The sequence below is a fragment of the Carcharhinus amblyrhynchos genome, unplaced genomic scaffold (genome assembly GCF_965287045.1).
Source record: "Carcharhinus amblyrhynchos unplaced genomic scaffold, sCarAmb.v2.hapA scaffold_73, whole genome shotgun sequence".
Classification (NCBI taxonomy): Eukaryota; Metazoa; Chordata; class Chondrichthyes; order Carcharhiniformes; family Carcharhinidae; genus Carcharhinus; species Carcharhinus amblyrhynchos.
This window is the reverse complement of record NW_027649813.1, coordinates 921,230-993,080: the sequence shown is the minus strand read 5'-3', so window position 1 is coordinate 993,080 and position 71,851 is coordinate 921,230. Positions and strand designations below refer to the sequence as shown.

The following is a 71,851-nucleotide window of genomic DNA, read 5'->3' as shown; positions in this document are numbered from 1 at the left end:
CTTTAACGTGAGACTTTCTTGGGTTGGTCAGGCTCCATGCAGGGATATGGGTGACCCACTGCTTGGGAACATGGACCGTGTGGCTCTCTCGGGGTCAGTGGGAAGGTCACAGACACTAACAGCCAACATCGGGCAAGTGATCACTTCCGGCCTGTGAACCGGATTGTATCAATTATACCTCCCGCTTGTTTATTACAATATTGTAGCAGTTATATAAAATCATTGTAATAAAGGTGGTTATTTTTAAACTCTGGTCCATGAACTACACACCAAATTTCCATGGCCCAATGACAGATCATTTAATGTTGTGACAACAACGAATAAATAAACAAAAATGATACTTTACTAAGTTTATTTTAACAAATAGTGGATTTCAGTAAAGAACATGTCCTACCTTCTCTCCCGACAAGCTTCCTCCTGAAAGAAATGAATCAGGAACAGTGAGGGTGACAGTAACAGATTTCAGGAGCAGTTAGACAGGCTGGTGAAATGAGCAGACTCAGAGCAGACGAGATTTCACACGGAAATGTAAAGTGATGCATTTTGGAAGGAAGATTGTGGAGCGTCAAATAAACTGGAATTGAACATCAGTCCCACTCACAGACACAGTGACTCTCACACACCGTACCAGACACACCCACACACTCACAACATGCAACTGGAACTGGATTACAATGGGAGTTCCAGGAGAAAATTAAACTCGGGAAACACAGAAATAATCACAAAGCAAGTTTGAAGCTGAAGAAAACTCATTCTCAGGAAATTACAGGTATTCCCAGAAATCTGCAGATAGTGTGGGATCCATTAGTTCAGAGACAGCAGAAAAACCATTCAGGAAGGGACACAAATTCTGTTCAATTCGGTTAGTATTTTTCAGTAAATTCTATATGAATTTCACAGTTAAGAACATAAGAAATAGGAGCAGGGGTAGGCCATCTAACCCTTCGAGCCTGCCCCGCCATTCAATAAGATCATGGCTGATCTGAAGTGGATCAGTTCCACTTTCCCTCTTTCTCCCCAGAACCCTTAATTCCCCTGTCTATCAGAAACCTGTCTACCCGTGACTTAAATATATTCACTGAGGTAGCCTCCACCTCTTCAACAGGCAGAAAATTCCAGAGATTCACCACCCTTTGAGTGAAGAAGTTCCTCCTCAACTCTGATCTAAACTGCATCCCCCCTTATCTTGCGGCTGTGCCCTTTAGTCCTGCTATCCTTTCTAAGCGGGAAGAATCTCTCTACCTCTGCGCAATCCCTCCTCAGCCTTCTAAACTCCAACGAGTACAGACCCAGTCTATTCAGTCTCTCTTCTTAGGCTAACCCCCTCATCTTCGGTATCAGCATAGTGAATCTTCTCTGCACTCCCTCCGCACCGCAAATACGGTGACCAAAACTGCATACAGTACTCCAGCTGAGGCCTCACCAGTACCCTGTACAGTTGCAGCAAAACCTCCCTGCTTTTATATTCTATCCCCCTCGCTATAAAGGCCAACAATCCATTCGCCTTCTTGATCACCTGCTGCACCTGCAGACTGGGTTTTTGTGATTTGTGCACAAGGACCCCCAGGTCCCTCTGCACAGTAGCATGCTGCAGCTTTTTACCTTTTAAATAATAATCCCTCCTACTATTGTTTCTACCAAAGTGGATAACCTCACACTTGCTAACATTATACGCCATCTGCCAGGTCCTCGCCCACTCACTCAGCCTATCCAGATCCCTCTGCAGACTTTCCACACCCTCCACACAATTTGCTTTTCCACTCATCTTCGAGTCATCAGCAAATTTTGTCACCCGACACTCAGCCCCCTCCTCCAGATCATCTATGTAAATGGTAAACAGTTGAGGCCCCAGCACCGATCCCTGCGGCACTCCACTAGTCACCAACCGCCAACCAGAATAGCACCCATTGATTCCAACTCTCTGCTTCCCATTAGACAGCCAATCCTCTATCCGTGCTGAGACCTTACCCCCAAATCTGTGCACCCTAACCTTCTGCCGCAACCTTTTGTGAGGCACCTTATCAAACGCTTTTTGAAAATCTAAAAACACCACATCCACCGGTTCCCCTCTGTCTACCGCACTAGTCACATCCTCATAGAAATCCAATAAATTCATTAAACACGACTTCCCCTTAATGAATCCGTGTTGCGTCTGCTCGATCAAACCATTCTTTTCTAGGTGCCTCGCTATTTCTTCTTTGATGACAGATTCTAGCATTTTTCCAACTACAGACGTTAAACTAACCGGATTATAATTCCCTGCCTTATGTCTGCTACCTTTTTCAAACAGCGGCATAACATTAGCTGTTTTTCAATCTTCCGGCACTTCCCCGGAGTCCAGCGAATTTTGATAAATAATTACTAAGGCATCCGCTATCACCTCTGCCATTTCTTTCAGAACTCTGGGATGCATTCCATCCGGTCCCGGGGACTTGTCTACCTTCAGTCCTGTCAGTCTATCAAGCACTACCTCTCTAGTGACAGTAATCGCATTAAGGCCCTTATCTCCTACCATCCTTCTATCTTTAATATCTGGCAAACTATTTGTGTCCTCCTCCATGAAAACCGAGGCAAAAAACTTATTTAAAGCCTCAGCCATTTCCTCATCACCCACCGCTAAATTCCCCCTTTCATCCTCCAAGGGTGAAACATTCAATCTAGCCAGTCCCTTCTTCTTTATATATTTGTAAAACCTTTTACTGTGATTTTTTATATTTAGAGTTTGTTTAGCTTCATACTCTATCTTTCCTTTCTTTATCACCTTCTTTGTCATTCTTTGTTGATTTTTAAATCTTTCCCAATCTTCTAATCACCCACTATTTTTAGCCGCTCTGAACGCATCAGCTTTTAATTTAATACTCTTCTTCATTTCCTTAGATAACCACGGCTGGTTAACCCTTCTCCTACAGTCCTTCTTTACCACTGGAATATATTTCTGCTGAGTACCGTAAAAGATCTCCTTAAAAATCCTCCACTGTTCCTCAACCGTCCTACCAACCAATCTGCGCCCCCAGTCTACATTTGCCAATTCCGCTGTCATCCTATCATACTCCCCTCTGTTCAAACAGAGGACACAGGTTCGGGACCCCACTTTCTCATCCTCCATCTGCATCAGAAATTCAATCACACTATGATCACTCATCCCAAGAGGATCCCTCACAAGAAGATCCCTAATTCTACCTGCCTCGTTACACAGCACCAGATCTAAGATAGCTCGCTCCCTCGTAGGTTCCGTTACATACTGTTCAAGGAAACTATCCCGACAGCATTCCAAGAACTCTTCCTCAAGCTCATCACGTCCGACTTGGGTCATCCAATCAATATGCAGATTAAAATCCCCCATAATTATCACTGTTCCGTTTCTCTACGCATCAATTATTTGCTTGCTTATAGCCCGCCCCACCTCAAAGTTATTATTTGGGGGCCTATAGACCACACCCGCCATCGTCTTCCTCCCCTTACTATTTCTTATCTCCAGCCACAACGATTCCACGTTTTGCTCTTTGGAGCCTATATCTTCTCTTACTACTGCCCTGATATTATCCTTAATTAACAGAGCTACCCCGCCCACTTTTTCCTCCCGTCTATCCTCCCTAAACACCTGATACCCCTGGACATTCAGCTCCCAGTCCCGGTCACCCTGCAACCACGTTTCTGTAATGGCCACTAGATCATATCCATTTGCGCTGATTTGCGCCATCAGCTCATTCACTTTGTTCCGAATGCTTCGTGCATTCAGGTAAAGTGTCTTTATACCAGCTTTTATTTGGACCTTATTTGTAGAAATGCTACTAACCTCTCTCATGCCCCCTACTCCTTTTATTAGTGGAACATCCTCAACATTTACCTGCACACGTACCCTCTCCTTTACTTTAGATTTTATAATTCCACCGCCCTCGCACCACCCCCCCACCGCCCCGCCCCCCCCCCCGGAATTAGTTTAAAGCCCTATCTACAGTCCTAGTTATACGATTCAACAAGACTCTGGTCCCGGCATGATTCAGACGAAGACCATCCCATCTGAACAGAACCCATCTGCCCCAATACTGGTGCCAATGCCCCATAAATTCAAACCCATTCCTCCCACACCAATCCCTGAGCCACACATTCATCTCCTTAATCCTGTTTACCCTGCACCAATTTGCACGTGGTTCAGGTAGTAATCCAGAGATAACCAGCTTGTCGGTTCTGCTTCTTAATTTGGTTCCCAGAACATCATACTCCCTCTGCAGATCCTTAGTTCCTATTTTGCCTATGTTGTTGGCACCCACATGAACCATGATGACCAGATTCTCACCCTCCCACTCCAGGTTCCTCTGCAGCCCAGATGAGACATCCTGGACCCGAGCAGACAACACACCCTTCGGTATTCTTTATCCTTGTCACAAAAGACAGTGTCTATACCCCTAACCACACTATCCCCAATTACTACTACATTCCTCTTTACTTCTTCTGCTTTGACCTCTGTCTGCACCACTGTACCGTGGGCAGTTTGCTCATCCACCTTGCAGCCCTCGTTCTTGTCCACACTGGGGGCAAGAATCTCAAACCTGTTGTGCAGATTCAGAGGCTGAGGCTTTTGGGTCCCCCCCTCCTTCCTCCCCCCAACCTCCCTCCTTCCTCTCACCCTTCCTCCCCCCATCCCCTCCTTTCTCTCACCCTTCCTCCCCACACCTCCCCCCTTCCTCCCCACACCCCCCTCCTTCCTCTCACCCTTCCTCCCCTCAGCAACCCCCTCCTATTCCTGACCCTCAGAGTTAGTCAGTTTAGGGGGTTTGACTTTCTCTTGTAACACATTATCCAGGTTACACTCCCCCTCCCCGATGAGTCTCAGTGTCTGAAGCTCAACTCTTCAAGCAACCAGCACCTACTGCAGACATGGTCACTGGGAAGTACCTTGGAGTCCACCAGCTCCCACATCATACAGAAACAGCACATCACATGTCCCTCCATCAGTTGTTTAGTGTGAAGTTTCCCTGAACTGAGCCACAATATATTCCCTCACCTTCAGAAATATCAGCTCGTCTTTTTGCTCCATCTGTTTCTGCAACTTTGAGAGTTTCTCCTCAATGGAATTTAAATTCTCCTGAATCTCTCGAAGGTTTCTCTCCATCGGTTCTAGAATCCTCTCCTCTTCTTCCCTGAGATCTCTGAGTAATCGCTGCTCTTTCTCAGTGAGAATCTGGTGCATTTTAGTGAACTCGGACGTGATGTGGGTCTGCAGACTGCTCGACTGTTCCTACTCAATGAAATGTGAGACATAATTAATGTCCTGCGATAAAGGGAACAAAACTAACCGAGATCCCAGAAAATCAGCACAGGGAGACCTTACCCTAACTTCAGAAATCTTCCCTTTCTGTTTCTGTTCTGTTTCTAGAACAGCCAATTTCTTCTCTGTGAGAGAATCTAAGGAAGATTTCAGCTGATCCTGGGATTGGGAGAAAACAAAATCACAGAATGAAAGTGCTGGATGTTGAAAATGTGATAAAATTATCATCTTATAAAATATTTTCCATTTACCTTGCAGATTTCAACAGCTTCATCAATGGGCAGGAAGTTGTGGGATTTGTGATCCCGCGAATCTCTACAAATCAAACAGATCAATTTCTTGTCAGTTTCACAAAACAGCTTCAGTTCTTCCTGATGTTTTTCACATTGAAGTTTACTTTCCTTCTCTTTCGGATTCAGCTTCAATTCTCGAGCTTTCCCGGCCAGATTCGCTAAGGCCCGATTTACCCTGAGGCTTTTTTCTGGAAACTCCTCTCGACATTCCGGGCAGGAGTTTATCTCCTTCTTTTCCCAACTCTGGGTGATACAGGAGCGGCAGAAGTTGTGTCCACATTCCAGTATTACCGGATCAGTGAAGAAATCGAGACAAACGGGACAAATTGTCTCCTCGGTCAAACTCTGGAGCTGTTGCCTGGAAGCCATGTTCACACTCAGCACTTCCTGATTCAAACCGCTTTCAGTTTCGGTGTTCCTGCCGCACATCCTCAGTTCAGCTACTCCCCGATGAAGTTCACTGCAGCACTCAGGGAATTATTATTACAGAGCGGGCCATGTCCTCACCACTTTCACACTGGAGATAAAAACTGGCGCGGTCTAGAGGATGATGGTGGGGAATCATTGAGCCCTGTCGGGGCGGGGGTGGAGGGGTGGTGGTGGTGGTGGTGATGGGGGTTGGGCTCCCGGAAATGTTGACAGTGGAAAGAGGGAGAGCGTGAGGGAGAAAGGAGGGAGAGATGAGCGGGATCGAGATTCCATTACATTTCTCTTCAGTCTGAACTCGCTGCCGATTAAAACCACCCTGGTGAAACTCGGTGTCAGATCCAGATCCAGAAACTGAATTGTGTTCATGACTGCAGCCGCTTACATTAAAACATCGAATACTATAAATGTCAAAGAGAAATTTACACAAAAGCTACCGGGAAGATATTTAGAGGGTTCGATCTGTGACGTTTGGTTCATTTTCTAGAAAGAATAACTTGCGGTTTTATAAATGCTTATGAATCCCTCCCGGGGACCCTGACCCAGAGAAACATCAACTGATGACGGAGCAGAAACAGAAAATGCTGGAAAATCTCAGCAGGTCTGACAGCATCTGTGGAGAGAGAACAGAGCTAACGCTTCGAGTCTGGATGTCTCTTCGTCAGATTCCAACATCCGCAGTAATTTGCTTTGAACTGATGAGGGAACATTTGAAGTGGAATCTCTCCTCCAATATCCGGCGGAGTTTGTTCACACAGAGAGTGGGGAGAATGTGGAAGTCGCTGTCACATGGAATGGTTGAGGTAGAGAGAGTTGGTGCATTGATAGGGAGGCTTGGATTACAAGATGATTTTATACCGCACAGGTTGTATATGGAGTTTGTTTTTTGTCTGTTTGAAAAAAATGAGCTCACCATTCGACGAGATGGATTTACATACTGAAATTCTGCAATAATTCAATCTATGCTGCTAGAATTAGTTGGCTTTGAAATCCGCAATAAAAATTATTTAAATATAAATTCTTGTGCTAACACAAGGATTTAACAGTAATAGTGGAGAACAAGTGATTGGGGAAATCAGGATCTGAACAGGGTCGCTGTCAGCCTTGGCATTTAAACTCTGACTTGTGCAAGTCAACTCCAATCTACTGCACTCCTGGTTTGTCGGTTCAGCTGGTGAAAATCGCAATAGGATTCATTCTGCCGGATGAAATGTTGGACACTGAACTCTCTCCATGGACCTCGTTAGACTTCACAGAGGATCATAGAGTCACTGAACAGCATGAAATCTACTATGATCCCGATATGTTCCATCTAAAGTGTATTCTTAAATAATTATTAATCTTAATTTACTGAGTTCACTGTTAACAGCTGTATTCGTTTCTAAAAGGACGTCGACACATCTCTCTTTCCAACAGCCGCTTATGCACAGCTCTGGTAATGCAGTGTTAGTTGTTCCTGACAGGAATTAGGAATATTCCCAATCTGCCCTTTCCAGCCTTTCAGCCTCAGCATTGAATTCAGGAACTTCAGATTCTAACCACCGTTCCCATTCTGCTGTAACCATTAACACTGCTCTGGAACCACCTTCTGCTTCTTCACCAGTCCCATTCCCCATTCTCTTTTACTTTGTACCGTTACACCTTTAGACATTTCACCTCTCCTGTCCTGCACCATTTCATAGAACTTTCCCTGTTGTTATTCTCCGCCCTTTCCCCCCACACTGTCCTTGCTGAGAAATTATTTACTCTGTAAAATATTCCAGTTCCGATGAAAGGCGATCGATTTGAAAAGTGAATTGTGTTGCTCTCTCTGTTGACGCTGCCTGATCTGTTGAGTGCTTCCTGTATTTTATGATGTGTTAAGGATTGGGTCTGTTAATGTCTGATATATAACTTTCACTCACTGTAGAGTAAATACAGTCACACTGCAGGGAGCTGAACAGAACAGGGGCGGGATTCGCCCACAGAAATGTGACCTCAGCAATTTGAATGAGAAAGTGCTGAAACTCCCCATGGCTTCCAGACACCAGGCGGAGAGTTTCACTGAGCTTGTCTCCGATATTCGGTGTGGTGATGATTGCGAAGTGCTCAGTTCCAATCGCAGCTCCTCAGCGACTGAAACAGTCTGTGTCTGCATGCGGCAAGAACTGGACAACACCCTGAATTGGGATGATCAGTGGTGAGTAACATTCATGTAACTTAAATATGACGCAATGAACATCTTCAACAAGAGAGAATCTAAGCAACGCCTCTTGTTATTCAGCAGCATCGCCAGCACTGAGTCCCTCACCATTAACAACCTGTGGTGTCATTGACCAGAAACAGAGTTGGGCGGATCATATATAAACTGCTGGACAAGATCGGAGGCTGGGAATGCTGCAGTAGGTAACTCATCTGCCAAAGTTTGCCCCCCTATAAAAGGCACAAATCAGGATTGTGAAGTGATACCTAGTAAAGTGTAGCTCTAACAACACACATGAAATTCAGCACCATGAAGAACAACGCAACCCGCTTCATTGGCTGCAGTGCTTACTGTAGAGAATATCTGCACTGTTCATTGTGAATTCATAGGTCACTTCTTTTTGCAATATTAATAAGGAATAGAATCATCGAATAGAATCGGTGCAGAAGGAGGCCATTTGGCCCATCGAGCCTGCACCGACGATAAGGCAGCAATCGCACCAACGATATTTGCAGCAATCCTCGGTCAGAAGTGCGGACTGGATGATCCACCTCGGCCTCCCCCATTGGTCCCCAGCATCTCAGATGCGAGTCACCGGCCAATTCGATTCACTCCACGTGATATCAGGAAATAGTTGGAGGCACTGGATACTGCAAATGCAATGGGGCCTGATAACATTCCAACATTAGTACTGAAGACTTGTGCTCCAGAACTTGTCGCTCCCCTAGCCAAGCTCTTCCAGTGTGGTCACAACACTGACACCTACTCAACAATGTGGAGAATTGCCGAGGTATGTCCTATACACAAAAAGCAGGACAAATCCAACCCGGCCAAATACTGCCCAATCAGTCTACTCTCGATCATCAGTCAAGTGATGGAAGGGGTCATCAACAGTGCTATCAAGCAGCACTTGCTCAGCAATGAGGCACTAGTGGTGTGCCTCAGGGATCAGTGTTGGGACCACAATTGTTTATGGTTTACACAGATGATTTGGAGTGGAGATCAAGCGTAGTGTGTCAAAATTTGCAGATGACACTAAGATGAATGGCAGGGCAAAGAGTTCAGAGGATGCAGAAAGTCTGCAAAGAGATATAGATGTCGAAGTGAGTGAACGAGGGTCTGGCAGATGGAGTACAATATTGATAAATGTGAGGTCATCCATTTTGGTAGGAATAACTGTAAAATGAACTATTCTTTAAATGGTAAAAAGAATTGCAGCATTCTGCTGTGTAAAGGGTGTCCTTGTGCATGAATCACAAGGAGTTGGTTTGCAGCTACAGCAGGTAATTAAGAAGGCAAATCGAATTTTGTCCTTCATTGCTAGAGGGCTGGAGTTTAAAAACAATGAGGTTATGTTGCAGTTGTATGAGATGCTGGTGAGGCCACACCTGGAGTACTGTGTATAGTTTTGGCCTCCTTAGTTGAGAAAGGATATACTGGCACTGGAGGGGGTGCAGAAGTGATTCACTAGGTTGATTCTGGAGTTGAGAGGATTGGCTTATGAGGAGAGACTGAGTAGACTGGGGCTATACTCATTGGAATTCAGAAGAATGAGGGGAGATCTTATAGAAACGTGTAAGCTAATGAAGGGACTAGATAAGGTAGAAACAGGGAAGTTGTTTCCACTGGCGAGTGAAACTAGAACTAGGGAACATGGCCTCAAAATAAGGGGGAGCAGATTTAGGACTGAGTTGAGGAGGAACTTTTCATGCAAAGAGTTGTGAATCTGTGGAATTCCCTGCCCAGTGAAGCAGTTGAGGCTACCTCATTGAATGTTTTTAAGGCAAGGATAGATAAAATTTTGAACAGTAAAGGAATTAAAGGTTATGGTGAGTTGGTGGGTATGTGGAGCTGAGTCCATGAAAAGATCAGCCATGATCTTATTGAATGGCGGAGCAGACTCGAGGGGCCAGATGGCCTACTCCTGCTCCTAGTTCTTATGTTCCTAATTACCTGGTCAATGACGCCCAGTTTGGGTTTTGCCAGGGTCATTCAGCTCCTGACCTCATTATCCTGACCTTGGTTCAAACATGGACAAAAGAGCTGAATTGGAGGGTGAGGTGAGAGTGACAGCACTTGACATCAAGGCCGCATTCGACCGAGTGTGGCATCAAGGAGCCCTTGCGAAATTACAATCAATGGGTAGCAGGAGGCAAATTCGCTGCTGAATCGTGGGAAGATGGTTGTGCTTGTGGAGAGTAAGTCAGCTCGTGATATTTCTGCAGGAGTCCCTCAGGGGAGTGTCCTCGGCCCAAGAATCTTCAGCTACTTCATCAATGACCTTCCCTCCGTCATAAGGTCAGATGTAGGGATGTTCGCCAATGATTGCAAAATGTTCAGCACCATTCGTGACTCCTCAGGCACTGAAGTAGTCCATGTTCAAATGCAATAAGATCTGGATAACATCCAGGCTTGGGCTGACAAGTGGCAAATAACATTCACGCCACACAAGTGCCTGGCAATTACCAATAAGAGATACTCTAACCATCGGCCCAAACATTCGATGGTGTAACCATCACTGAATACCCGACTGTCAACATCTTTGACCAGAAGCTCAACTGGACTCACCTCATAAACACAGTGACTACAAAGCAAGTCAGAAGCTTGGAATACTGCGGCGAGTAACTCACCTCCTAACTCCCCAGAGCCAATCCACTATCTACATGGCGCAAGTCAAGATGGAATACTCTCCACTTGCCTGGATGGGTGCAGCTCCAACAACACTCAAGAAGCTTGACACCATCCAGGACAAAGCAGCCTGCTTGATTGGCATGACATCTACAAACATTCAATCCCTCCACCACCGACGCTCAGTAGCAGCAGTGTGTACCATTACAAGATGCACTGCAGCAATTCACCAAAGATCCTTAGACAGCACCTTCCAAAACCATGACCACTTCCATCTAGAAGGACAAGGGCAGCAGATAAAGAGGAACACCACCACCTGCAAGTTCCCCTCCAAGCCACTCGCCATCCTGACTTGGAAATATATGGCTATTCTTTCACAGTTGATGGGTCAAAACCCTGGCACTCCCTCCCTAACGGCATTGTGGGTCAACCCACAGAACATGGATTGCAGCGATTTAAGAAGGCAGCTCACTACCATCTTCCCAAGGGCAACGAGAGATGGACAATAAATGCTGGCCAGCCAGCGACGTCCATGTCCCGCGAATGAATAATAATAAAACAACTAGCCCCCCTGAAACCCACGCAGACACGGGGAGAATGTGCAAACTCCACACAGACAGTGACACGAGGCCAGAATTAAACACGGTTTCCTGGCGCTGTGAGGCAGCAGTACTAACCACTCTGCCACCTTGCCGCTGTTACAATCAGTGCCGTTATCAGAGGATACTTGTGGGATTTACTGAGAAGGGTGGTTCAGCTATGCTGAATGATTCATTGCGGGTGCAGTAAGTTTCTGGGATGGGTTGAGACGCTGTGTGAACTCAAGTCTTTTATTGTTACAAAGCGCACCGCTGCCACCTGCTACAGAATCTGAGTGCTGCAGGAAAGAATTCACCATTGAAAACGGCCCAAGAAGCGGGGAAGGTTCAGAGACACGATCGGGCGATTGCATTTTTGTTGTACGAAACTCAACCATCTTCAGTTATTTCATCAATGACCTTCCATCCATCATAGGGTCAGAAATGAAGATGTTCGCTGACAATTACACAGTGTTCAGCACCAATCACAATTCCCCAATGACCCGTCAGCGGGGAAGATCTCCCAATATTGGCACAAATCCCTAAATGTCAGTGCGAGGGTCTCTGATGCGTTGTCTGAGCAGAATCTGCCTTTGCCACATCTGAAGATTCGGTGAATGTCAGTTAATTGCTTTTGATATAATCTTGCTTGACTTTCCCACCGCTGTTTGATGTAACCGAGTGGTTTTCTGGGTCATTTCGGAGAGAAAAGTAAACAACAGTTCTCTGGACAGGCTGGCCTGACCTGGTAAGGACGGCAGATTTCCTTCCTTGGAGGACAGCCTCATTCTTTCATTGTCATTATTACATAGACTAGCTCTTTATTCCAGGTTTATTGAAAGAATTGATTAAAATTCTCCAGCTGCTGTTGTAGGATTTGAACTCAGGATCCGAGAGCATTAATCTCGGCCTCTGAATTTCCACTGCAGGAACATTACTGTCATTGCTGATGAGGTTCCTCGTTCAATTCTCCACAACTAGGGGAAACATCCTCCCAGCATCAACCCTTTGCAGTCCTTTAAGAATGTTATATTTCAATGAGATCACGTCTGATTTTTCTAAACTCTGTGTAATTTGGACAGAATCTACTCATTTCTTCTAATCGAGCACTGCCCAGAAATCCACCTATAGAACTTTGCTGGCACTGTCTCAAAGGCAATTATCTATTCCTTTAGGTAAGATCTTCAGGACTGTACACAAACCTCCAGTATGGCCTCAGCAAGGTTGGTTAAAGTTGCTGACAGTATTTTTTATTCTTATGCTCGCAAAATTCTCAAATAGAAATAAGACATGAGTTCACAGTGAACTCAGTAAATGGCGAGTAAAATATACAAGGAGATCATTTAGATTTACGTTCCAGGGTGAACGATGCATTGACTAAACTTCCCTCTCCGTTTCATCCTTTGTCTTGTCCAAGGAGGTACCCGGAGGTGAGCGTCAAACAATTCACTCCGCAGAGTGATTTACAGCTGAAAATTCATCAGAAGAAGCGATTCTCGGAGTGTAGCGGATTGGAGTTGATTTTCCCAATCCAAAATGTCCGTATAAAGACTGCCAGTGATCCTGTTCAATTCGTGAGTTCACCAGTCACTTGTCCTCCACCATTACTGGACTTAAACCCTTCTGTAGGAACAATGGTGTCAATCATATTGATTTTTGTGGTGCAAACTCAGAGTCAGCTAAATGCTGCAGTACTTACCAAAACTTACGCTTTAATAGCGAATCCTAATCCGCATGTATTTTCCACATGGTTGTGGATATTAATGTGGGATTCTTTCGCTTTTCTTTCCCAATGATGATCTTGGGACATTTAATCAAAGAATAGGATCGAACAAAATCAATTTTCACGATGTGGATTTGATCAGAATAACGTCTAAGAGTACATAAGAATCCGAGAATGACCCAACACGGAGAAAGGACATTAGGCCCATCGCGTGGGACTGGACCGTCAAATTCTAAGACAGTCCCCACTTTTTGGGCCGTTTTCAATGGGGAATTCTTTCCTGCAGCAGCGAGATTCTGTCAGCAGGTGGCAGCGGTGCGCTTTGTAACAATGGAAGACTTGAGTTCACACAGAGTCTCAACTCACCCAGAAACTGACTGCACCCGAAAGCAATTAATCACAATCTCAGGAGCATCCGCTATGAAGGAAAATACAACAGTCATTTTAACCGGAGCCTGGCCCAAGGACAGTGGCGCATTAACAGTTAAAGTGGCTCAGTGCGCCGCTTCATTTGAGCCACACCCTCTTCCAACGAACAGAAGACTCCCCCGCCTCCACCAACCACCACCCCCCGCCCACATCGAGACACTCCCTAGTCATAAGAACATAAGAAATAGGAGCAGGAGTAAGCCATCTGGCCCTTCGAGCCTGCCCCGCCATTCAATAAGATCATGGCTGATCTGTCGTGGCTCAGTTCCACATTCCCGCCCTCTCCCCATAACCCTTAATCCCCTCTCTTATCAAAAACCCATCAACCCGCGTCTTAAAAATATTTAGCGAGGTAGCCTCCACCACTTCAACGGGCAGAGAATTCCAGAGATTCACCACCCTTTGAGTGAAGAAGTTCCTCCTCAACTCCGTTCTAAACCGCCCCCCCCTTTATCTTGAGTCTGTGCCCCCTAGTCCTACTGTCCTTTCTGAGTGGGAAGAGTCTCTCCACCTCTATCCTATCCATCCCATTCATCATCTTATACGTCTCAATGAGATCTCCCCTCATTCTTCTAAACTCTAACGAGTACAAGCCTAGTTTATTCAGCCTCTCCTCATAGCTCAACCCCCTCAACTCCGGCATCAGCCTAGTAAACCTCCTCTGTACTCCCTCCAAGGCCAAAATATCCTTGCGTAAGTGCGGCGCCCAAAACTGCACACTGGACTCCAGCTGCGGCCTCACCAATGCCCTATATAGCCACAGCAAGACCTCCCTACTTTTATATTCAATCCCCCTCGCGATGAAGGCCAGCATCCCATTCGCCTTCCTGACCACCTGCTGCACCTGCAAGCTGGGTTTTTGCGACTCATGCACAAGGACCCCGAGGTCCCTCTGCACCGTCGCCTGCAGCAGTTTTTCTCCACGTAAGTAATAGTCCTTCCTACCATTATTCCTACCAAAGTGGACCACCCCCACCCCTCACACTCTCCACCCTCACCCCTTACACACTCTCCACCCCCACCCCTCACACACTCTCCACCCTCACCCCTTACACACTCTCCACCCCCACCCCTCACACATTATTCATTCCCACCTCTCACACACTCCTCACCCTCAGCCCTCACACACTCTCCACCCCACCCCTCACACAATCTCCCCCCAACACCGAGACACTCCCTCGTTCCCGCCCCCCCCGCACACATACTCTTCACCCTTACCCCTCAGACACTCTCCATCCCACCCCTCACACTCTGTCCACCCCACCCCTCACATACACTTCATCCTCACCCCAAATATGGGGCAAAATATCCTATTTTTGTTCTTTAGCCATTCTCTAATTCACCGTTTTCTCCCCCGAATTTTCATTCAATCGTGACTAATTTGTCCCTCGATTTATTCACCTTAGCTCCAATTCACTACAGTTTACATCAATCCCATCTAGAATCCATAAGAAATACCAACAGCTTCCTCCTGTTCCTCAGTGAAAAGGGGACGTGGAATTCTATCCATCATCACACACACTAGGAAGGAAGCAGAGGAGATTCGCCAGGTTGTTGCCTGTGCTGGGGTATTTCAGCTGTGAAGAGAGGTTGGAGAGTTTGTTTTTGTCCCTTACAGCACAGAAGGCTGGGAGGTGCCTGCTTGGGGTGGGGAGCTGGTCGAGGTGTGCACAATTATGACAGTCGTGTATACGGTAGATAGGACGAAACTCCATTCCCGCCCCACTTTCGTAGAGTGATCAATAGCCAGGGGCATAGATTTAAGGTCAGGGCAGGAGCTTTAGAGGGGATTTTAGGAAAAAACCTTTGCACCCGGGGGATGATGAGAACCTGGAACTCACGACATGAAATGGTGATCGAGGATGGAACCCGCAAAACATTTTAGAAGCATATAGATGAGCACTCGAACGCCATAGCATGCAAGGCGACTGACCAAGTGCTGGAAAGTGGGATTAGAATGGATAGGTGCTTGATGGTAGGCGCAGACACAATTGTCAAAGGGCCTTTTCCTGTGCGTAAAATTCTAAGACCATATGATTCGACAATCTGCATCTGAAGTGCTGTACCTGCAGGGCAATGGACTAGGTGCTGGGAAATTGGATTAAAATGAGTGGCTAGTTTTTTTTGCCTCTGTTTGTTTGGCCGGCACAGACAAGATGGGCTGAATGGGCTCTTTCTAATCCATATCTTTTGAATGGTTCTGTACTATAATACTCCATAGCTGCCTTCAGTCCTTCAGTCATTTCATGATGACATGTGAAGTGAATAATATTGGCTGAAATCTGGCTTATGTGGTGTTGTGGATCTCAGGGCGAGGCCAAGTTTGACGCTTCTGACTGAAGATTGTTGCAAATGTTTCACTTTGTCTTTTGCACTGATGTTCTGAGCTCTCCCATCACCAAGGACTGGGATATTTGTGGAGTCCGTTCACCCTTCTTTAATTACACTAAACTCGATATAATTCTTGTTGTGGCTGTCTGTAATTCTTAGCTACATAAAATCTTGAATTTCCACTTCTGCCTCTATAGGGCACTCGATATGCATGGCTACAAATTATATCAGAACCAGATTTTATGAGAGTTAAAACAATATGTTTTATTATGGAAACCCAAAATCTAGATATAGTCATAAAGGTTTTCCTTCTGTATAAAAATAATTTGAGTTAACAAACTTTTATAAGCACGTATATTAAAAATACGCAAATATATCTCCGAGCTTTAGGCTTATTTGGCTGCTGCGGATCAGAAGAGGTTGCAAATTTGCATCGACAGTGTGGTTTCTGAAAACAAAAAAGAACAAAACAAACCTTTTTCACAGCAGCAATCGGGCCGGAGCGGCCGGAGGACGGCAGCTGGTTACATTAAAAATTCTCGTCTTCTCTGGCATTCAACAAAAGTGGATTTAACTGTGGTTTCGTTAAAATGTGGACGATTTATTCAATGCCTCAGGGGGGGCCATGAAAGGAGAACAAGGAAGCAACCGCGTGTAGTATCAGGGAAGAGCGAGGTACACTGTCAAGGGAAAGCAACGTGAGCTGCAGGAGAGCACAGCAGTGCAATCGTCTGAACTCATCGATACAGGTTTACAGCCCTATCAATCTCAGAGCTAAATACTATTTCCCAACCTGTATTCAAACAGAAAATTTTGCGAATACCCAGCAGCTCGGGCAGCGTTTGTGGAGACAGTAAAAAGTCTGACAACACCAGGTTTGATTCCAACCGATTTATATGCTCTGTCTGAGGCCAGAACTCTCCATTCACCTGACGAAGGGACTAACCCCGAAAGCTAGTGAGTTTACTATCAAACAAATTGGTTGGACTTAAACCTGGTGTTGTCAGACTTTTTACTGTGTTCACCCCAGTCCAACGCCGGCATATCCACAGCATTTGTGGAGACACAGAGAACCAGGGTAAAAGTTTTATTGGATGGAATGCTCATTTGTAATGAAAGCTCACACAGTCTCATTTATGGATCCATTTCACAAATCTATTTCTACACGCTACCCGATGCCTTCACACGCTCGGAGCTGCGATGCCCAGAATTTGCCACAATGCTCGAGTTGAGGTCGAAACAATGTTTTATAAGGGGTTCACTCTGAACACACTATGTGTGAGGGGTGAGGGTGGAGAATGTGTGAGAGGTGGGGATGGAGTGTGTGTGAGAAGTGGGGTGCAGAGTGTGTGAGGGGCGCAGATGAGGAGTGTGTGAGGGTGGGGTGGAGAATGTGTGAGGGTGGTTGGAGACTGTGTGAAGGGTAGGGGTGCAGAGTGTGTGGGGGTGAGAGTGAAGAGTGTGTGAGGGGTGGGAGGTGAGAGTGAAGAGCCTCCTCCCCCTCCCCACTCCGCCCCCACCGCCCACCTCCTCCCCCTACCCTTCTCCTCCACACCACTCTACCCCACCACTGCCCCCAGAATGACAGGCGGATCAAGTTTCATGATCTCCGCCTCCCTCTGTGTAAGTGAAAGGAGCTCTGACCAATCGCTTTCTGTTTGCCGAAAAATACCCTCTTCTTCTCTGATGAACAGGCGGAACCGCCAACGAGCTTTCACATTCCCCGCCTCCCTCAATGTAAATAACACCACACCGGCCAATCGGCTTCTCAATTCCGCTCAAACCCGCCTCCCTCACTGTGAGTGACAGGAGCTCTGACCAATCCGTTTCCGAGACCCAGGAAGACGGCCTCTTCAGCTGAATGAAAGGCACTGCGGCCAATCCGCTTCCCCATTCCGCAGGAGGGCCGCCCCTTCGCTCTGAATGACAGGCGTCCTAACCATTAGACTCGCAGACTCTCCGGAGACCTGTCTTCCCCGCTCAGAGTGACGGGATTCTAACCAATCACCTTCCAAGAATCTGGAATCCCGCCTCCGTCCCTCAGAGTGACAGGAGCTCCGGCCAATCGGCTTCTCCATTCCCCGGAATCCCGCCTCCCTCACTCAGTGACAGACACAAACAACATGTTGAGTTTCTGCTTCTTGGATTTAATGATGAACTGTGGAATCTTTGAGAAAAACTGTTTCTATTCCAGTGGTTCTCAGATTGTTTTATTTGAAGAATCATTTTACAAATGTAATCATGGAGCCCCCAATGTAAATTATAATTCTATATAATAACCACAATATGAACAGGTTCCATCAGTTTACAGCTGGCAGGAGGCAGGGAGACGGCGTGAAATTATGGGATGGATCTGTTAGAGACCTTTAATCCCGCAGATTGTCAGCGGCGCCGAGTTTTTCCCGATGTTCGGTCCCGGACTGAAGACGGGAAAGATTCTCTCAGTGAAAGTGTGGGTGAAAGTGTGGGTGAAAGTGTGGAGATGGGACATGTTGTCCGCATTGTAAAATGACACCTGTCCACCCTCATAGTCCAGGAAAACCCCGATCTTCCGGGGATTCACACTCGGGGTGAGGGGGGTCTCTGACGGGGAGGTGAAGGCAAAATAATCACTTCCGGGTCTCAGCCTCACAGTCCAGAATCCGGGTCTCAGGGAGATTCCCCCTTTCCTGTTCACAGACTCTCGGGCCACTCCCAGAATCCACCCTGTCTTCTCCCCCACCTCCACCTCCCAGTAATGTCTCCCTGATGTGAATCCCTCTGATCCCAGGACAAATTCACAGGGATCAAACCTCTCCGGGGTGTCAGGGAGCAGCTGCCGTTTGTCTCCGAGTCTCACACTGGTCCGGTCCTCAGACAGGATGAGCCGGGGATGCGCTGTGTTCGGATCCAGAGTCAGAGAGGCTGGAGCTGGGGGAAAGTTAAAATAACACAGTCAGTGATTTAGAGAGAGGGGGTGGGGAGGGGAGAGAGTGTGAGGAGTGAGGAAGAGAGGAGAGAGGTTTGTGAGGGGGAGGGGAAAAACAGCAGGAATATGATGGGTGCATGGAACAGAGGGAGGGGAGGGGAGTGGGAAGAGAGCAGAAAGGAGATGCGAGGATGAAGGGAGAGAGTGAGAGAAAGGGAGGAGGAAGAGAAGGAGATGGAGCACTGAAGTGGGCAGAGGGAAAACAGAGCAGCAAACAGAGGGAGCAGGAGGGTGAAGAAAGAGAATGAGAGGAAAATGAGGAAGAGGGCAAGTCAGAGCCTGAAGGATTTAGATGCAGTGTATAGACAGCAACTGGGTGGCAGATATTGCGGCAGGCTGTAAGAGAACAATATGAAGATGTGGAGTGTATGGGCAGAATTTAACAATCTCATTGTGGCTGTTTTGTGCTGGAAAAATGTCATAAAATCTGGCATGATATGACGAGCTGGAATGGAGTCCATTTTTGCACCCATTCCCATTTTACCACCAAAACAACTGGCACAATTGGGAGCCTGTCCAAAATGGGTGAAACATCAATTTGCATCATTTGTATTCATCACAATGTAGTTAACAAAATTCACTCTGAATCATCCCAGCTTATTTGTTGCAGTTGGAATCAGTGAGGAAAACACCAGTTGCATTCAGAGAGCAGAGAGGGTGAGTGAGGAGGTAAGTCTCAGGTTTCAAATGGCTCTGTGTTGCTGGGGGGTGGGGGGAGGAGGTTGTTTCATGCTGTACAGGTTGCATTTTGGAGTGCGGTGAGAGGCTGATGCTGTTCATAGGGTTCGACTTTGGATTCTCAATGCTGACCCAAGTCTGAGCGCTGATCTTTGGTCTTATTGCTGAATCTGGGTCCTAGTGCTGGCAGCAGCAAGGTCTGTTGCTGGCGGGGAATGGGCTGGAAAGTCTCTGAAATGGCAGTGCTGCAGCCTCAGAATTTGTTAAGAAGTGCTGTTTCAGGCCTGGACTGCATGGATTCTAGGTTTGTGTTTGTGAGTGGAGGGGAAATGAGGACAGATGTGTTGCTGGTGGTCTTGTGACGGGGTGGGGGGGGTGGTGGCGATGTGGGGAGTATGTTTTGCTGGGGAGCTGCGGGGGGGTAATGTGGTGAGTGTGCATTGCAGGGGTACTGGGAAGGTAGAAGGAGTGTGTGTTGCTGCGGGTCTGTGGGTTGGGGAATGTGGGAAGTGTGTGATGGTGAGTTCTGTGATGGAATGCGGGTAGTGTGGGGGTATGGGGAGTGTGTGTTGTTCGGGGACCGTGTAAGGGGAAGTGTGAGTTCCTGGCGAGCTGTGGTGGGGAATGGGGGTAGTATGTGTTGCTGGGCTGGGGGCGAGCAGAGTTCTTTTAACCTCTCCATCTGTCTCTCCTCTTGCTGAAAACTCCCTCCCCACCCACCTGCTCTTCAAATGGCTCTCCCAATGTAACCTATTGGTCTTACTGTTCTTTGAGGAGGAGGGGCAGGAGGAGAATGTATCTGCAAATGAATAAAAGCATGGGAAGGGGCCAACTGGGAGAGTGGATGGAGAATGGGGATAGAGAGTGGGAGGAAAAGGTAAGTGCTTGGCAGAGAGATTGATTGTGTGACGTAGCGAGAGAGATACTGGAAAATACTCTGGAAGGAAATACTAAGAAGGAGAGATTGATGGGGGACAATACATGATCCTCACTGGAGTGTGGCCACACAGGCAAGTGATCCCAAATAATTCTATCCCAGGCTTGCTTATTCTGTTTAAATTAGTATTACAATAAATTTAAATAATGCATTCAACCTTGCATCTGTTCCAGGTGCGAGATTTATCGAGCCTGATGCCCGGTGCCGGTAAGATAGCGTGAGGTGAGAAACCGGGTGTGAACCTGACTTCTCAGCTCTCTGGCAATCTTACCAGCTCACTCCGCCCATCAGCTGGTGGGGCATAATGGTAATGTCATCCCCAAAGAGTCTACAAACAGACAGGTTTGCTGTGTGACAAACATTTGGCAGATGAAATATCATGTAAGAAAATGTGAAGTTATGCACATTGATAGGAAGAATAAAGAAGCTGAATATTATTTAAATGGAGAAGGGCTGCAGAAAGCTGCAGCTCAGAGGGATTTCTGGGTCCTCATGCATTGATTACAAAAAGCTAGCATGCAAGTTCAGCAGGTATTAGGAAAGACAAGTGGAATGTTCATCTTAACTTAAAAGGGAATGGAGTATAAAAATCGGGCGATCTATACAAGGCACTAGTTAGACAACAGCAATTCTGGTCCCCTTATCCAAGGAAAGATATACTGGCATTGGAGGCAGTCCAGAGAAGGTTCACTAGATTGATTCCACTATGGAGACATTTTCTCATGAGGAGAGGGTAAGTGAGTTGGACCTGTACTCATTGGAGTTTAGAAGATTGAGAGGGGACTTTATTCAGACCTATATAATTCTCTGCAGGCTTGACAGGACAGACACTAAGGCATTGTTTCCCCTTGTGGCAGAGTCTAGGATAAGAGGGCATAATCTCAGAGTAAGGGGTCACCCATTTAAGACATAAGTGAGGAGAAAACGCCTCTGTTTGATCAGTTATGGTAACATTAAATGGCAGAGCAGACTTGATAGGCCAAATGGCCTCCATCTGTTCCCATATCTTATGGTCTCATGATCTTAGAAGGGGATAGAAATAGTACTCATTACTCCAGATATGGTCTCACTAAGGTCCTGTGCCCCTGCGGGAACAATTGCATATTTTTATACCTGGGTATCTTTACAATAGACACTAACGTCCTATCTATATTCCTAATTACTTGCTGGACCTGCAGACTAACTTTTTATGATTTATGCACCAGGACATCCAGCTCCCTCTGTACGCTAGAGTTCTGCATTTTCTCTTGGTACAATACCAGACCAGACCAAACCCTAAATTTGTTATGATCTTGGATGAAACCTTAATATTTGATAGTGTCCAGAATAGGAACAATCATGTTTTAGTTCTTGGATCTAATTTGAAATCCCTGTTATTTACTAAGAGTATAAATCATAAGAATTAGGAGCAGGAGTAGGCAATTTAGCCTCTCGAACCTGCTCCGCCATTTAATACAATCCTGGTTAATCTTGTCTCAGCCTCAACTCCACTTTCCTGCCCCTTCAATGCCAAACTAATTAAAAATCTGTCCCGATCATGTCTGTGGGATGGTTTCAGGGGTCAGCGATGAGGCCTGCGATGTCTGTGAGGGAATTGGTGAGAAAACTGGTTTAAACCACAACTGTCTGTTCAGTGCAACTTCAGACCCGAATCTCCCACATTCAGTGCATTGCAGGGATCACAATGATGAATATCATTAAATGCTGTGGGGCACAGCATACTCACACCAAACAGCCTGAAATCTGTAGGATGAGCGGGAATCTGTGCATGTGCACATCTCTGGGAGATCACTGAAAAGATCTCCCAGCACTGCCCTCCAACCCCCTCAGACATTGCCTGCCCCCACAGCCCTCCTACAAAAACTGCTGCTCCCCACAACACCCTCCCACCCCAACAGATATTGCTGGCCTCATCGGTGGCCCCCAAACCAGTTCCCCCGCAGAGACAATCTCCATACAGACATCACCGGCCTTATCATTGGCATCCCCACCCGCTACTGACTTTGCTGCACCACCTCCCCCACCCCCAGAGAGACATCCCTCCCCCACCACACAGACATTGCTGCCCCTTCCTTACAGACATCGATACCCCCCCCCACCCCTGCTGTACAGACATCACTGCACACCCTGCCCCCCCACCCCTCCCCTCGCACTGACATTGCTACCTACTCACCCCATGCCCCACGGATCTGGATAGTGTGGATACCCCACTCCTTGAACATGCTGACCTGACTGCTGCCCTGCAGAGAACTTGCGTTGTGCTACCACACACAACCCCAGCTTGCGAGCATTCCCTCTCTTGAATGGGAGTCCTCAGTATTGCACCTGCCCTGAACACAGCAGCTTATTAATTCAGAGCTCTGAGTATTGCACCTGCCCCAGGACACAGCGGCTTATTGAATGGCAGTCAATCAGCACCCCGAGGGACGCATAACATTCAATTGAAAGCAGCCTTCAAAATTTCTCACAAGGAATTGTTGCCAACTGTCCCTTGACTGGCCAAAGTCCCTGCAACCGCCACCCCCCAAGAGCTGTATATAAACTGCAGGAATGGACACACAACTAATCACACCACAAAGATACATTTGAGGAAATCAGCCCCAAGATTCACTGAGGCCGACCAAGAGCGTCTGCTTGATGCCATGGAGGAGAGAATTCAGTCGCTCTTCCCCAGCCAGGCGCCTCGTCCAAGGGGTGCAGTCACCATTGGCATTGTGGGAGGAGGTGGCAGAAGTGGTGAACGCCTGGAGCCTGACACTGAGCTCTGGCCGGCAGGGGCAGAAAAAACTGTACAACCTTCTTTGAGCAGCAAGGATGAGTGAGCATCCCACTTGGAACTCCGCACTTTCTTGGCACAGATCTGAAACCCTGTGCGAGCATTCAACAAGGCCCCCTTCCCCCAGAACAGAATCTAACCCCTTCCCCTCATCCCTCAATGAGCACCCTTCAGTGGTGACCCTTTTCCCCTCAACTGCCAGCACAAAACTCCCGAGACACAGGCACACATTACACACCATGCATTTGAATATATTAATGCTTGCGAGACACCTTAACCTCCTACAGCAGAAAAGCATAACTGCCACGTGAGGGCACAGAGTGGCGATGGTGTGCCTGACCTGCAGCAGCTGACCAGCGTTGAAGAGCGTACCGTGGAGTTGGCAGGGGGAGATAGTTCATCCAGAATGCTGACGGACAGCCAGGTCGGCATCCAGTTTGCAAGTGAGCATAAGCATAGCCCTCAACGTAAGTCCTCTTTGAAATAAGTGTGATGCTGTTTAGAATGTTTGACCTCCCTTCCCCTAATGTGTGTTTTGTTTTGCAGTTTTGGACCCAGGGGAACCTGGCCCTTTGTGTACTGGTGATCCCACCACCACCCCCGCTTCCGCTGTTCTGGAGCAAACTGCCCACGATCCCCCTGGACAACACCTTGGAGGGAGACTTTGAAGAATCTTCTGAGGACAGCACCACTGAAACGGCACCGGCATCGACCACACAACCCACGAATACAGAGACTATCACCACAGTGGGTAGCTTTAGTGTTGAGGCCTCTGGGTCACTATCTGGTGAGCACATCACAGACACTGATGCACATCCTAGGGCTCGGGCACATAGCGGTCAGCCAGAGGCGAGGATTCAGCTGTCCTCAAGCCAGATGCCGAGCCATGGGGCCAAGGCTGGTGGTGATGCATCAGGAAACACGAAGGGTTGTGGAGGGGCTGTCAGCAACCATGCTGTGACTGCAAGGCTGTTTAGGGGAGTCCAACAGAGCGCTGCTGCAAGAGGTGGTGCTGACACAGTGTGTGAACCAGACCAACATTGCAAGGGTTGCAACCACAGTGGAAAGTCTGACCCAGGGGTCTGTCCTCATGAGTGACAGGGTCCAGGACATCCTGGAGACACAGCAGGATACGAGCAAGGGTGTTGACGCCATCCAGGAGGCACAGCCTTTCTTAGCCATGGGTGTTGGGAAACTGTTGGCCATGGCTGGGACTCTCACTGGCATTCTGGAGACACAGTTGGCCGTGCCTGTGAGGCTCGATAACTTAGCCCAGCGTCAGAGGGCTACTGCTGAGGGGCTCCAGAGCCTGGCTTGCTCACAGAATGCTGCAGTGGAGGGGCTCCAGAGCTTGGCCCAGTCTCAGAGGGCTGGAACTGAGGGATCACAGATCATGGGGAGACGCATCTGAGCCTCCAGGACTGGCACGGCCAGGTGATACTGGAGTTCCTGGAGCTCAGTCCAGCTACCCAGGCGTCCCATGGAGTGTCCCTGGACCCTCCGGGCCCCACAAGTGAGGAGGAAGGGCTGGGGCCCATGCCGGGGCCTTCCGCCCAAGTGATCCCAGACGTCCCGAGACCTTCTGATTCCGCCCCCCTTCCGCACACCGGGGCATCTCAGGGCCAGCTAGAAGAACAGGGTGGCACTGAAATAGTGCCAGCGGCTAGTCAGCTGGGGCCCTCCAGGTCCCGGCCACCCAGAGGACACCCGCCAAGGGCATCAGAGGCAACGGGTTGTGCATCATTGCTGGATACCTCCACCTCTGGTGTGCATCCAGGGGTCGCACATAGAAGCAGCAGTAGACCACAGGAAGTTAGAAAGTTCTAGTTCACTGAGAGAACATGGGTGAAGGTTATCAGTAGTCAGGGTTAATTGATCACGAACGTTAACAGCACAATAAACTTTTATTTGCACTTCACAGCTGTGACTAATGTGTCTCTAATTCCACACCTCCCCGCCCCACCCCACCCCAAAGTGCAGAGTTGTCCCCATTCCCTTGCATAGAGGTGCTTGGAGACTCAGCTACATGTGAGAGAGTGCCTGTCCTACCTTCCCCAACACCCACCAGACTCTTAGTGCAAGTGAGCCCCTCCACCACCCCCATCCCCCAATTGCCCAACAAACATGTCTCCCCAACCCTTACAGCTACTTGGGCCAGGGTGGCAGCGTGCATTCAGAGTGGAGGTTAGGGATCAGGCTTGAGTGGCCCCAGGGGCAGGATCCCAGTGTGCACAACAGCGAGAGGTCATCATCCTCCAGCTTTCAACCAAGACACACAACCACTGCCAGCCCAGGCACATTAACAGGTTTGGAGCTATCTGGGGGGGATATGGTGGTGGGTTGACAGAGGCTGTGGAAGGGTGATGTGGCGGTTTGAGGGCCCAGATCGGTTTGGAGGGGGAATAGCAGCTGCAATTGCTCCTGGAGTGTGGTGGTTGCAGCCCCCTCACTGCACAGCACCAGCTCGGTGAAGCGGGCTGTAATCAAGGCGTCCCTCACTGCCCTTCCCGGCCAGGCACCTGCTATCGCCTCCATCCTCTTTCCTCCGTCTCCTCATATGGTGGGACGACCACTTCGCCCCCTTGCCCCTCATCCTCCACCTCTTCCTCCTCCTGCTCCAGCTGGTCTCCCTGCTGCTGGGTGATGTTGTGCAGCACACAGCAGATAATTATAATGTTTGAGGCACACACAGGGTCAAACTGGAGACCCCCCCCAGAGTGGTCCAAACAGCGGCACCGCATTTTCAGCAGGATGATGCACCGCTCTACATGGGTGCTGCATGGGTCTCGTTGTAACAGGTCTCCACCTCGGTCTCGGGCCTCCGCACAGGTGTCATCAGCCGTGACCTCAGTGGGTAACCTTTGTCACTCAGTAGCCATCCTGGTAGCCTGGGCCGGTCTTCAAAGAGGCCGGGGATGTCCGACTGCCTGAGCACAAAACTGTCATTGACACTCCCTGGATGGCATGCATCGACCTGCATGGTCTCCATTCGATGGTCACATATGATCTGCACATTTAGGGATTGGAACCCTTTCAATGAACTAAAAAAATTACAGCACAGGAACAGGCCCTTTGGCCCTCCAAGCCTGCACCGACCATGCTGTCCGACTGAACTAAAACCCCCGACCCTTCTGGGGACATTATCCCCCTATTCCCATCCTATTCATGTATTTATCAAGACGCCCTTTAAAAGTCACGACGATATCTGCTTCCAGTACCTTCCCCCAGCAACAAGTTCCAGGCACCCACTACTTTGCGTAAAAAAACAATCTGCTTCGTACGTTTTGTTTAAACTTTGCGCCTTGCACCTTAAACCTGTGCCCATGGTAATTGATTCTTCCATCCTGGGAAAAAGTTTTGTCCATGCCTGTCATAATCTTGTAGACTTTTATCAGTCGCCCCTCAACCTCTGTCGTTCCAGTGAGAACAAACCAAGTTTCTCCAACCTCTCCTCATAGCTAATGCCCTCATACCAGGCAACATCATGGTAAATCTTTTCTGTGCTCTCTCCAAAGCCTCCACATCCTTTTGGTAGTGTGGCGATCAGAACACTATATTCCAAGTGCAGCCGAAGCTTCTATAAAGCTGCAACATGACTTGCCAATTTTTAAACTCGTCTCCCAGCCGATGAAGGCAAGCATGCCTTTTGCCTTCTTGACTACCTTCTCCATCTGCATTGCCACTTTCAGTGACCTGTGTACCTGTACACCCAGATCCCTTTGCCTATCAATACCCTGAAGGGATCTGCCATTTAGTGTATATTTGCTATCTGTATTAGACTTTCCGAAATGCATTACCTCTCATTTCTCCAGATTAAACTCCACCTGCCATCTCCATCCAAGTCTCCAACTGATCGATATCCTGCCGTATCCTCTGATGGTCCTCATCGATATCTGCAAATCCACTAACCTTTGTGTCGGCTGTAAACTTACTCATCAAACCAGTTACATTTTCATCCAAATCATTTATATATATTACAAACAGCAAAGGGCTGGGACAGACTGCAAATCATTAGCAGATGTGTGCCCAGTAACAGCAGATTCCGTGCAGTCCATGTCTGAACCTCGGCACGCCAGCCTGGAGCAGTAACTGCTTCATCTGGTTAGGCCTCAGTCAGCACATGGTGCACTACTCTCCCAGCACTCAGTGTATCCCCCGACCATAGCCCACAGCAAGACAATGCCACTGCACAGTGCTCTGGAGGGAAAGGCTGAGCAGGATTCCTTCAGGGACCCTCACCCTGAGAAAATAGAAGCACCCCTGCCCGCAACCCAGATATCACAGACCAACATCTGAAGGCAGCAGGAAGAAGCCCACCAAGCATCTCCAGGGCCTGCCTACAACGTCCCTCACACTCTGTACGCTGCACTTACCTCCTGACGCCAGTTCAAGGCTGCCACACCAGGTCTTTTATATATCTACTCTGATTTGTGTCAAAGTGACATCACACCAAAGAGGTGGGAGACGCTAACCTGGGTGGAGATTGTCACGTTGATCCCGATAATGGCATTCCAAAGTATGGTAAGTGATGGAAATCAGTGGGTGGACAGTTTTCAGTGCTCTCCCGGCGGCCCATTTTTTCCCGGTTAGGGGATGCGTGCGGGTCGTAAACACTCTGGGGTACCTGTGAAAAGTTCGACTCATGCATCTCCCAACCCAACCCACCAAAAAATGAGCACATTGCAAAGGGAGAATCGCCCCCATAATTTCTCCTCGTCTGTGTTTTATATCTGCCACCCCATATCTTAAAACTGTCAGCTTTTGGTTTAAATCGCCCCACAAGAGGAAACATCTGCTCTGAGTCTGCTTTGTGAATGCCCCTTAGCATCTTGTATACCTCAATTGTATCTCCTCACATTTTTCTCAGCTCCAGAGAGAATCGGCCTACACTGGCTAACCTCTCTTCATAAGACAAACCCTTCATCTCCAGAATCAAGCTAGTGAACCTTCTCTGAACCAGCTCCAATGCAATTCCATCCCTCCTCAAGAAAGGGCACGAAAACTGTACACAAGTGCAGTCTCACAAATGCTTTACACAAGAGCAATAACACTTCACTACTGTTATGTTCTATACCTTTAACAATAAATATGAAGATTCCATTTGCTTTCCTTATTACCTGCTATACCTTCATCCTAGTTTTTTTGCCATTTGTGCATGAGGACACCCAGGTCGCTAATCATTTGCCTTTGTATTTTTCCTATCAAAATGGATAACTTCACACTTATTCACTTTAATCTCATCTGCCAAATTTTGTCCTATTCACTTAAACTCTCCTTACCCATTTATAAATTTCTTCTTTTGTTATCACAACTTACTTTCCCATCTATTTTAGTGTCATCTGAAAATTTGGCTGTGGTATCCACTATTCCCTGAATGCGGGAGGTTAATATAGATTATAAAGAGTTGGGGTCCGAGGGCTGAACCCTTTGGCACCCCAATAGTTACAACGAGCCAACTCAAAAATCACCCATTTATCCTGACTTTCTGCTATCTGCTTGTTTGCCAATGTTCTATCAAAAATAATAAATTATCCCTCATCCCATGATGAACGAACCATTTGTGTGGCACCTTATCAAATACTTTCTGGACCTCCAGTTATACTACATCGACAGGATCATCATGATCCACTTTGCTTGTTACATTTTTGAAGAACTCAAGCAAATTTGTCAAAGGTTTCCCCTTCAGTTGTCTAAAACCTTAGTTAGACCTCACTGGGAGTATGGACATTATATCTTAAGAAGGATGATTTGACCATGGAGGAAGTTCCAAGCAGGTTTACAAGAATGGAACCTAGGCTTCAAGGGTTTAGTTACAAGGATAGTTTCGAAAAATTTGACCGTTATTCTCTCGAATTCAGGAGGTTGAGGGGTGATTTAATAGAAGTCTACAAAATATTCACAGGGAAGGTCAGGATGGATAAGGATAAGCTATTTCCACTCGTTGAATGCCTAGAACCAGGGGCCATAATCTAAAAATTAGAATCAAGTTGTTCAGGAGAGATGTTAGAAAATAATTCTACATGTAGAGAGAGGTGGATGTTTGGAACCCTTTCCTTCAAATAGTGGTGGATGCTGGATCAATTATTAATTTTAATCCCTACAGTGCAGAAGGAGGCCATTTGGCCCATTAAGTCTGCATCAACAACTATCCCTGTAACCCTACTTATTTTGCCTGTTAATCTCCATGATACTAAGGGGCAACTTAACATGGCCAATTCACCTAACCTGCACATCTTTGGAGTGTGGGGGGAAACCACAGCTCCCAGAGGAAATCCACACAGACACAGGCAGAATGTGCAAATTCCACACAGACAGTGACCTGTGGCCAGAATTGGACCTGGGTCCCTTCTGCTGTGAAGCAGCGATGCTAACTACTGTGCTACTGTGCCACCATACTTTAAGTCTGAGATACTTTTATTCAGCAGGGGTATCAAGGTACACGGGCCTAGTACAGGTATATGAAGGTAGGCCACAGATCAGCCATGATCTTATTGAATGGTGGAGTGAGTTTGAAGGGATGAATGGCCTACTCATATTCCCATGTTCCTATGTCCCTTTTTCTAATGATGAGGATCGTTCCAAGTTGCTCCCTTTCTATGACCTCTGCATTTTCTGTATCTTTTGGGATGGTAGCGTGCTCCGTTGTGAAAACTGAGGCAAAACATTGACTGAGGATCTCAGCCATTTCTGTGTTCTGCCATGATCTTATTGAATGGCGGGGCAGGCTTGAGGGGCTAGATGGCCTACTCCTGCTCCTATTTCTTATGTTCTTATACAATCTTGATCTTCAATTGAATGGCGATGCCTCACCGAGAGGAACAATCTGTAGAATGGACTAATCACAGGTCTTAAAGGGACCACTGGAAACCCCTTTGGAAATGATGCTCTGTTTCCTGCTCTATAAACTGCAAGCGACATCATTATCACAATGCTGTTCCAGTGAGTTTGTGGTTTGGAAACTGGTTTTCTCATTTTCTACATTCAAACACTGACTGTTTCTCAAAATTATTGCACTGCTCCTGCGAGAATGAAGGCAGCTTTTGATGATTTCTCTGTGACCAGGAGATGAGTTATTTTTCTTACTCTTGCTCACTGTTCCTTTCTCTCTCTCACCCCCACTGTTTTTCATGAGGGATTCTTGTCCCCTGTCCCCTTTTCAGGAATCACAGAACATTTTCCCACAGTGCAAAGCAGTGGGAAACTGGACAGTGATTTTGTTCTGAAGATCAGCCCTCAGAATGGATTGAGCCTCTAATCAAATTCATAGAGTGGAAATGTGAATATTTAATCTGGGACCTTAAAGCCTGTTTAGTTTCTTCACAACTGTATTGGTAATCAGGAAAATGAATATAAGATTTTTACCGGGAATACTGGGTTTCATCATTTCTCTCCAAGCTGTGCACTGAAAAAGGTATTTGAACTTCTTGATAGACAGGGTGGCATCAAATACTGAGAGTCTGCGCTCACCATCACTAATCCTGTAAACGTTAAAAAGAGATGCAAGAAAATATCCAAAGTGAAATGGTAATCTTGTTTTTTTTAATTGAAAAAGATAACTTATAAATTCAAGAGCAGAGAATGGAAACAGTCATGTCCTGAAAAAGGTTCAAAATCTGACAACAGCCCATCACACACTGCAGGAATTGATAAACATTTAGTCTGTCCACTTGCTGTATTATAAATAAAGTTTGTAGAACATCCCAAAGCTGAAAATCCAATTCTGCAATCCCTGGACCCCACAACTCTATAAGAAGTCTCACAACACCAGGTTAAAGCCCAACAGGTTTCTTTGGTAGCACAAGCCACTAGCATTCATAGCACTACCCCTTCATCAGGTGAGTCACAACTCCCCCAGAATCCTGCTCTCTTCAACTTCTGGCACCTTGAAGATCTCTGATTTCAGTCATTCCCTGTTGGGAGTTGGACCTTCAGTTGCCAAGGTCCTGAGCTCTGGAATTCTCTCCCTGATCCTTTCTATCTTTCTAATTCTCTTTCTTCCTTCGAAACGCTCTCTGAAATCCACCTCTTGCCATCCGGATTAATATTTCCTTATTTGGCTCTGTGTCAATTTACTTTATAACACTCCTGGGAAACTCCTTGAGGTACTAATTTACGATAAAGGCACTATATAAATACAAGTCATTACTGTTGTGTTTAAGGACACAGAACCAGTTTGTATTTAGTATAAAATTAGAATCTGTTTCCCCTCTTTAACGTGAGACTTTCTTGGGTTGGTCAGGCTCCATGCAGGGATATGGGTGACCCACTGCTTGGGAACATGGACTGTGTGGCTCTCTCGGGGTCAGTAGGAAGGTCACAGACACTAACAGCCAACATCGGGCAAGTGATCACTTCTGGCCTGTGAACCGGATTGTATCAATTATACCTCCCGCTTGTTTATTACAATATTGTAGCAGTTATATAAAATCATTGTAATAAAGGCAGTTATTTTTAAACTCTGGTCCATGAACTACACACCAAATTTCCATGGCCCAATGACAGATTATTTAATGTTGTGACAACAACGAATAAATAAACAAAAATGATACTTTACTAAGTTTATTTTAACAAATAGTGGATTTCAGTAAAGAACATGTCCTACCTTCTCTCCTGACAAGCTTCCTCCTGAAAGAAATGAATCAGGAACAGTGAGGGTGACAGTAACAGATTTCAGGAGCAGTTAGACAGGCTGGTGAAATGAGCAGACTCAGAGCAGACGAGATTTCACACGGAAATGTAAAGTGATGCATTTTGGAAGGAAGAGTGTGGAGAGTCAAATAAACTGGAATTGAACATCAGTCCCGCTCACAGACACAGTGACTCTCACACACCGTACCAGACATACCCACACACTCACAACATGCAACTGGAACTGGATTACAATGGGAGTTCCAGGAGAAAATTAAACTTGGGAAACACAAATAATCACAAAGCAAGTTTGAAGCTGAAGAAAACACATTCTCAGGAAATTACAGGAATTCCCAGAAATCTGCAGATCGTGTGGGATCCATTAGTTCAGAGACAGCAGGAAAACCATTCAGGAAGGGACACAAAATTCTGTTCAATTCAGTTAGTATTTTTCAGTAAATTCTATATGAATTTCACAGTTAAGAACATTAGAAGTAGGAGCAGGAATAGGCCACCTAACCCTTCGAGCCTGGCCCGCCATTCGATAAGATCATGGCTGATCTGAAGTGGATCAGTTCCACTTTCCGTCTTTCTCCCCATAACCCTTAATTCCCCTGTCTATCAGAAACCTATCTACCCGTGACTTAAATATATTCCGCGAGGTAGCCTCCACCACTTCAACGGGCAGAGAATTCCAGAGATTCACCACCCTTTGAGTGAAGAAGTTCCTCCTCAACTCTGATCTAAACTGCATCCCCCCCTTATCTTGAGGCTGTGCCCTTTAGTCCTGCTGTCCTTTCTAAGTGGGAAGAATCTCTCTACCTCTAACCTATCTATTCCCTTCATTATCTTGTACATCTCTATCAGATCCCTCCTCAGCCTTCTAAACTCCAATGAGTACAGACCCAGTCTATTCAGTCTCTCTCTTCGTAGGCTAACCCCCTCATCTTCGGTATCAGCCTAGTGAACCTTCTCTGCACTCCCTCCAAGGCCAATATATCCTTCCGCAAGTGCAGTGACCAAAACTGCACACAGTACTCCAGCTGCGGCCTCACCAGTACCCTGTACAGTTGCAGCAAAACCTGCCTGCTTTTATATTCTATCCCCCTCGCTATAAACGCCAACATTCCATTTGCCTTCTTGATCACCTGCTGCACCTGCAGACTGGCTTTTTGTGATTTGTGCACAAGGACCCCCAGGTCCCTCTGCACCATAGCATGCTGCAGCTTTTTACCTTTTAAATAATAATCCCTCCTACTATTGTTTCTACCAAAGTGGATAACCTCACATTTGCTAACATTATACTCCATCTGCCAGGTCCTCGCCCACTCATTTAGCCTATCCAGATCCCTCTGCAGACTTTCCACACCCTCCACACAATTTGCTTTTCCACTCATCTTCGTGTCATCAGCAAATTTCGTCACCCTACACTCAGCCCCCACCTCCAGATTATCTATGTAAATGGTAAACAGTTGAGGCCCCAGCACCGATCCCTGCGGCACTCCACTAGTCACCAACTGCCAACCAGAGTAGCATCCATTGATTCCAACTCTCTGCTTCCTATCACACAGCCAATCCTCAATCCACGCTAACACCTTACCCCCATCTCCGTGCACCCTAACCTTCTGCAGCAAAATTTGTGAGGCACCTTATCAAACGCCTTTTGGAAATCTAAAAACACCACATCCACCGGTTCCCCTCTGTCTACCGCACTAGTCACATCCTCATAGAAATCCAATAAATTCATTAAACACGACTTCTCCTTAATGAATCCGTGTTGCATCTGCTCGATCAAACCATTCTTTTCTAGGTGCCTCGCTATTTCTTCTTTGATGACAGATTCGAACATTTTTCCAACTGCAGACGTTAAACGAACCGGCCTATAATTCCCTGCCTTTTGTCTGCTACCTTTTTTAAACAGCGGCGTAACATTAGCCGTTTTGCAATCTTCTGGCACTTCCCCGGAGTCCAGCGAATTTTGATAAATAATTACTCATGCATCCACTATCACCTCTGCCATTTCTTTCAGAACTCTGGGATGCATTCCATCCGGTCCCGGGGACTTGTCTACCTTCAGTCCTGTTAGTCTATCAAGCACTACCTCTCTAGTGACAGTGATCACATTAAGGCCCTCATCTCCTACCATCCTTCTATCTTTAATATCTGGCAAACTATTCGTGTCCTCCTCCGTGAAAACTGAGGCAAAAAAACTTATTTAAAGCCTCAGCCATTTCCTCATTGCCCACCGCTAAATTCCCCCTCTCATCCTCCAAGGGTGCAACATTCACTCTCGCCAATCTCTTCTCCTTCATATATTTGTAAAAACTTTTACTGTCATTTTTTATATTTAGAGCTAGTTTAGCTTCATACTCTATCTTTCCTTTCTTTATCACCTTCTTCGTCATTCTTTGTTGATTTTTAAATCTTTCCCAATCTTTTAATCACCCACTATTTTTAGCCGCTCTGAACGCATCAGCTTTTAATTTAATACTCTCCTTCATTTCCTTAGATAACCACAGCTGGTTAACCCTTCTCCTACAGTCCTTCTTTACCATTGGAATATATTTCTGCTGAGTACCATAAAAGATCTCCTTAAAAATCCTCCACTGTTCCTCATCCGTCCTACCAACCAATCTGTGCCCCCAATCTACATTTGCCAATTCCGCTGTCATCCTATCATACTCCCCTCTGTTCAAACAGAGGACACAGTTTCGGGACCCTACTTTCTCATCCTCCATCTGCATCAGAAATTCAATCACACTATGATCACTCGTCCCAAAAGGATCCCTCACAAGAAGATCCCTAATTCTACCTGCCTCGTTACACAGCACCAGATCTAAGATAGCTCGCTCCCTCGTAGGTTCCGTTACATACTGTTCAAGGAAACTATCCCGACAGCATTCCAAGAACTCTTCCTCAAGCCCACCACGTCCGACTTGGGTTAACCAATCAATATGCAGATTAAAATCCCCCATAGTTATCACTGTTCCGTTTCTCTACGCATCAATTATTTGCTTGCTTATTGCCCGCCCCACCTCAAAGTTATTATTTGGGGGCCTATAGACCACACCCACCATCGTCTTCCTCCCCTTACTATTCCTTATCTCCACCCACAACGATTCCACATTCTGCTCTTTGGAGCCTATATCTTCTCTTACTACCGCCCTGATATTATCCTTAATTAACAGAGCTACCCCACCCCCTTTTTCCTCCTGTCTATCCTTCCTAAACACCTGATACCCCTGGACATTCAGCTCCCAGTCCCGGTCACCCTGCAACCATGTTTCCGTAATGGCCACTAGATCATATCCATTTGCGCTGATTTGTGCCATGAGCTCATTCACTTTGTTCCGTATGCTTCATGCATTCAGGTAAAGTGTCTTTATACCAGCTTTTATTTGGACCTTATTTGTAGAAATGCTACTAACCTCTCTCATGCCCCCTACTCCTTTTATTCGTGGAACATCCTCAACATTTACTTGCACACGTACCCTCTCCTTTACTTTAGATTTTATAATTCCACCCCCCCGCCCCCCGCAATTAGTTTAAAGCCCTATCTACAGTCCTAGTTATACGATTCAACAGGACTCTGGTCCCGGCATGATTCAGACGAAGACCATCCCATCTGAACAGAACCCATCTGCCCCAATACTGGTGCCAATGCCCCATAAATTCAAATCCATTCAAAGAACAAAAGAACAAAGAACAAAATCAGCCCGGGAAACAGGCCCTTCGGCCCAACGAGCCCACGCTGCCATCTCAACACCACCTTTCTACCCATGACCCCAATCTAATGTTTTATGGCCATCCAGATTGAGGGAAAACTGATTTAGGGACAATTTATTCCTGCCAATCAGCCTAACAGCACATCTTTGGGCTGTGGGAGGAAACCGGAGCACCCGGAGAAAACCCACGCAAGCACGGGGAGAATGTGCAAACACCCACAGACACCGGCCCAAATTCATGTGTCTGCACAGCAATCAGCGATAGTCACTGAGCTGTCGTCTTGCCCAGTATCTTGTCCGGTTTAGGCACACACTAATGACATGAAGCACTAGGCCAATCTCGAACAACCAAGAGCAGCCCCAGTACGACCCATCGCGTGTATGCCCCTTGTTGGACACGAAGTGGACCGACTTTTTTTTTTCTTTTGTTTTTATCCAGCTCCCTCTTGAACATATGCAATAAACTGGCCCCAATAGCTTTTTGTAGTAGAGAGTTCCACAGGATAACAACTCTATGAATGAAGAAATTCTTCCTTATCTCAGTCCTGAATGGCTGACCTCTTATTCGTCGACTGTTCCCCAACATCGGGAACATTCTTCTCGCATCTAACCTGTCCAGTCCCATCAGGATTTTATTTGTTTCTATGAGATCCCCTCTCATTCTTCTAAATTCCAGTGAGGGCCACTTGGTAGCACTGAGGATGACTGCTTTAATCACTTTGCTAATGATTGATTAGACTGATGGGGTGATAATTTGCTGAATTGTCCTGCTTTTTATGGCCAGAATATACCTGCATAATTTTCCTGGTTGTCAAGGAGATGCTAGTTTTGTCGCTGTCCTGGAACAGCTTGATTAAAGATGCTGCTAGCTAGGGAGAACAAGTCTTATGTACAGCCGGGATGTTGTTAGGCCCCACAGCATTTTCTGTATCCAATGCCTCCTGCTTTTTATTGATATATGGAGTGAACCAGATTGGCTGAAGACGGGCATCTGTGATATGATCAGGAGGAAGGTAAGATGAATCAACCACTTAGAACTGCTAGCTAATTATGGTTGCAAATACTTCAGCCTTGACTTTTGCACTGACATGTTGAGCTCTCCCATCACTGAGTATATTTGAGGAGCCTCCCTCTCTGGTTAGTTTCTTAACTGCTCACCACCAGTTATGACTGAACATGCCAGGTCTGTAGAGCTTTGATCTGATCTGTTGGTTGTGGAATTACTTAGTCCAATCTAAAGCATGCTGCTTCTACTGTTTGGCATGCATGTTGACTTGTGTTGCAGCTTCACCAGGTTAGTTTCTTATTTGTACGTAGTGCCCTTGGCATTCTCTTCCACCCATTTCGTTGCACTGGGGTTAGTCTCCTGGCTTATGGGTAATGCGAAAGAGAAGGATGTGTCAGGCCATGAGGTTACAGATAGTAGTTGAATCCATTTCTGCTGCTGATGATTGCGCTCAGTGTCTCAAGGATCCTGAGCCATTAGATCTGTTCTAAATCCATTCTATTTAACAGAGTGGTCATGCCACAAAACACAATGTTAGCTGTTCTCAGTGTAAAACTGGGACTTTCTCTCCATAAGGACTATGTGGTGATCATTTCTACCAGTACTGACATAGACAGATGCATCTGTGACTGGTAGATTTGTGAGAGTGAGTTCAAATAGATGTTTTTTCTTTTGTTCCTTATTTCACCACCAGTCACATGGCTAATCTGGTAGATATATCCTTTATTACTCAGCCAGCAGTGGTACTGTGAGCCAATGTTGGTGCTGGACATTGAAATGCCCTACCTAAGTGGTGTTCAACATGGAAGAGCACTGATCCCTGAGCCACACATTCATCTCCTTAATCCTGTTTACTCTGCACCAAATTGCACGTGGTTCAGGTAGTAATCCAGAGATAACCAGCTTGTCGGTTCTGCTTTTTAATTTGGTTCCCAGAACATCATACTCCCTCTGCAGATCCTTAGTTCCTATTTTGCCTATGTCGTTGGCACCCACACGAACCACGACAACCAGATTCTCACCCTCCCACTCCAGGTTCCTCTGCAGCCCAGATGAGACATCCTGGACCCAAGCAGACAACACACCCTTCGGTATTCTTTATCCTTGTCACAAAAGACAGTGTCTATACCCCGAATCACACTATCCCCAATTACTACTACATTCCTCTTTACTTCTTCTGCTTTGAACTCTGTCTGCACCACTGTACCGTGGGCAGTTTGCTCGTCCACCTTGCAGCCCTCGTTCTTGTCCACACTGGGGGCAAGAATCTCAAACCTGTTGTGCAGATTCAGGGGCTGAGGCTTTTGGGTCCTCCCCCTCCTTCCTCCCCCCAACCCCCCTCCTTCCTCTCACCCTTCCTCCCCCCATCCCCTCCTTCCTCTCACCCTTCCTCCCCACACCTCCCCCCTTCCTCCCCACACCCCCCTCCTTCCTCTCACCCTTCCTCCCCTCAGCAACCCCCTCCTATTCCTGACCCTCAGAGTTAGTCAGTTTAGGGGGTTTGACTTTCTCTTGTAACACATTATCTAGGTTACACTCCCCCTCCCTGATGAGTCTCAGTGTCTGAAGCTCAACTCTTCAAGCAACCAGCACTTACTGCAGACATGGTCACTGAGAAGTACCTTGGAGTCCACCAGCTCCCACATCATACAGAAACAGCACATCACATGTCCCTCCATCAGTTGTTTAGTGTGAAGTTTCCCTGAACTGAGCCACAATATATTCCCTCACCTTCAGAAACATCAGCTCGTCTTTTTGCTCCATCTGTTTCTGCAACTTTGAGAGTTTCTCCTCAATGGAATTTAAATTCTCCTGAATCTCTCGAAGGTTTCTCTCCATTCGTTCTAGAATCCACTCCTCTTCTTCCCTGAGATCTCTGAGTAATCGCTGCTCTTTCTCAGTGAGAATCTGGTGCATTTTAGTGAACTCAGACGTGATGTGGGTCTGCAGACTGCTCGACTGTTCCTACTCAATGAAATGTGAGACATAATTAATGTCCTGCGATAAAGGGAACAAAACTAACCGAGATCCCAGAAAATCAGCACAGGGAGACCTTACCCTAACTTCAGAAATCTTCCCTTTCTGTTTCTGTTCCGTTTCTAGAACAGCCAATTTCTTCTCTGTGAGAGAATCTAAGGAAGATTTCAGCTGATCCTGGGATTAGGAGAAAACAAAATCACAGAATGAAAGTGCTGGATGTTGAAAATGTGATAAAATTATCATCTTATGAAATATTTTCCATTTACCTTGTAGATTTCAACAGCTTCATCAATGGGCAGGAAGTTGTGGGATTTGTGTTCCCGCGAATCTCTACAAATCAAACAGATCAATTTCTTGTCAGTTTCACAAAACAGCTTCAGTTCTTCCTGATGTTTCTCACAGTGAATTTTACTTTCCTTCTCTTTCGGATTCAGCTTCAATTGTCGAGCTTTCTCGGCCAGATTCGCTAAGGCCCGATTTACCCTGAGGATTTTTTCTGGAAACTCCTCTCTACATTCCGGACAGGAGTTTATCTCCTTCTTTTCCCAACTCTGGGTGATACAGGAGCGGCAGAAGTTGTGTCCACATTCCAGTATTACCGGGTCGGTGAAAAAATCGAGACAAATGGGACAAATTGTCTCCTCGGTCAAACTCTGGAGCTGTTGTCTGGAAGCCATGTCCATACTCAGCACTTCCTGATTCAAACCGCTTTCAGTTTCGGTGTTACTGCCGCACATCCTCAGTTCAGCTATTTCCCGATGAAGTTCACTGCAGCACTCAGGGAATTATTATTACAGAGCGGGCCATGTCCACTTTCACACTGGAGATAAAAACTGGCGCGGTCCAGAGAATGATGGTGGGGAATCATTGAGCCCTGTCGGGGGTGGGTGGTGGGTGGGGGTGGTGATGATGGGGGTTGGGCTCCCGGGAATGTTGACAGTGGAAAGAGGGAGACCGTGAGGGAGAAAGGAGGGAGAGATAAACGGGATCGAGATTCCATTACATTTCTCTTCAGTCTGAACTCGCTGCCGATTAAAACCACCCTGGTGAAACTCGGTGTCAGATCCAGATCCAGAAACTGAATTGTGTTCATGACTGCAGCCGCTCACATGAAAACATCAAATACTATAAATATCAAAGAGAAATTTACACAAAAGCTACAGGGAAGATATTTAGAGGGTTTGATCTGTCAAGTTTGGTTCATTTTCTAGAAAGAATAACTTACGGTTTTATAAATGCTTATGAATCCCTCCCGGGGACCCTGACCCAGAGAAACATCAACTGATGACGGAGTAAATACAGAAAATGCTGGAAAATCTCAGCAGGTCTGACAGCATCTGTGGAGAGAGAACAGAGCTAACGTTTCGAGTCTGGATGTCTCTTCGTCAGATTCCAACATCCGCAGTAATTTGCTTTGAACTGATGAGGGAACATTTCAAGTGGAATCTCTCCTCCAATATCCGGCGGAGTTTCTTCACACAGAGAATGGGGAGAATGTGGAACTCGCCGTCACATGGAATGGTTGAGGGGGAGAGAGTTGGTACATTGATTGGGAGGCTTGGATTACCAGATGATTTTATACCGCACAGATTGTATATGGAGTTTGTTTTTTGTCTGAAAAAAATGAGCTCACCATTCGACGAGATGGATTTACACACTGAAATTCTGCAATAATTCAATCTATGCTGCGAGAATTAGTTGGCTTTGAAATCCGCAATAAAAATATTTAAATATAAATTGTTGTGCTAACTCGAGGATTTAACAACGGTAATCGTGGAGAACAAGTGATTGGGGAAATCAGGATCTGAACAGGGTCGCTGTCAGCCTTGGCATCTCGACTCTGACTTGTACAAGTCAACTCCAATCTACTGCACTCCTGCTTTGTCGGTTCAGCTGGTGAAAATCGCAATAGGATTCATTCTGCCGGATGAAATGTTGGACACTGAACTCTCTCCATGGACCTCGTTAGACTTCACAGGGGATCATAGAGTCACTGAACAGCATAAAATCTACTATGATCCCGATATGTTCCATCTAAAGTGTATTCTTAAATAATTATTAATCTTAATTTACTGAGTTCACTGGTAACAGCTGTATTCGTTTCTAAAAGGACATCGACACATCTTCCTTTCCAACAGCCGCTTATGCACAGCTCTGGTAATGCAGTGTTAGTTGTTCCTGACAGGAATTAGGAATATTCCCATTCTGCCCTTTCCAGCCTTTCAGCCTCAGCATTGAATTCAGGAACTTCAGATTCTAACCACCGTTACCATTCTGCTGTAACCATTAACACTGCTCTGGAACCACCTTATGCTTCTTCACCAGTCCCATTCCCCATTCTCTTTTACTTTGTATCGTTACACCTTTAGACATTTCACCTCTCCTGTCCTGCACCATTTCATAGAACTTTCCCTGTTGTTATTCTCCGCCCTTTTCCCCCACACTGTCCTTGCTGAGAAATTATTTACTCTGTAAAATATTCCAGTTCCGATGAAAGGCGATCGATTTGAAAAGTGATTTCTGTGGCTCTCTCTATTGATGCTGCCTGATATGTTGAGTGCTCCCTGTATTTTATGATGTATTAAGGATTGGGTCTGTTAATGTCTGATATATAACTTTCACTCACTGCAGGGTAAATACAGTCACACTGCAGGGAGCTGAACAGAACAGGGGCGGGATTCACTCACAGAAATGTGACCTCAGCAATTTGAATGAGAAAGTGCTGAAACTCCCCATGGCTTCCAGACACCAGGCGGAGAGTTTCACTGAGCTTCTCTCCGATATTAGTGAAGTGATGATTGCGAAGTGCTCAGTTCCAATCGCAGCTCCTCAGCGACTGAAACAGTCTGTGTCTGCATGCGGCAAGAACTGGACAACACCCTGAATTGGGATGATCAGTGGTGAGTAACATTCATGTAACTTAAATATGACGCAATGAACATCTTCAACAAGAGAGAATCTAAGCAACGCCTCTTGTTATTCAGCAGCATCGCCAGCACTGAGTCCCTCACCATTAACAACCTGTGGTGTCATTGACCAGAAACAGAGTTGGGCGGATCATATATAAACTGCTGGACAGGTTTGGAGGCTGGGAATACTTCAGTAGGTAACTCATCTGCCAAAGTTTGCCCCCCTATAAAAGGCACAAATCAGGATTGTGAAGTGATACTGTCCATTTACCTGGTAAAGCGTAGCTCTAACAGCACACATGAAATTCAGCACCATGAAGAACAACGCAACCCGCTTCACTGGCTGCAGTGCTTACTGTAGAGAATATCTGCACTGTTCATTGTGAATTCATAGGTCACTTCTTTTTTGCAATATTAATAAGGAATAGAATCATAGAATAGAATCGGTGCAGAAGGAGGCCATTCGGCCCATCGAGCCTGCACCGACGATAAGGCAGCAATCGCACCAACGATATCTGCAGCAATCCTCGGTCAGAAGTGCGGACTGGATGATCCACCTCGGCCTCCTCCATTGGTCCCCAGCATCTCAGATGCTAGTCACCAGCCAATTCGATTCACTCCACGTGATATCAGGAAATAGTTGGAGGCACTGGATACTGCAAATGCAATGGGGCCTGATAACATTCCAACATTAGTACTGAAGACTTGTGCTCCAGAACTTGTCGCTCCCCGAGCCAAGCTCTTCCAGTATGGTCACAACACTGACACCTACCCAACAATGTGGAGAATTGCCGAGGTATGTCCTATACACAAAAAGCAGGACAAATCCAACCCGGCCAAATACTGCCCAATCAGTCTATTCTCGATCATCAGTCAAGTGATGGAAGGGGTCATCAACAGTGCTATCAAGCAGCACTTGCTCAGCAATAAGGCACTAGTGGTGTGCCTCAGGGATCAGTGTTGGGACCACAATTGTTTATGGTTTACACGGATGATTTGGAGTGGAGATCAAGTGTAGTGTGTCAAAATTTGCAGATGACACTAAGATGAATGGCAGGGCAAAGAGTTCAGAGGACGCAGAAAGTCTGCAAAGAGATTTAGATGTCGAAGTGAGTGGGCGAGGATCTGGCAGATGGAGTACAATATTGATAAGTGTGAGGTCATCCATTTTGGTAGGAATAACTGTAAAATGAACTATTCTTCAAATGGTAAAAAAATTGCAGCATTCTGCTGTGTAGAGGGTGTCCTTGTGCATGAATCACAAGGAGTTGGTTTGCAGCTACAGCAGGTAATTAAGAAGGCAAATCGAACTTTGTCCTTCATTGCTAGAGGGCTGGAGTTTAAAAACAATGAGGTTATGTTGCAGTTGTATGAGGTACTGGTGAGGCCACACCTGGAGTACTGTGTATAGTTTTGGTCTCCTTAGTTGAGAAAGGATATACTGGCACTGGAGGGGGTGCAGAAGTGATTCACTAGGTTGATTCCGGAGTTGAGAGGATTGGCTTATGCGGAAAGACTGAGTAGACTGGGGCTATACTCATTGGAATTCAGAAGAATGACGGGAGATCTTATAGAAACGTATAAGCTAATGAAGGGAATAGATAAGGGAGAAGCAGGGAAGTTGTTTCCACTGGCGAGTGAAACTAGAACTAGGGAGCATGGCCTCAAAATAAGGGGGAGCAGATTTAGGACTGAGTTGAGGAGGAACTTTTCATGCAAAGAGTTGTGAATCTGTGGAATTCCCTGCCCAGTGAAGCAGTTGAGGCTACCTCATTGAATGTTCTTAAGGCAAGGATAGATAAAATTTTGAACAGTAAAGGAATTAAGGGTTATGGTGAGCGGGCGGGTATGTGGAGCTGAGTCCATGAAAAGATCAGCCATGATCTTATTGAATGGTGGAGCAGACTCGAGGGGCCAGATGGCCTACTCCTGCTCCTAGTTCTTATGTTCCTAATTACCTGCTCAATGACGCCCAGTTTGGGTTTTGCCAGGGTCATTCAGCTCTTGACCTCATTATCCTGACCTTGGTTCAAACATGGACAAAAGAGCTGAATTGGAGGGTGAGGTGAGAGTGACAGCACTTGACATCAAGGCCGCATTCGACCGAGTGTGGCATCAAGGAGCCCTTGCGAAATTACAATCAATGGGTAGCAGGAGGCAAATTCGCTGCTGATCCGTGGGAAGATGGTTGTGGTTGTGGAGAGTAAGTCAGCTCATGATATTTCTGCAGGAGTCCCTCAGGGGAGTGTCCTCGGCCCAAGAATCTTCAGCTACTTCATCAATGACCTTCCCTCCGTCATAAGGTCAGATGTAGGGATGTTCGCCAATGATTGCAAAATGTTCAGCACCATTCGTGACTCCTCAGGTACTGAAGCAGTCCATGTTCAAATGCAATAAGATCTGGATAACATCCAGGCTTGGGCTGACAAGTGGCAAATAACATTCACGCCACACAAGTGCCCGGCAATTACCAATAAGAGATACTCTAACCATCGGCCCAAACATTCGATGGTATAACCATCACTGAATACCCGACTGTCAACATCTTTGACCAGAAGCTTAACTGGACTCACCTCATAAACACAGTGACTACAAAGCAGGTCAGAAGCTTGGAATACTGCGGCGAGTAACTCACCTCCTAACTCCCCAGAGCCTATCCACTATCTACATGGCGCAAGTCAAGATTGAATACTCTCCACTTGCCTGGATGGGTGCAGCTCCAACAACACTCAAGGAGCTTGACACCATCCAGGACAAAGCAGCCTGCTTGATTGGCACCACATCTACAAACATTCAATCCCTCCACCACCGACGCTCAGGAGCAGCAGTGTGTACCATGACAAGATGCACTGCAGCAATTCACCAAAGATCCTTAGACAGCACCTTCCAAAACCATGACCACTTCCATCTAGAAGATCAAGGGCAGCAGATAAATAGGAACACCACCACCAGCAAGTTCCCCTCCAAGCCACTCGCCATCCTGACTTGGAAATATATGGCCATTCTTTCACAGTTGATGGGTCAAAATCCTGCCACTCCCTACCTAACGGCATTGTGGGTCAACCCACAGAACATGGATTGCAGCGATTTAAGAAGGCAGCTCACTACCATCTTCCCAAGGGCAACGAGAGATGGACAATAAATGCTGGCCAGCCAGCGACGCCCATGTTCCACGAATGAATAATAATAAAACAACTAGCCCCCCTGAAACCCACGCAGACACGGGGAGAATGTGCAAACTCCACACAGACAGTGACACGAGGCCAGAATTAAACCCGGCTTCCTGGCGCTGTGAGGCAGCAGTACTAACCACTCTGCCACCTTGCCGCTGTTACAATGAGTGCCGTTATCAGAGGATACTTGTGGAATTTACTGTGAAGGGTGCTGGAGCGACGCTGAATGATTCATTGCGGTGCAGTAAGTTTCTGGGATGGGTTGAGACCCTGCGTGAACTCAAGTCTTTTATTGTTACAAAGCGCCCCGCTCCCACCTGCTGACAGAATGTGGGTGCTGCAGGAAAGAATTCACCATTGAAAACGGCCCAAGAAGCGGGGAAGGTTCAGAGACACGATCGGGCGATTGCATTTCTTTTGTACGAAACTCAACCATCTTCAGTTACTTCATCAATGACCTTCCATCCAACATAGGGTCAGGAATGAAGATGTTCGCTGATAATTACACAGTGTTCAGCACCAATCACAATTCCCCAATGACCAGTCAGCGGGGAAGATCTCCCGAATTTGGCACAAATCCCGAAATGTCAGTGCGAGGGTCTCTGATGCGTTGTCTGAGCAGAATCTGCCTTTGCCACATCTGAAGATTCGGTGAATGTCAGTTAATTGCTATTGATTTAATCTTGTTTGGCTTTCCCACCGCCGTTTGATATAACCAAGTGGTTTTCTGGGTCATTTCGGAGAGACAAGTAAACAACAGTTCTCTGGACAGGCTGGCCTGACCTGGTAAGGACGGCAGATTTCCTTCCTTGGAGGACAGCCTCATTCTATCATTGTCATTATTACAGAGACTAGCTCTTTATTCCAGATTTATTGAAAGAATTGATTAAAATTCTCCAGCTGCTGTTGTAGGATTTGAACTTAGGACGCGTAAGCATTAATTTCGGCCTCTGAATTTCCACTGCAGGAACATTACTGTCATTGCTGATGCGGTTCCTCGTTCAATTCTCCACAACTAGGGGAAACATCCTCCCAGCATCAGCCCTTTGCAGTCCTTTAATATTAATGTGGGATTCTTTCGCTTCTCTTTCCCAATGATGATCTTGGGACATTTAATCAAAGAATAGGATCGAGTGAAATCAATTTTCACGATGTGGATTTGATCAGAATAACGTCCAAGACTACGTAAGAATCCGAGAATGACCCAACACGGAGAAAGGGCATGAGGCCCATCGCGTGGGACTGGACCGTCTAATTCAAAGACAGTCCCCACTTTTTGGGCTGTTTTCAATGGCGAATTCTTTCCTGCAGCAGCGAGATTCTGTCAGCAGGTGGCAGCAATGCGCTTTGTAACAATGAAAGACTTGAGTTCACAGAGTCTCAACCCATCCGCTTCATTTAAGCCACACCCTCTTCCTACAAGCAAAAGACTCCCCCCCACCAACCACCACCCCCCGCCCACGTCGAGACACTCCCAAGTCCCCACCCCTCACACACTCTCCACCCTCTCCCCTTACACACTCTCCACCCCCACCCCTCACACATTATTCATTCCCACCTCTCACACAGTCCTCACCCTCAGCCCTCACACTCTCCACCCCACCCCTCACACAATCTCCCCCCAACACCGAGACACTCCCTAGTCCCCCCCCCCCCCCACCGCACACATACTCTTCACCCTTACCCCTCAGGCACTCTCCACCCCACCCCTCACACTCTGTCCACCCCACCTAAGAACATAAGAAATAGGAGCAGGAGTAGGCCATCTAGCCCTTCGAGCCTGCCCCGCCATTCAATAAGATCATGGCTGATCTGTTGTGGCTCAGTTCCACTTTCCCGCCCTCTCCCCATAACCCTTAATCCCCTCTCTTATCAAGAACCCATCAACCCGCTTCTTAAAAATATTTAGCGAGGCAGCCTCCACCACTTCAACGGGCAGAGAATTCCAGAGATTCACCACCCTTTGAGTGAAGAAGTTCCTCCTCAACTCCGTTCTAAACCGCCTCCCCTTTATCTTGAGGCTGTGCCCCCTAGTCCTACTGTCTTTTTTGAGCGGGAAGAGTCTCTCCACCTCTATCCTATCCATCCCATTCATCATCTTATACGTCTCAATGAGATCTCCCCTCATTCTTCTAAACTCTAACGAGTACAAGCCTAGTTTATTCAGCCTCTCCTCATAGCTCAATCCCCTCAACTCCGGTATCAGCCTAGTAAACCTCCTCTGCACTCCCTCCAGGGCCAAAATATCCTTGCGCAGGTGCGGCGCCCAAAACTGCACACAGTACTCCAGCTGCGGCCTCACCAATGCCCTATACAGCTGCAGCAAGACCTCCCTACTTTTATATTCAATCCCCCTCGCTATGAAGGCCAGCATCCCATTCGCCTTCCTGACCACCTGCTGCACCTGCAAGCTGGGTTTTTGCGACTCATGCACAAGGACCCCGAGGTCCCTCTGCACCGTCGCCTGCTGCAGTTTTTCGCCACGTAAGTAATAGTCCTTCCTACCATTCTTCCTACCAAAGTGGACCACCTCACACTTGCCAACATTAAATTCCATTTGCCATTTCCTGGCCCATTCGCCCAGCCTATCTAGATCCTCCTGCAGACTCTCCACACCCTCCGCACAATTTGCCTTTCCCCCAATCTTGGTGTCATCAGCAAATTTCGACACCCTGCACTCGGTTCCCTCCTCCAGATCTTCTATATAAATGGTAAATAGCTGAGGCCCCAGCACCGACCCCTGGGGCACCCCACTAGTCACCTCTCACATACACTTCACCCTCACCCCAAATATGGGGCAAAATATCCTATTTTTGTTCTTTAGCCATTCTCTAATTCATCGTTTTCTCCCCCAAATTTTCATTCAATCGTGACTAATTTGTCCCTCGATTTATTCACCTTAGCTCCAATTCACTACAGTTTACATCAATCCCATCTAGAATCCATAAGAAATACCAACAGCTTCCTCCTGTTCCTCAGGAAAAAGGGGACGTGGAATTCTATCCGTCATCACACACACTAGGAAGGAAGCAGAGGAGATTCGCCAGGTTTTGCCTGTGCTGGGGCATTTCAGCTGTGAAGACGGGTTGGAGAGACTGTTTTTGTCCCTTACAGCACAGAAAGCTGGGAGGTGCCTGCTTGGGGTGGGGAGCTGGTCGAGGTGTGCACAAATATGACAGTCGTGTATACGGTAGATAGGACGAAACTTCATTCCCGCCCCACCTTAGTAGAGTGATCAATAGCCAGGGGCATAGGTTTAACGTCAGGGCAGGAGCTTTAGAGGGGATTTTATGAAAAAACCTTTGCACCCGGGGGATTGTGAGAACCTGGAACTCACGACATGAAATGGTGATCGAGGATGGAACCCGCAAAACATTTAAGAAGCATTTAGATGAGCACTCGAACGCCATAGCATGCAAGGCGACTGACCAAGTGCTGGAAAGTGGGATTAGAATGGATAGGTGCTTGATGGTAGGCGCAGACACAATTGTCAAAGGGCCTTTTCCTGTGCGTAAAATTCTAAGACCATATGATTCGACAATCTGCTTCTGAAGTGCTGCACCTGCAAAGCAATGGACTAGGTGCTGGGAAATTGGATTAAAATGAGTGGCTAGTTTTTTTTTCCTCTGTCTGTTTGGCCGGCACAGACAAGATGGGCTGAATGGGCTCTTTCTAATCCATATCTTTTGAATGGTTCTGTACTATAATACTCCATAGCTGCCTTCAGTCCTTCAGTCATTTCATGATGACATGTGAAGTGAATAATATTGGCTGAAACCTGGCTTATGTGGTGTTGTGGATCTCAGGGCGAGGCCAAGTTTGACGCTTCTGACCGAAGATTGTTGCAAATGCTTCACTTTGTCTTTTGCACTGATGTTCTGAGCTCTCCCATCACCGAGGACTGGGATATTTGTGGAGTCCCTTCATCCTTCTTTAATTATATTAAACTCGATATAATTCTTGTTGTGGCTGTCTGTAATTCTTAGCTACATAAAATCTTGAATTTCCACTTCTGCCGCTATAGGACACTCGATATGCATGACTACAAATTATATCAGAACCAGATTTTATAAGAGTTAAAACAATATGTTTTATTATACAAACCCAAAATCTACATATAGTCACAAAGGGTTTCCTTCTGTATAAAAATAATTTGAATTAACAAACTTTTAATAAGCACGTATATTAAAAATGCGCGTATATACCTCCGAGCTTTAGGCTTATTTGGCCGCTGCGGATCAGAAGAGGTTGCAAATTTGCATCGACACAGATTTGATAAGGACAGTGTGGTTCCTGAAAACAAAAAAGAACAAAACAAACCTTTTTCACAGCAGCAATCGGGCCGGAGCGGCCGGAGGACGGCAGCTGGTTACATTAAAAATTCTCGTCTTCTCTGGCATTCAACAAAAGTGGATTTAATTGTAGTTTCTTTAAAATGTGGGCGATTTATTCAATGCCTCAGGGGGGCCCATGAAAGGAGAACAAGGAAGCAACTGCGTGCAGTATCAGGAAAGAGCCAGGTACACTGTCAAAGGAAAGCAATGTGAGCTGCAGAAGAGCACAGCAGTGCAATAGTCTGAACTCATCGATACAGGTTTACAGCCCTACCAATCTCAGAGCTAAATACTATTTCCCAACCTGTATTCAAACAGAAAATTTTGCGAATACTCAGCAGCTCGGGCAGCGTTTGTGGAGACAGTAAAAAGTCTGACAACACCTGGTTTGATTCCAACCGATTTATATGCTCTGTCTGAGGCCAGAACTCTCCATTCACCTGACGAAGGGACTAACTCCGAAAGCTAGTGAGTTTACTATCGAATAAATCGGTTGGACTTAAACCTGGTGTTGTCAGACTTTTTACTGTGTTTACCCCAGTTCAACGCCGGCATATCCACAGCATTTGTGGAGACACAGAGAACCAGGGTAAAAGTTTTATTGGATGGAATGCTCATTTGTAATGAAAGCTCACACATTCTCATTGATGGATCCATTTCACAAATCTTTTTCTACACGCTACCCGATGCTTTCACACGCTCGGAGCTGCGATGCCCAGAATTTGCCACAATACTCGAGTTGAGGTCGAAACAATGTTTTATCCGAGGGTTCTGAAAGAAATGGCGGAGGTTATAGTGGATGCCTTGGTGGTTATTTTCCAGACGTCGCTGGATTCCGGGGAAGTGCCGGAAGATTGGAAAACGGCTAATGTTACGCCGTTGTTTAAGAAGGGTGCCAGGCAAAAGGCAGGGAATTATAGGCCGGTTAGTTTAACGTCTGTGGTAGGTAAAATGTTGGAATCCGTCATTAAGGAGGAAATTGCGAGGCATCTTGAAGGGAATTGCTTGATAGGGCAGACGCAACACGGTTTCATTAAAGGGAAGTCGTGTCTGACAAATTTACTGGAGTTCTATGAGGATGTGTCTAGGGCAGTGGATAGAGGAGAGCCGGTGGATGTGGTCTTTCTGGATTTTCAGAAGGAATTTGACAAGGTACCTCACAAGAGGTTATTGCAGAAGGTCAGGGGACATGGAGTTGGGGGTAGGGTGTTAGCGTGGATAGAGGATTGGTTGTCAAATAGGAGACAGAGAGTGGGGGTCAATGGGTGCTATTCGGATTGGCGGTTGGTGACTAGTGGGGTGCCCCAGGGGTCGGTGCTGGGGCCTCAGCTATTTACCATTTATATAGATGATCTGGAGGAGGGAACCGAGTGCAGGGTGTCGAAATTTGCTGATGACACCAAGATTGGGGGAAAGGCAAATTGTGCGGAGGGTGTGGAGAGTCTGCAGAAGGATCTAGATAGGCTGGGCGAATGGGCCAGGAAATGGCAAATGGAATTTAATGTTGGCAAGTGTGAGGTGGTCCACTTTGGTAGGAAGAATGGTAGGAAGGACTATTACTTACGTGGCGAAAAACTGCAGCAGGCGACGGTGCAGAGGGACCTCGGGGTCCTTGTGCATGAGTCGCAAAAACCCAGCTTGCAGGTGCAGCAGGTGGTCAGGAAGGCGAATGGGATGCTGGCCTTCATAGCGAGGGGGATTGAATATAAAAGTAGGGAGGTCTTGCTGCAGCTGTATAGGGCATTGGTGAGGCCGCAGCTGGAGTACTGTGTGCAGTTTTGGGCGCCGTACTTACGCAAGGATATTTTGGCCCTGGAGGGAGTGCAAAGGAGGTTTACTAGGCTGATACCGGAGTTGAGGGGATTGAGCTATGAGGAGAGGCTGAATAAACTAGGCTTGTACTCGTTAGAGTTTAGAAGAATGAGGGGAGATCTCATTGAGACGTATAAGATGATGAATGGGATGGATAGGATAGAGGTGGAGAGACTCTTCCCGCTCAAAAAAGACAGTAGGACTAGGGGGCACAGCCTCAAGATAAAGGGGAGGCGGTTTAGAACGGAGTTGAGGAGGAACTTCTTCACTCAAAGGGTGGTGAATCTCTGGAATTCTCTGCCCGTTGAAGTGGTGGAGGCTGCCTCGCTAAATATTTTTAAGAAGCAGGTTGATGGGTTCTTGATAAGAGAGGGGATTAAGGGTTATGGGGAGAGGGCGGGAAAGTGGAACTGAGCCACGACAGATCAGCCATGATCTTATTGAATGGCGGGGCAGGCTCGAAGGGCTAGATGGCCTACTCCTGCTCCTATTTCTTATGTTCTTATGTTCTTATAAGGGGTTCACTCTGAACATACTCTGTGTGAGGGGCGAGGGTGGAGAATGTGTGAGAGGTGGGGATGGAGTGTGTGTAAGGAGTGGGGTGCAGAGTGTGTGAGGGGCGGAGATGAAGAGTGTGTGAGGGTGGGGTGGAGAGTGTGTGAGGGGTGAGAGGTGAGAGTGAAGAGCCTCCTCCCCCTCCCTCCTCCTCCCCACTTCGCCCCCACCGCCCACCTCCTCCCCCCCACCGCCCACCTCCTCCTCTCCGTCCCCCTTCCACCCCACTCTACCCCCCAATCCCCCCAGAGTGACAGGCGGATTAACCAGTCGCTTTCCAAGTTTCATGATATCCGCCTCCCTGTGTCTGAGTGAAAGGAGCTCTGACCAATCGCTTTCTGATTGCCGAGAAAACCCTCTTCTTCTCTGATGAACAGGCGGAACCGCCAATGAGCTTTCACATTCCCCGCCTCCCTCAATGGAAATAACACCACACCGGCCAATCGGCTTCTCCATTCCGCTCAAACCCGCTTCCCTCACTGTGAGTGACAGGAGCTCTGACCAATCCGTTTCCGAGACCCAGGAAGCCCGCCTCTTCAGCTGAATGAAAGGCACTGCGGCCAATCTGCTTCCCCATTCCGCAGGAGGGCCGCCCCTTCGCTCTGAATGACAGGCGTCCTAACCAATAGATTTGCAGACTCTCCGGAAACCTGTCTTCCCCGCTCAGAGTGACGAGATTCTAACCAATCACCTTCCAAGAATCTGGAATCCCGCCTCCGTCCCTCAGAGTGACAGGAGCTCCGGCCATTCGGCTTCTCCATTCCCCGGAATCCCGCCTCCCTCACTCAGTGACAGACACAAACAACATGTTGAGTTTCTGCTTCTTGGATTTAATGATGAACTGTGGAATCTTTGAGAAAAACTGTTTCTATTCCAGTGGTTCTCAGATTGTTTTATTTGAAGAATCATTTTACAAATGTAATCATGGAGCCCCCAATGTAAATTATAATTCTATATAATAACCACAATATGAACAGGTTCCATCAGTTTACAGCTGGCAGGAGGCAGGGAGACGGTGTGAAATTATGGGATGGATCTGTTAGAGACCTTTAATCCCGCAGATTGTCAGCGGCGCCGAGTTTTCCCCGTTGTTATTCGATCCCGGAAAGAAGATGGGAAAGATTCTCTCAGTGAAAGTGTGGGTGAAAGTGTGGAGATGGGACATGTTGTCCGCATTGTAAAATGACACCTGTCCACCCTCATAGTCCAGGAAAACCCCGATCTTCCGGGGATTCACACTCGGGGTGAGGGGGGCCAGTGAGGGGGAGGTGAGGGCAAAATAATCACTTCCGGATCTCAGCCCCACCGTCCAGAATCCGGACTCAGGGCTCAGGTAGATTCCCCCTTTCCTGTTCACAGACTCTCGGGCCACTCCCAGAATCCACCCTGTCTTCTCCCCCACCTCCACCTCCCAGTAATGTCTCCCTGATTTGAATCCCTCTGATCCCAGGACACAGAGACCGGGATCAAACCTCTCCGGGGTGTCAGGGAGCGGCTGCCGTTTGTCTCCGAGTCTCACACTGGTCCGGTCCTCAGACAGGATGAGCCAGGGATTCGCTGTGTTCGGATCCAGAGTCAGAGAGGCTGGAGCTGGGGGAAAGTTAAAATAACACAGTCAGTGATTTCGAGAGAGCGGGTGGGGAGGAGAGAGAGTGTGAGGAGTGAGGAAGAGAGGAGAGAGGTTTCTGAGGGGGAGGGGAAAAACAGCAGGAATATGATGGGTGCATGGAACAGAGGGAGGGGAGACGAGTGGGAAGAGAGCAGAAAGGAGATGTGAGGATGAAGGGAGAGAGTGAGAGAAAGGGAGGAGGAAGAGAAGGAGATGGAGCACTGAAGTGGGGAGAGGGAAAACAGGGCAGCGAACAGAGGGAGCAGGAGCGTGAAGAGAGAGAATGAGAGCAACATGAGGAAGAGGGCAAGTCAGATCCTGAAGGTTTTAGATACAGTGTATAGACAGCAGCTGGGTGGCAGATATTGTGGCAGGCTGTAAGAGAACAATATGAAGATGTGGAGTGTATGGGCAGAATTTAACGACCTCATTGTGGCCGTTTTGTGCTGGAAAAATGTCGTAAAATCTGGCATGATATGACTAGCTGGAATGGTGCCCATTTTTGCACCCATTCCCATTTTACCACCAAAACAATTGGCACAATTGGGAGCCTGTCCAAAATGGGTGAAGCATCAATTTGCATCATTTGTATTAATCACAACGTAGTTAGCAAAATTCATTCCAAATCATCCCAGCTCATTTGCTGCAGTTGGAATCAGTGAGGAAAACACCTCAAGTACAACAGTCGCATCCAGAGAGCAGAGAGGGTGAGCGTGGAGGTAAGTCTGAGATTTCAAATGGCTCTGTGTTGCTGAGGTGGGGGTGGGGGTGGGGAGGTTGTTTCAAGCTGTACAGGTTGCATTTTGGAGTGCAGTGAGAGGCTGATGCTGTTCACAGGGTTTGACTTTGGATTCTCAACGCTGACCCAAGTCTGAGCGCTGATCTTGGGTCTTATTGCTGAATCTGGGTCCTAGTGATGGCAGCAGCAAGGGCTTTTGCTGGCAGGGAATGGGCTGGAAACTCTCTGAAGTGGCAGTGCTGCTGCCTCAGAATTTAAGAAGTGCTGTTTCAGGCCTGGACTGCATGGATTCTCGGTTTGTGTTTGTGAGTGGAGGGGAAATGAGGACAGCTGTGTTGCTGGTGGTCTTGGTGGGGGGGGGGGGGGGGTGGCGGGCGCGATGTGGGGAGTATGTTTTGCTAGGGAGCTGTGGGGGGGGTAATGTGGTGAGTGTGCATTGCAGGGGTACTGGGGAGGTATAAGGAGTGTGTGTTGCTGCGGGTCTGTGGGTTGGGGAATGTGGGGAGTGCATGTGGCCGAGTTCTGTGATGGAATGTGAGTAGTGTGGGCTGCTGGGGGACTGTTGGGGGTATGGGGATTGTGCATTGTTGGGGGACCATGTAAGGGGGAGTGTGAGTTGCTGGGGAGCTGTGGTGGGGAATGGGGGTAGTATGTGTTGCTGGGCTGGGGGCGAGCAGAGTTCTTTTAACCTCTCCATCTGTCTCTCCTCTTCCTGAAACACCCCCTCCACACCCACCTGCTCTTCAAATGGCTCTTCCAATGTAACCTATTGATCTTACTGTTCTTTGAGGAGGAGGGGCAGGAGGAGAATGTATGTGAAAATGAAAAAGAGCATGGGAAGGGGCCGACTGGGAGAGTGGATGGAGAATGGGGATAGAGAGTGGGAGGGAAAGATAATTGCTTGACAGAGAGATTGATTGTGTGAAGTAGCGAGAGAGAAAGTGGAAAATACTGAGGTAAGAAGGAGAGATTGATGGGGGACAATACATGATCCTCGCTGTAGTGTGGCCACGCAGGCAAGTGATCCCAGTCAATTCTATCCCAGGCTTGCTTATTCTGTTTAAATTAGAATTACAATAAATTTAAATAATGCATTCAACCTTGCATCCATTCCAGGTGCAAGATTTATCGAGCCTGATACCTGGTGCCGGTAAGATCGTGTGAGGTGAGAAATCGGGTGTGAACCTGACTTCTCAGCTCTCTGGCAATCTTACCAGCTCACTCCGCCAATCAGCTGATGGGGCATAATGGTAATGTCATCCCCAAAGAGTCGACAAACAGACAGGTTTGCTGTGTGACAAACATTTGGCAGATGAAATATCATGTAAGAAAATGTGAAGTTATGCACATTGATAGGAAGAATAAAGAAGCTAAATATTATTTAAATGGACAAGGACTGCAGAAAGCTGCAGCTCAGAGGGATTTCTGGGTCCTCAGGCATTGATTACAAAAAGCTAGCGTGCAAGTTCAGCAGGTATTAGGAAAGACAAGTGGAATGTTCGTCTTAAAAGGGAATGGAGTATAAAAATAGGGTGATCTATACAAGGCACTAGTTAGACAACAGCTGGAATACTGTGAGCAATTCTGGTCCCCTTATCGAAGGAAAGATATACTGGCATTGGAGGCAGTCCAGAGAAGGTTCACTAGATTGATTCCAGGTATGCAGACATTTTCTCATGAGGAGAGGGTAAGTGAGTTGGACCTGCACTCATTGGAGTTTAGAAGATTGAGAGGGGACTTTATTCAGACCTATATAATTCTCTGCAGGCTTGACAGGACAGACACTAAGGCATTGTTTCCTCTTGTGGCAGAGTCTAGGATAAGAGGGCTTAATCTCAGAGTAAGGGGTCACCCATTTAAGACATAGGTGAGGAGAAAACGCCTATGTTTGATCAGTTATAGTAACATTAAATGGCAGAGCAAACTTGATAGGCCAAATGGCCTCCATCTGTTCCCATATCTTATGGTCTCATGATCTTATAAGGGGATAGAAATAGTACTCATTACTCCAGATATGGTCTCACTGAGGTCCTGTGCCCCTGCAGGAACAATTGCGTATTTTTGTACCTGGGTATCCTTGCAATAGATGCTCCTATTTCTTATGTTCTTATGTAAACTCCTATTTATATTCCTAATTACTTACTGAACCTGCAGACTAACTTTTTATGATTTATGCACCAGGACATCCAGCTCCCTCTGTACCCGAGAGTTCTGCATTTTCTCTTGGTACAATTCCCGACCAGACCAAATTTGTTCCGATCTTGGATGAAACCTTAATATTTGGTAATATTTGGTAATGTCCAGGATAGGAACAATCATGTTTTAGTTCTTGGATCTAATTTGAAATCCCTGATATTTACTAAGAGTATAAATCGTAAGAATTAGGAGCAGGAGTAGGCAATTTAGCCTCTCGAACCTGCTCCGCCATTTAATACAATCCTGGTTAATCTCGTCTCAGCCTCAACTCCACATTCCTGCTCCTTCAATCCAACCCTTCAATGCCAAACTAATTAAAAATCTGTCCAGATCATGTCTGTGGGATGGTTTCGGGGGTCAGTGATGAGGCCTGCGATGTCTGTGAGGGAACTGGTGAGAAAACTGGTTTAAACCACAACTGTCTGTTCAGTGCAACTTCAGACCCGAATCTCCCACACTCAGTGCATTGCAGGGATCACAATCATGAATATCATTAAATGCTGTGGGGCACAGCATACTCACACCAAACAGCCTGAAATCTGTAGGATGAGCGGGAATCTGTGCATTTGCACATCTTTGGGAGATCACTGAAAAGATCTCCCAGAATTCAGATCACTGCCCTCCAACCCCTTCAGACATTGCTGGCCCCCACAGCCCCCCTACAAACACTGCTGCTCTCCACAACACCCTCCCACCCCCACAGATATTGCTGGCCTCATCAGTGGCCCCCAAACCACTTTCCCCCACCCAGAGATATCGCTGGCCCCACAACCTACATACAGACATCACCGACCTTATCGTTGGCAACCCCACCTGCTACTGACTTTGCCGCCGACCTCCCCACCCCCAGACAGACAACGCTGCCCTCCCCGTACAAACATCCCTCCCCCTCCAATACAGACATTGCTGCCCCTTCCTGACAGACATCGATCCCCGCCCCCACCCCCGCCGTACATTCATCACTGCACACCCTACCCCCTCCCCTCCCCTCCCCTCGCACAGACATTGCTGCCTACTCACCCCATGCCCCACGGATCTGTTTAATGTGGATACCCCACCCCTTGAACATGCTGACCTCACTGCTGCCCTGCAGAGAACTTGCGTTGTGCTACCATACACAACCCCAGCTTGTGAGCATTCCCTCTCTTGAATGGGTGTCCTCAGTATTGCACCTGCCCTGAACACAGCAGCTTATTGATTTGGATCCCTGAGTATTGCACCTTCCCCAGGACACAGCGGCTTATTGAATGGCAGCCAATCAGCACCCCGAGGGACGCATAACATTCAATTGAAAGCAGCCTTCAAAATTTCTCCCAAGGATTTGTTGCCAACTGTCCCTTGACTGGCCAAAGTCCCTGAAACTGCCACCCCCCAAGAGCTGTATATTATCTGCAGGAATGGACACACAACTAATCACACCACAAAGATACATGTGAGGAAATCAGCCCCAAGACTCACTGAGGTCGACCAAGAGTGCCTGCTTGATGCCATGGAGGAGAGAATTCAGTCGCTTTTCCCCAGTCAGGCACCTCGTCCAAGGGGTGCAGTCACCATGGCATTGTGGGAGGAGGTGGCAGAAGTGGTGAATGCCTGGAGCCTGACACTGTGCTCTGGCTGGCAGGGGCAGAAAACACTGTACAACCTTCTTTGAGCAGCAAGGGTGAGTTAGCATCCCACTTGGAACTCCGCACTTTCTTGGCACAGATCTCAAACCCTGTGCGAGCATTCAACAAGGCCCCCTTCCCTCGGAACAGAATCTAACCCCTTCCCCTCACCCCTCAAGGAGCACCCTTCAGTGGTGACCCTTTTCCCCTCAACTGCCAGCACAAAACTCCTGAGACACAGGCACACATCACACACCACACATTTGAATATATTAATGCTTGCGAGACACCTTAAGCTCCTACTGCAGAAAAGCATAACCGCTACGTGAGGGCACAGAGTGGTGATGGTGTGCCTGACCTGCAGCAGCTGACCAGTGTTGAAGAGCGGACCGTGGAGTTGGCAAGGGGAGATAGTTCATCCAGAATGGTGACATTCAGCCAGGTCGGCATCCAGTTTGCAAGTGAGCATAAGCATAGTCCTCAACGTAAGTCCTCTTTGAAGTAATTGTGATGCTGTGTAGAATGTGTGACGTCCCTTCCCCTAATGTGTGTTTTTTTTGCAGTTTTGGACCCAGGGGAACCTGGCCCTTTGTGTATTGGTGATCCCACCACCACCCCCGCTTCCGCTGTTCTGGAGCAAACTGCCCATGATCCCCCTGGAGAATACTTTGGAGGGAGACTTTGAAGAATCTTCTGAGGACAGCACCACTGAAACGGCACCGGCATCTACCACACAACCCACGAATACAGAGACTATCACCACAGTGGGTAGCTTTAGTGTTGAGGCTTCCGAGTCACTATCTGGTGAGCACATCACAGACACTGATGCTCATCCTAGGGCTCGAGCACATAGAGGTCAGCCAGAGGCGAGGATTCAGCTGTCCCCAAGCCAGATTCTGAGCCTCGGGGCCAAGGCTGGTGGCGATGCATCAGGAAACATGGAGGGTTGTGGAAGGTCTGTCATCAACCATGCTGCGACTGCAAGGCTGTTCAGGGGAGTCCAACAGAGTGCTGGTGCAGGAGGTGGTGCTGACACAGTGTGTGAACCAGGCCAACATTGCAAGGGTTGTGACCGCAGTGGAAAATCTGACCCAGGGGTCTGTCCTCATGGATGACAGGGTCCAGGCCATCCTGGAGACACAGCAGGCCACGAGCGAGGGTGTGGGCTGCATCCAGGAGGCACAGGTTTCCTTAGCCAGGGTGTTGGGAGCATGTGGGTGAAACTGTTGGCCATGGGTGGGGTTTGAGCCATGCTGGGCCTTCCACCCTGGAGATTCTGGACATTCTGAGGCCTTCTGATTTCCCCCTTCCTCACACCAGGGCTTCTCAGGGCCAGCTAGAGGAACAGGGAGTGCCATCTGCTAGGCAGCCAGGGCCCTCCAGGTCCCGACCACACTGGGGACATCCGCCAAGGGCATCACAGGAACGGGGCGTGCATCACAACTGGACACAACCTCCAATGTGCATCCTGGGATAATAGCAAAGAGAAGCAGGAGACCGCACTAAGTTAGAAAGTTGTAGTTCACTAAGAGGGCACGATTGAAGGTCACCAGTGGTCAGGGTTTATTTATCACTAACGTTAAGAGCACAATAAACTTTTCTTTGCACCTCACAGCTGTGAATCATGTGTCTCTAATTTCACCCCCATCCCCACCCCAACCACCCCCAAAGTGCTGAGTGGTCCCCATTCCTTTGCATAGAGGTGCTGTCTGTTGTCCCTTGGAGACTCAGCTGCATGTTAGAGAGTACCTGCCATACCTTCCCCAACATCCACCAGACTCTTGGTGCAAGGTGTTCGCAAGCCTGGTACCTCAGGGGAGGGGCGGCCACCCGCTTCCTGTGGACGTAAAGGTGACAGATGCCTTGAACTTTTCACTTCTGGCTCATCTCAGGCATCCAGTGGTGGCCGCATTGGGATCTCCCAAGCCTCCGTGCACAGATATGTTTGCCTGTTTGTCCGGGCAGGGCAATACATAAACTTCGATTTGGGCCATGCGCAGCAGGAGGCCCGGGCTCTAGGCTTCGCTCCCATTGCTGGGATTCCCAATGTCCCGAGAGCAGCAGAGCCCTGCCCCACCCCACACCCCCACCCCCAGATTGCCCAATAAACATATGTCCCCAACCCTTACAGCTACATGGGCCAGGGTGGCAGCGTACATTCGGAGTAAAGGTTAGGAATCAGGCTTGAGTGGCTCCAGAGAGAGCATCCCAGTGTGCACAACAGCGAGTGGTCATCATCCTCCAGCTTTCAACCAAGACACACAACCACTGCCAGCCCAGGCACGTTAACAGGTTTGGATGTTTTTGGGGGATAGGGTGGTGGGATGAGAGAGGCTGGGGAAGGGTCATGTGATGGTTTGTGGGCCGAGGTCGGTTTGGAGGGGAAATAGCGGCTGCACTTGTTCCTGGGGTGTGAAATCATGTCAAAGAGGTGGGAGATGCTAACATGGGCGGAGACTGTCGTTCCCGATAATGGCATGCTAAAGTATGGTAATGATGCAAATCAGAGGCATGCCAGTTTTCAGCGTGTTCCGGGTCTCTGGTTGGGAGATATGCATGGGGCACAAGGCTCATGGGGAACCCACGAAATGGGTAACACATGCATCTCATGACCCAACCCTCCAAAATACTAGCATGTTGCAATGAGGGAATCAGCCCTGTAACTTCTCCTCTTATGTGTTTTAAATCCGCCACCCTGCATCTTAAAACTATCACTTTTAGGTTTAAATTGCCCCACAAAAGGAAACGTTCTGTTTTGTTAATGTCCCTCATCATCTTGTACATCTCAATTAGATCTCCTCACATTTTTCTCAGCTCCAGAGAGTACAGGCCTAAACTTCTCTTCATAAGACAAACCCTTCATCTCCAGAATCAAGCTAGTGAACCTTCTCTGAACCACCTCCAATGCAATTCCATCCCTCCTCAAGGGGACGAAAACTGTACACAATATTCTAAGTGCGGTCACACAAATGCTTTGTACAATGCCAGCAAGACTTTTGTTATATTCCTTTAACAATAAATATGAATATTCCATTTGCTTTCCTTATGATCTACTATATCTGCATCCGAGGTTTTTTTTGCAATTCATGCATTGGGATGCCCAGGTCACTAATAATTTGCCTTTGTATTTTTCCTACCAAAGCCTCACACTTATTCACTTTAAACTCCATCTGCCAAATTTTGTCCTATTCACTTAAACTATCCATACCCCATTTATAAATTTCTTCCTTTGTTATCACAACTTATCATCCCACCTATTTTACTGTCATCTGAAAATTTGGCTATGGCATCCACTATTCCTGTATGCATGTGATTAATATAGATTGTGAATAGTTGGGGCCTGAGGGTTGAACCCTGTGGCACCCCACTAGTTACATCTTGCCAACTCAAAAAACACCCATTTACCCTGACTTACCGCTATCTGTTCATTTGCCAAGCTTCGATCAAAACTAATACATTATTCCCTCACCCCATGTGAACTAACCTTGTGTACTAATCTTTTGTGTGGCACCTTATCAAATGCTTTCTGGAACTCCAGATATACTACATCTACAGGATCATCATTATCGGCTTTGCTCGTTACATTTTTGAAGAACTCAAAGCAAATTAGTCAAAGATTAAGTCGTCTAAAGCACTCATTAGACCCCACTTAGAGTATTACGAGCAGGGAAGGACTTCATACCTTAGGAAGGATGTTTTGGCCCTGGAAGGAGTTCCAAGCAGATTTACAAGAAAAATACCTGGATTCAGGGGTTTAGTTACAAGGAGAGATTTGATAAATTTGGCCTTTACTCTCTCGAATTCAGAAGGTTGAGGGGTGATCTAATAGAAGTCTACAAAATATTCAGAGAAGGTCAGAGTGGATAAGGATAAACTGTTGAAAGCTCTGGAACCAGGGGCCATAATCTAAAAATTAGGACTAGGTTGTTCAGGAGAGATGGTAGAAAACAACTCTACATGTATAGAGTGGGGAAGGTTTGGAAATCTCTTTCTCAAATAGTGGTGGATGCTGGTTCAATTGTCAGGTTTAATCCCTACAATGCAGAAGGAGGCCATTTGGGCCATCAAGGCTGCACCAACAACTATCCCTGTAACCCTATATATTTTCCCTGCTAATCTCCCTGACATTAAGGGGCAATCCACCTAGCTGACACATTTTTTTGGAGTGTGGGAGGAAACCACAGCTCCTGGAGGAAACCCATACAGACAGAGAGAAAATATGTAAACTCCACACAGTGACCTACAGCCAGAATTGAACCCGGGTCCTTGGGTATGTGAGGCAGTAATGCTAACTACTGTGTTCCTGTGTCACACTACTTTAAGTCTGTGATACTTTTATTGAGCAGAGGTATCAAGGTATATAAGCCTAGGGCAAGTATATGGAGTTAGACCACAATCAGTGATTGATCTCATTGAATAGCAGAGTGAGGTTAGAGGGGATGAATGGCCTACTTGTGTTCCTATGTCCCTTTTTCTTAGTGATGAGGATAGTCCCAATTTGCTCTCTTTCTATGACCTCTGAATTTTCTGTTGTTATTGGGATGGTACTCCTATTCTCCATCGTGAAAACTGAGGCAAGGTATTGATTTAGGATCTCAGCCATTTCTGTGTTTCCCAACATTAATTTCCAGCCTAATTTTCCAAGATACCAACATTCACTTTCACTACTCTCTTCCTTTTTACATCCTTATGGAGGCTTTTGTTGTCCATTTTTATATTTTGCACTTGTTTTATATTTTGCACTTTCATAATTTATCTGTGCTCTCTGTATCTTTTTTAGTGAGCCTTTGTTGATCGTTAAAATTTTCCCTATCTTCCAGTGTCACACGAGCCTTTGCAATAGGTAATATCATAAGATTCCCTAATGTGAAGGAAACACAATAATTTTAGAGGTGGCACAGTGGTGAGAACTGCTGCCTCACAGCTCCAGGGACCCTGATTCCAACCAGTCTTGGGCATCAGCGAGGAGTTTGCACATGCTCCCCATTTCACTGGTGCTCCAGTTTCCATGCACAAACAAAAGATTTGCAAGTTAGGTCGATTGGCCATGGTTGATTGCCTCTCAGTTTGTGTGTGAGTGTAGGCCCCGTGATAGACTGGCGTCCAGTTCCAGGTGTACTGTATTTAAAGCCCAGTGCCTTGTAGGATAGAGTCTGACTCCTTGGGATCCCGAATTAGGATGAGCAGTGAAATGAAGAATAATTTTACTGTTCAAGTCAAACAGTTAATACTATAAATCTTATATTTTAACGTAAATAAGTAATATGAGGGAAGTGTGAATTAACAGGAAAACTGTGGTCACAGACACCATAAACTTCATGTTAATTTAAGTGACCAAGGTAGAACACACAACCATTCTCAATAATCCACCCAAACGTCAATGATCACCAAAAACCTCCCATAAAGAATGGACGATAAAGGGGCAGGTATTAATGAGGAACTGCAAGACTCTTACTTTTATCTTGCTTGTAAGACTAACAGTAGAGAAAATAATGGGATTTAAAGTAGATAATTCTCTCAGATTTCAGATGAGGGAAGAGATGAGTGTAGAGAAAATAGATGCATTGATGGTCATCTTTCAAAAACTTACAGACTCTGGAATGGTTCCCGCAGATTAGAAGGTGCAAATGTAACCCAATGTTTAAGAGAGGAGAGAGAGAGAATATGACAAACGACAGACTGATTAGCTGACATCAGTAGGAGAGGAAATGCAAGAATCTTTAACAAAGGATATGGGAGAAAATAATGCTAAATTTAAGCTTCGTCAAAATGGCTTTATGAAAGGGAATCAAGTGCTGAAGTTTGACATTTTGGCCCTCTGCAGTGACTCTCTGAGGAATATCTTACCCAGACCCTCTCCCCGTAACTCAAAATACTTACCATGAATAATCCATCTAATCAACACACCTTGGGATACTAAAGGACATTTTATTTTTACAGTGGTCAATCTACTCACCTGCACATCTTTAGACTGTCGGAAAAAAACTGGGGCACCCAGAAGAAACCCACACAGACATGGGGAGAATGTGCAACCTCCACACAGATAGTTACCCAAGGCCAGAATTAAACCCAGATCCCTGGTACTGTGAGCAGCAGTGCTAACAACTGTGAAAATGTGCAAGATGCAACTAACAGAATAGTGAAGCGTAACTGGTGGACGGAATGTATTCAGATTTTCAGAAAGCTTTTGATAAGGTCCCACACAATGATTGTTCCTCAAAATTATTCCAGTGGTTCTGAAGTGTTTAAGCTCACGATGCAGGAATTGAGGCAGCTTTTGATGATTTCTCTGTGACCAGGAGATGAGTTATTTTTCTTGCTGCTGCTCACTTCTCCTTTCCCTCTCTCTCAGCCCTGCTGCATATTCATGAGGATTACTTGTCCCTGTCCCCTCTCAAGGACAGTAAAAAGTCTGACAACACCAGGTTTTAGTCCAACCGATTTATTTGATAATAGACTCACAAGCTTTCAAGGCTTCCCTCTTCGTCAGGTGAATGGAGAGTTCTGGCCTCAGACAGAGCAGTGCTCCTTCCACTCACATTGTCAGCCACTTCAGGTCTTGAACAGCAGGTTAGGTGTAAGGATTCGCATTCTAATCAGTAATCTCTAAACTGTCAGTGCTTTATATGCTCTGTCTGAGGCCAGAACTCTCCATTCACCTGACGAAGAGGGAAGCCTCGAAAGCTTGTGAGTCTATTATCAAATAAATCGGTTGGACTAAAACCTGGTGTTTTCAGACTTTTTACTGTGTTTACGCCAGTCCAACGCCGGCATACCCACATCATGACCCTCTCAAGGAACCAGAAAACATTTTCCCACACTGCAAACCAGTGGGAAACTGGACAGTGATATTGTTCTGAAGATCAGCCCTCAGAATGGATTGGGCCTCTGATCAAATTCATAGAGTGAGCGGTGGGTTCACTGGTTCACTACCTCAATGGAGTCACTCAGAAACTCAACCTCACTCAATCCAAACTGCCCTGTCATCCTCCCTATTCTAGATTTAAAGCCGTCCATACTTTGATCTGGTCTCTGTGACTGTGTTAAACCTATGGATGTTTACAATCCCCCCTTTTTTTTTGAACTTGAACATTTCAAAAAGATCAACACGCTCCCTCCCTTATCCAGAGCAAACTTGCAGTTTCTGCAGCCCCTCCTCTTGATTCATGTGTCCACTTCCACTGAACAGGTTATCTGCCATTTATCACTTGCTCTCTAATGTCTGTGCGTCTTCCTGATCAATGATAAAGTTGTTTCCCAGACTGACAGCTGGGACCAGTCCAATCTCCTAGAGCAATTCTATTTCACATCCTGAGACTCATACTCCACTCTTCTGGTTATACAGATCCTTTCAATGCTTTGACACACAATGCTTCAGACATTTACCCGGGGAACCCACAGAAAACAAAATATGAGCAGTTTATTTATTAGTGACAAGTAAGGCTCTATATTAACACTGCAATGAAGTTACTGTGAAATTCGCCTAGTTGCCACAGTCTGGTGCCTTTTTGGGTCAATGCCACTAACCAGCATGTCTTTCATAATATGGGAGAAAACCACAGCACCTGGAGGAAACCCACACAGACGGAGGGAGAACGTGCACCTCCACACAGACATGGCCCAAGCCGGGAATCGGTCCCTGGTGCTGTGAAGCAGCAGTGCTAACCACTATGCTACCAACTCTTTGCTTCCTATTAGACAGCCAATCCTCTATCCACCCTAACACCTACCCCCAACTCCATGCACCTTAACCTCCTGCAGCAACCTTTTGTGAAGCACCTTGTCAAACGCCTTTTGGAAATCTAAAAACACCACATCCACCGGTTCCCCTCTGTCTACTGCACTAGTAAAAAGTCTGACAACACCAGGTTTTAGTCCAACCTATTTATTTGATAATATACTCACAAGCTTTCGAGGGACACCCTCTTCGTCAGGTGAATGGAGAGTTCTGGCCTCAGACAGAGCATATAAAGCACAGACAGTTTAGAGATTACTGATCAGAATGCGAATCTTTACACCTAACCTACTGTTCAAGACCTGAAGTGGCTGATAATGTGAGTGGAAGGAGCACTGATCACAGTTTAAAGAGATGTGTATTGTCTCCAGACAGTACAGTAAGTGAGGTTTTGCAAACCCAGGCAAGTCACGGGGGTTACAGATAGTGCGACATGAACCCAAGATCCCTGTTGAGACCGTCCTCATGTGTGCGGAACTTGGTTTCGCATTCTAATCAGTAATCTCTAAACTGTCTGTGCTTTATATGCTCTGTCTGAGGCCAGAACTCTCCATTCACCTGATGAAGAGGGTGTCCCTCGAAAGCTTGTGAGTATATTATCAAATAAATAGGTTGGACTAAAACCTGGTGTTGTCAGACTTTTTACTGTGTTTACGCCAGTCCAACGCCGGCATACCCACATCATACTGCACTAGTCACATCCTCATAGAAATCCAATAAATTTGTCAAACATGACTTCCCCTTAACAAATCCATGCTGTCTAATAGGAAGCAAAGAGTTGGCATCAATGGGTGCTATTCTGGTTGGCGGCTGGTGACTAGTGGAGTGCCGCAGGGATCGGTGCTGGGGCCTCAACTGTTTACCATTGAAATACATGATCTGGAGGAGGGGGCTGAGTGTAGGGTGACGAAATTTGCTGATGACACGAAGATGAGTGGAAAAGCAAATTGCGTGGAGGGTGTGGAAAGTCTGCAGAGCGATCTGGATAGGCTGAGCGAGTGGGCAAGGACCTGGCAGATGGAGTATAATGTTAGTCAGTGTGAGGTTATCCACTTTGCCAGAAATAGTAGTAGGAGAGATTATTATTTAAAAGGTGAAAAGCTATTTTTGATAAGAGAGGGGATTAAGGGTTATGGGGAGAGGGCGGGAATGTGGAACTGAGCCACGACAGATCAGCCATGATCTTATTGAATGGCGGGGCAGGCTCGAAGGGCTAGTTGGCCTACTCCTGCTCCTATTTCTTATGTTCTTATGTTCTACCGTGCCGCCCAAGGATGAACAGTCGGCAATTTGAGCATTTAATCTGGGACATTAAAGACGCTTTAGTCCCTTCATAACTGGACTGCTAATCAATAAAATTAATGTTTTTTTTACCAGGGTTAATGGAGTTCACCATTTCTCTCCACACTGTGTACTGTAAAGGAGCTTTGTACTTTCCGATAGGCAGGGCGGCAGCAGATATTGGGAGTGTGTAAGTGTCATCACTAATCCTGTGAACATTAAACAGTTGATATCATAAATTTGTCTTTGTTACAGTATTTTAGAAGTTGTTTAAATCGTCAAGTTTGTAACATTTTTGATGATAGAAAAAATGTACAAAGTGAAATGTTAATGTTGTTTCTCTAACTGCACAAAATCTAAGTTGGAAATTCATGGGCAGAGAATGGAAGAATCCGTGCCCTGAAAAATGTTCAAGAATTGCGAAGAGACTCGTTGTCAAGACATCACACCCTACAGGAAATGATAACCATTTAGCCTATCCACTTGCTGCATTACAAAAAAGCATGTGGAGCAAAGATAAAGGAAAAACTTATTATACAAACAAATGAAGTGTGTGTGAATTGTTGGCGCCAGGAGAACACATCCTTTAAAGTTGTGACAGGAAACAAAAAAATAAATAAACAACAACACTTTACTGGGTGCTTTTACCGAACCGCAGATTTTCAATAAAGAACGTGTCCTACCTTTTCTCCCGACAAGCTTCCTCCTGAAAGAAATGAATCAGGAACACTGAGGGTAACAGTAACAGATTTCAGGAGCAGTAAGACAAGCTGGTGTAATGAGCATACTCAGAGCAGGTGAGATTTCACACGGAAATGTAAAGTGATACATTTTGAAAGGAAGATTGTGCAGAGTCAAATAAACTGGAATTGAACATCAGTCCCGCTCACAGACACAGTGACTCTCACACACCGTACCAGACACACCCATACAGTCACAACATGGGACCGGAACTGGATTACAATGGGAGTTCCAGAAAAACTTAAGTTTGACAAACACGGAAATAATCAGAAAGAAGTGTGAAAATCAAATTCTCAGGAGATTACAGGTATCCACAGGAATCAGCAGTGTGGGAGCCGTCAGATTCGACGCAAAATTCTGTTCAATTATCTCGCTATTTTTCAATAAATTCTCTATTAATTTCACAGTTACCATCAGTTATTTAGCGACTGTGTGAAGTTTCCCTGAACTGAGCCGCAATATATTTCCTCACCTTCAGAAATATCAGATCGTCTTTTTGCTCCATCTGTTTCTGCAACTTTGAGAGTTTCTCCTCAATAGAATTTAAATTCTCTTGAATCTCTCGAAGGTTTCTCTCCAATGATTCTAGAATCCTCTCCTCTTCTTCCCTGAGATCTCTGAGTAATCGCTGCTCTTTCTCAGTGAGAATCTGGTGCATTTTAGTGAACTCGGATGTGATGTGGGTCTGCAGACTGCTCGACTGTTCCTACCCAATGAAATGTGAAACATAATTAATGTCCCGCGATAAAGGGAACAAAACTAACCGAGATCCCAGAAAATCAGCACAGGGAGACCTTACCCTAACTTCAGAAATCTTCCGTATCTGTTTTTGTTCTGTTTCTAGAATCGCCGATTTCTTCTCATTGAGAGAATCGAAGGAAGATTTGAGCTGATCCTGGGATTGGGTGAGAAAATCACAGAGTGAAAATGCTGGATTTTGAAAAGTGATAAAACTATCAGGTAAATAATATTTCCCTTTTACCTTGTAGATTTCAACACCTTCTTTAATCTGCAGAAGGCGGTGCTCTCTGTGTTCCTCCGCAGTCACACAAATCAGACAGACCAATTTCTTCTCAGTTTCACAAAACAGCTTCAGTTCCTGCTGATGTTTCTCACAGTGAAGTTTACTTTTCTTCTCTTTCGGATTTAACTTTAATTGTCCAGCTTTCTCCGCCAGATTCGCTAAGGCCCAGTTGGCTCTAAGGTTTTCTTGCCGAAACTCCTCTCCACATTCCGGGCAGGAGTTTATCTCCTTCTTTTCCCAACACTGGATGATACAGGAGCGGCAGAAGTTGTGTCCACACTCCGGTGAAACTGGATCAGTGAAGAAATCGAGACAAATGGGACAAATTGTCTCCTCGGTCCAACTCTCTGCTTGTTGTCTGGAAGCCATCTTCACACTCAGCACTTCCTGATTCAAACCGCTGTCAGTTTCAGTGTTACTGCCGCACATCCTCCGTTCAGCTATTTCCCGATGAAGTTCACTGCAGCACTCAGGGAATTATTATTACAGAGCGGGCCATATCGTCGCCACTTTCACACTGGAGATAAAAACGGGCGCGAACTGAGAACTAGCGCAGGGAAATCTTTGAGCTGTCGGGGGTGGATTGAACTCCGGGAATGTTGGCAGTGGAGAGAGAGAGGTGGTGGAGATGGGAGGGATAGAGATTCCATTGAATTTTTCACCAGTCTGAACTCGCTGTCGATTAAAACCACTTTGGTGAAACTCGGTGTGAGATCCAGATCCAGAAAGTGAATTGTGTTCGTGACTGCAGCCGCTCACAATAAAACATACAATGCCACAAATGTCAAGGAGACATTTTACACAACAAGTAGAGGGAAGATATTTAGAGGGTTCGATCTGTGAAGTTTGGTTTATTTCCTAGAACGAAAAACTTGTAGTTTCATATATATTTATGGATGCCCCTCGGGGCCCCAACCCAGAGAAACATCAACTGATGATGGAGCAAAACAAATGCTGGAAAATCTCAGCAGGTCTGACAGCATCTGTGGAGAGAGAACAGAGCTAACGTTTCGAGTCTGGATGTCTCTTCGTCAGATTCCAACATCCGCAGTAATTTGCTTTGAACTGATGAGGGAACACTTGAATTGGAATGTCTCCTCTAATGTCCGGCGGGGTTTTTTCACACAGGGAATGGGGAGAATGTGGAACTCGCTGTCACATGGAGTGGTTGAGGTAGACAGAGTTGATACATTGAGAGTGAGGCTTGAATTACAAGATGACTTTATACCGCACAGGATGTACGTGGAGCTTGTTTTGTGTCTGAGGAAATTGAACTCATTTTCGGAAATTGAAAAATCCAGAGATATTTCAACTCGGTCTCAGGGATTTTGGGGTCTGTGTACTGATATATCAGACAGGATTTATTGCGCTGCGCTCCCAGTCCCTGATAAAGAGGAAGCACATCACAGGATGTAGGGACAGGACTGTGGGACAGACCAATGGGAAATGGGAGAGGGTGAAACGACATCCTATTGGGATTGAATTTGAAGAATTTCCCCCTACATCCGCGCTAGTCCAGCAAGAAAAATCCCAGGCTGTGAAGTTTTGCGATGGCTTAGATTCATTAACAGGCATTTTAGCAAAATTACGAAAATATAACGTAAAGGCGTCTTGGGGATGTACAGAGAATCACTGTGGATTGTCATTCTATGCCTCGTTTTATCGCAGAGATATTGTTTGGTTTTTTGTGAAATGTTTCATATATCTGACCGTATTGAACATTGGGTTTTATTGCTACTGCCTGGGTGTTAAACAGCTCCTGTCTGGAGAACAGAAAGGAGAATCTGACCTGGGGGGAAATGGGGGCAGTGGAATTTACTGATTTTCATTTCAACACAAGGAAAATCTGGGAAGTTTCTGCCATTTGTGACAATCTCTCTGCTTGACGGCTGCTCCTGTTCTTGTGATTAATTCATTGCGGGTGCAGTAAGTTTCCGGGATAGGTTGAGACTCTGGGTGAACACCAGTCTTTCACTGTTACAAAGCGCACTGCTGCCACCTGCTGACGGAATCAGTTCCGACGCGCCTCAGCGAAAAACCGCACCGAGCTCCTCAGAAGACAAACAGGGGACACGGTGGACAGAGCACCCTTCGTCATCCAATACTTCCCCAGAGCGGAGAAGCTACGACATCTTCTCCGGAGTCTTCAACATTTCATTGATGAAGGCAAACATCTCGCCAAGGCCATCCCCTCACCCCAGCTTCTTGCCTTCAAACAACGGCACAACCTCAAACAGACCATTGTCTGTTCAGCCTTCAGGAGAACAGTGACCACAACACCACACAACCCTGTCACAGCAACCTCTGCAAGACATGCCAGATCATCGACATGGATGCCATCATCTCACGTGTGAACACCATCCACCAGGTACACGGCACATACTCTTCTTGCAAGTCGGCCAACGTTGTCTACCTAATAAGCTGCAGGAAAGGATGTCCCGAGGCATGGTACATTGGGGAGACCATGCAGACGCTACGACAACGGATAAATGAACACCACTCGACAATCACCAGGCAAGACTGTTCCCTTCCTGTTGGCGAACACTTCACTGGTCACGGGCACTCGGCCTCCGATCTTCGGGTAAACGTTCTCCAAGGCGGCCTTCACGACATACAACAGCGAAGACTCGCTGAGCAGAAACTGATAGCCAAGTTCCGCACACATGAGGATGGCCTCAACCTCGATCTTGGGTTCATGTCACATTATCTGTAACCCCCATGACTTGCCTGGGCTTGCAACATCTCACTTATTGTCCTGTCTGGAGACAATACACAGCTCTTTAACCTATACTTAATGCTATCTCCACTCACATTGCACCTTTAAGACTTGATTAGAGGATTAGGTGTAAAGATTCGCATTCTAATCAGTATTCTGTAAACTGTGTGTGCCTTTACATGCCCTGTTTGTGATCAGAACTCCCCGCTCACGAAGGCGCAGCGCTCCGAAAGCTAGTGGTGTTTACTACCAAACAAACAGGTTGGACTTTAGCCTGGTGTTGTGAGATTTCTTACTGGAATCACAGTGCTGCAGGGAAGAATTCCCCATTAAAAACGGCCCAAGAAGTGGAGACTATCATTGAAGAATCACAGATTCGATGGACAGAATTACCCTCCTTCTGTGTTGTAGGAGACTAGGATTGTTATATATTCTTCGTATTGGATCTGATGAAATCCAGATTAACAAATCCCAATCAGTAAATCCCATTGTTTGGTGAGATGTTCCCGACTGTCAGTGGGAAAGGTTATTGGAAGAATGTCACATTAATATTGACCATTCTGTGAGAAGGAATTACGCATTAAAATTCTGCAAAAACTCAGTGCGTACTGCGACATTTAGTTGGCTGAGAAACCCGCAATGAATACCGTTTAAATATAAATCGTTGTGAGATTTAACAACAGGAATCGTGGAGAACAAGTGATTGGAGAACTCAGGATCTGAACAGGGTCGCTGTCGGTTTTGGTATCGAGACTCTGGCTTGTGCAAAAGAACTCCAATCTACTGCACTCCTGGTTTGTCTGTTCATCTGAATACCGCAATGGAATGTGCTCTGCCGGATAAAATGTTGGACATTAAACGCTCCG

General features: G+C 46.6%; 3 protein-coding genes across 3 annotated transcripts in view; all 3 read right to left on the bottom strand.

Moving 5' to 3' along the window:
• Window positions 1-5,198, bottom strand: part of LOC145337788 (uncharacterized) — a 6,137-nt gene extending 939 nt beyond the window's left edge. Inside the window, exons 1-2 of the mRNA XM_080182632.1 lie at window positions 5,006-5,198; window positions 395-417 (exon numbers count right to left, since the gene is read on the bottom strand). Coding sequence (XP_080038758.1) covers window positions 395-417; window positions 5,006-5,191 — 209 coding nt within the window. The 5' untranslated portion in view covers window positions 5,192-5,198. The remainder of the gene's footprint in view (window positions 1-394; window positions 418-5,005) is intronic.
• A 12,988-nt stretch (window positions 5,199-18,186) lies between these two features.
• Window positions 18,187-39,303, bottom strand: LOC145337759 (zinc-binding protein A33-like). The gene is made up of 6 exons (XM_080182606.1): window positions 38,824-39,303; window positions 38,636-38,731; window positions 38,309-38,542; window positions 31,821-31,843; window positions 30,581-30,696; window positions 18,187-18,769 (listed from the first exon to the last, which is right to left on the bottom strand). Exons 1-6 carry the CDS (start codon window positions 39,292-39,294, stop codon window positions 18,216-18,218), a joined length of 1,494 nt encoding a protein of 497 aa, XP_080038732.1. The 5' UTR covers window positions 39,295-39,303; the 3' UTR covers window positions 18,187-18,215.
• A 13,076-nt stretch (window positions 39,304-52,379) lies between these two features.
• On the bottom strand, window positions 52,380-68,638 carry LOC145337774 (zinc-binding protein A33-like). Its single transcript, XM_080182621.1, has 6 exons — window positions 68,228-68,638; window positions 68,045-68,140; window positions 67,718-67,951; window positions 67,188-67,210; window positions 66,598-66,713; window positions 52,380-52,930 (listed from the first exon to the last, which is right to left on the bottom strand). The coding sequence occupies exons 1-6, from the start codon at window positions 68,636-68,638 to the stop codon at window positions 52,380-52,382; spliced, it is 1,431 nt and encodes a 476-aa protein (XP_080038747.1).
• Between the last annotated feature and the right edge of the window lie 3,213 nt (window positions 68,639-71,851).

Excerpts from the sequence above, each read along its gene's own strand:
- LOC145337759 (XM_080182606.1), bottom strand. The coding sequence starts at position 39,294 with ATGTGCGGCAGTAACACCGAAACTGAAAGCGGTTTGAATCAGGAAGTG. Across the intron at positions 31,844-38,308 it reads ACGAGCTGATGTTTCTGAAG|GAGGAAGCTTGTCAGGAGAG; the intron begins GTGAGGGAATAT and ends CATTTCTTTCAG. Across the intron at positions 30,697-31,820 it reads GAAGCTTGTCAGGAGAGAAG|GATTAGTGATGGTGAGCGCA; the intron begins GTAGGACATGTT and ends TAACGTTTACAG.
- LOC145337774 (XM_080182621.1), bottom strand. The coding sequence starts at position 68,638 with ATGGCTTCCAGACAACAAGCAGAGAGTTGGACCGAGGAGACAATTTGT. Across the intron at positions 67,211-67,717 it reads ACGATCTGATATTTCTGAAG|GAGGAAGCTTGTCGGGAGAA; the intron begins GTGAGGAAATAT and ends CATTTCTTTCAG. Across the intron at positions 52,931-66,597 it reads GGTGAACTCCATTAACCCTG|CTCCAGCCTCTCTGACTCTG; the intron begins GTAAAAAAAACA and ends ACTTTCCCCCAG.